General features: G+C 45.4%; 4 protein-coding genes across 4 annotated transcripts in view; 1 reads left to right on the top strand and 3 right to left on the bottom strand.

The window, feature by feature from the left end:
- Positions 1-2594, bottom strand: part of LOC139422356 (rab11 family-interacting protein 4A-like) — a 112096-nt gene extending 109502 nt beyond the window's left edge. The window contains 2 exon segments of the mRNA XM_071173560.1: positions 2294-2455; positions 2457-2594. Of these exon segments, the coding sequence (XP_071029661.1) occupies positions 2294-2455; positions 2457-2594 (300 nt within the window).
- Positions 2595-4996: 2402 nt separating this feature from the next.
- On the bottom strand, positions 4997-12743 carry LOC139422600 (coilin p80). Its single transcript, XM_071173746.1, has 8 exons — positions 12431-12743; positions 11035-12086; positions 10793-10947; positions 10475-10564; positions 8129-8176; positions 6957-7026; positions 5503-5591; positions 4997-5008 (listed from the first exon to the last, which is right to left on the bottom strand). Exons 1-8 carry the CDS (start codon positions 12679-12681, stop codon positions 4997-4999), a joined length of 1767 nt encoding a protein of 588 aa, XP_071029847.1. The 5' UTR covers positions 12682-12743.
- Positions 12744-16717: 3974 nt separating this feature from the next.
- On the top strand, positions 16718-33157 carry LOC139422352 (retinoid-inducible serine carboxypeptidase-like). The gene is made up of 13 exons (XM_071173555.1): positions 16718-16879; positions 17281-17420; positions 17761-17850; positions 17936-18091; positions 19982-20056; positions 23953-24025; positions 25236-25273; positions 25584-25712; positions 26398-26482; positions 26731-26844; positions 27359-27496; positions 32172-32335; positions 32895-33157. Exons 1-13 carry the CDS (start codon positions 16813-16815, stop codon positions 32955-32957), a joined length of 1332 nt encoding a protein of 443 aa, XP_071029656.1. The 5' UTR covers positions 16718-16812; the 3' UTR covers positions 32958-33157.
- Positions 33158-36123: 2966 nt separating this feature from the next.
- On the bottom strand, positions 36124-66556 carry LOC139422351 (cytosolic endo-beta-N-acetylglucosaminidase-like). The gene is made up of 14 exons (XM_071173554.1): positions 66362-66556; positions 63414-63493; positions 62214-62415; positions 61839-61987; positions 59200-59354; positions 52241-52389; positions 51221-51392; positions 50396-50502; positions 49744-49855; positions 48745-48929; positions 48281-48423; positions 44666-44765; positions 44146-44257; positions 36124-36749 (listed from the first exon to the last, which is right to left on the bottom strand). Exons 1-14 carry the CDS (start codon positions 66475-66477, stop codon positions 36366-36368), a joined length of 2166 nt encoding a protein of 721 aa, XP_071029655.1. The 5' UTR covers positions 66478-66556; the 3' UTR covers positions 36124-36365.
- Positions 66557-71646: the final 5090 nt, after the last annotated feature.

Genomic DNA, 71646 nt, shown 5'->3' with positions numbered 1-71646 from the left:
TGTCATTCTCTTTCTGAATGGCACACATACACAATCCATGCCCAATTGTCTTAAGGGTTAAAAATCTATATTTAACCTGTCTCCTCCCGTTCATCTACACTCTCAGGAAAACAAATGCTATCTAGAACCTTAAAGGGTTTTTCAACTGTACCCATAGGAGAAACCTTTGAAGAATCCTTTTTGGTTGCAGGTAGAACCCTTTCTACCTGGAACAAAAAGGGTTCTCTTTTGGGGACAGCCGTAGAACCCTTTCTACCTGGAACAAAAAGGGTTCTCTTTTGGGGACAGCCGTAGAACCCTTTCTACCTGGAACAAAAAGGGTTCTCTTTTGGGGACAGCCGTAGAACCCTTTCTACCTGGAACAAAAAGGGTTCTCTTTTGGGGACAGCCGTAGAACCCTTTCTACCTGGAACAAAAAGGGTTCTCTTTTGGGGACAGCCGTAGAACCCTTTCTACCTGGAACAAAAAGGGTTCTCTTTTGGGGACAGCCGTAGAACCCTTTTGGAACCCTTTTTTTTCTAATTGAAGTGAATTTAACAGGTGACATCAATAAGGGATCATAGATTTCACCTGGATTCACCTGGTCAGTCTGTGTCATGGAAAGAGCAGGTGTTCTTAATGTTTTGTACACTCAGTATAGATAGATAGATAGATAGATAGATAGATAGATAGATAGATAGATAGATAGATAGATAGATAGATAGATAGATATCTTGTCTCAGGAAGGAAAGATACACAGAGCATTTATCAGAAAAGCAGGGAACTGTAATTTAGTGATATCCTGCTGAGACAGACAGACAGAGACAGGTCGTTTACTAGGCTGCACCCCAGCTGCCTGTCTTCCTGCCCTGCCTGCCTGTCTTCCTGCCGGTCTTCCTGCTTGTCTGTCTGTCTTCCTGCCTGTCTTCCTGTCCTGCCTGTCTGTCTTCCTGCCCTGCCTGTCTGTCTTTCTGCTTGTCTGTCTGTCTTCCTGCCCTGCCTGCCTGTCTTCCTGCCCTGCCTGTCTGTCTTCCTGCCCTGCCTGCCTGTCTTCCTGCCCTGCCTGCCTGTCTTCCTGCCCTGTCTGTCTGTCTTCCTGCCCTGCCTGCCTGTCTTCCTTCCCTGCCTGTCTGTCTTCCTGCCCTGCCTGTCTGTCTTCCTGCCCTGCCTGTCTGTCTTCCTGCTTGTCTGTCTGTCTTCCTGCCCTGCCTGTATGTATGCCTGTCAGTCTGCCTGTCTGTCTGTCAGTCTGGCTGTCAGTCTGCCTGTCTGTCTGTCAGTCTGGCTGTCAGTCTGCCTGTGTTCCTGCCCTGCCTGTCAATCTGCCTGCCTGCCTGTCTTCCTGTCCTGCCTGTCTGTCTGCCTACCTTCCCTGCCTGTCTTCCCGCCCTGCCTGCCTGTCTGTCTTCCTATCTTCCCGTCTTCCTGCCCTGCCTGTCTGTCTATCAGTCAGTCAGTCTGCCTGCCTGTCTGTCTGCCGGTCTGTCTGTCTGTTATAAGGATATTGTAACAGGGTTAAATAAGCTTCCACATGATACTAAAACATGTCCTTTCAATGTGTTTGTATTGATGTTGGTTGGTTGACTGTAAGCTTCTCAAGTCTATAAAGGTGTATCGGAAAACCTGTACAGTGACAAGGGAAACAGCAGACACCAATAGTTTTCCAAATCTATAATAATAGTTTTATTTCTAATTCATTATAGAGAAATGATAATGATTCATGTGAAATGAATGAGTGCATTGATAAAGAAGCCTAATGGCAACCTGGCAAATGTAACCACACTTATGCAGACACACACACACGATCTCCGGTACAATCGTAATATAATGTAATATACATCTCCCCATTAGGTCTATCTGACTCACCATCCCCATTATGATAGACCTATCGATGTCTGAATATCCTGGAGGAATATGCCTACCTGTGGTTGGCGCGCGTACAGATGTGTTGACGTCAATGAGAACGTATCGTTCTATTTAAACCGTGTCAACCAAATGATCCTATCAGACAGATTTGATTTTTTTTTTATACACCAAATCGTATAATCCATCAGAAAATAAATCCAACGGTCACCTCGAGATCACATTCGGTTCTGGCTGGCAACCTGTTTTGTCTCAGTGTCATAGCGACGTTGGCGATGAATACATGTATAATAAACTAACGTACACACACACACACACACGGCCTAATACATGTTGTGATGATCATATTTCAAAACACTTGTACGGACAGGAGCTTCCTTCGATCAAATATCCTCAAAATTCTCATTCATCATCATCCGTGGATGTCGTTAACCGACAGCTGGAGACTTACCTCATCTCTGTCCCCCTGCCCGAACTGAAGCCCCAAATCCACAAAATGTTCGACCCGAATATAACCGTCAGCATCCTCATCACACACGTCGAATACCTCCTTGAGCTTTTTCAGGAAGCCTAGAAGCTGTTCTTGGTCGGGGAAGACGTTTCCTTCCATCTTAAGAGTTCGGTTTGTCAGATAACGTCGTTATTGAACGGACTTTGTTTGAATAGGTTCTGTATTCGCCATCATTCCGGTTGCCGTTCTCCGCTGGTGCCGTTGCCGACTGGCTCGGTTGGTGCCGTGACATCAGCAGCATCCCGTTACGGAATGGGAAGGACCACTGGTCGACGCGCCGCGGGTAGAGACGATAAATGGCTACGATTCACGATCATGAATCGACTTACGTAAACATCTGCCCGTGAGCGTGTTTTTAAAGTGTCAGGACAGGTGTTTTATGTTATGATACAATTTGATGTTATTGCGACACCATCTAGCTCCTTGATTGTTTTCCAACCATAGGACTATTGAACAGAAAATTGGAAGTTAACCATTACTGGAAATCAACGTAAAATAAATGATATTTAAAAAGTAAAAACAGAACTAAATATGACACACGTTTTCCAATCGCCAGAACTAAATATGACACGTTTTCCAATCGCCAATGTATGTATTGTCCTTGTACACGCCCCAGCTCCATGGTTACCCTGAATAGCTACTTTTACGTTCCATTAAATTGTCCTGACCTCTGGTGTGGATGCTATTCTTGATAACTACCGGAACTATGGCATAGCTTAAGAAAAACCACCTATCTGGTCATAGGATATCAAACTTTATTATCTTACAAACAAGTTTAAAAAAAAAATCAAGATGGGACATTCACAGTTATATCAATGTGTAAAAAAATAAAAAAGAGACCAAAGATTAAATAACATTTGAAGGTACTTAAGCAACCTAGCCTGTACCCTCCCTTCCACAATACATTAGGTTTGTCAACCTAGCCTGTACCCTCCCTTCCACAATACAACATTAGAAGGTGTTTAAGTGGGTCATTAAAATGGTGCTCAGCACACCCAGAACTAAAACTAATCAATAGCTTTAATCTAGACTTTGATGAGCTGAATCCAAGGTTCTGGTCAATTTCATTTTAACTCTTGTCTACTGAGGAAATAAACTGAAATGCAAAACTATTGAATTTAACTAATCTCCATAAAAATAAAACATCCTGAATTAGTAGAGTCAACCACATGTTGACAGTAAGGCTGGGATAAGGGGTTTGGTAAGGTAAAATAGCTACCAGTATATAGCTCTTCATCAGAGAGACTGTAGAGTCAACCACATGTTGACAGTAAGGCTGGTTTCCCAGACCCAGATTAAGGCTCTACTCCTGAACTAAACAAAATCCTAGTAAATGGAACATCTCCAGCTTAATCTGGGTCCAGGGTAAACTGTCTATGGAGGTGTCAGAACAAGCCCCAGTCCATCCAACCAGAAACGGACTGGCCATGGGGCAGATCCGGCAAATGCCAGATTTGGACTGGTCCATCTTTAACTTAGTCTAAATTGGGGTTGTGTGCTGAATTATTATAATTTGGCCAATACTGGGCAACTCAAGTGTGGGAAATGGGCCAGTGTGTTAGAAGAAATGCCTGGTCCAAGTCGACCAAGAACGTCCATCTTGTTCCTCAGCTCAAATTCCCAACAACTAGCCTGGGTTCCAGCAGTGAGTCCCAACGTTCAGTCACCTGCAGAGAGAGAGAAAGACACACTGAAAAGGGATTCTATTCAATTCTATGGGAGTGACATCACAAACACATCCCCGTGGTAACCGGAAAACCACAACATTCCGAATTCTGCACATACAGCTGTTTTATTGGAACATATTTAACCCCCATTATGCCTGGTTTAAAGTATCCCAACAGGTTTCTCTTTTCAACTAAACGATTATAAGGGACATTCATTGGACAATGAACAGCTTCCCTCAACATGTGGGTGATGGGGTTAAAATGCAGTCAGGGACAATAGAGAGGGAGGGGGTCAAGCTCATCCATACAGTGTCACACAGCCAGTACAGAGTGAGAAGAGGCCTGCTTAGTGAAGAGAGGGTGGTCAATGGAACCAAAACAACATTCAAAGGTTAAGCCCCCCAAGAGTGTTAAGCCACCCCCCCCCCCCCCCCAGAGTGTTACGCCAGACCCTGGCTCTGACATACAATCTGATAATACATTATTGCAGAAATGAAGTCTAAATTGTGATGAATGTGCGCAGATCAATTGTGCTGCAGGATCAGTGCATGCAGGCAGGGTCTGTGAAATAACACTACAGTAACAGTATTTTATGTCTTACCCTGGAGCCCTGGGACACAGCGTACTCCACACTGATTCTATTGGTTTTATTCATGTATATATATATATAAACGTACAGTAACAGTATTTTATATCTTACCCTGGAGCCCTGGGACACAGCGTACTCCACACTGATTCTATTGGTTTTATTCATGTATATATAAACGTACAGTAACAGTATTTTATATCTTACCCTGGAGCCCCGGGACACAGCGTACCCTACACTGACTCTATTGGTTTTATTCATGTATATATTTATATATAAACGTACAGTACCAGTATTTTATGTCTTACCCTGGAGCCCTGGGACACAGCGTACTCCACACTGATTCTATTGGTTTTATTCATGTATATATAAACGTACAGTACCAGTATTTTATGTCTTACCCTGGAGCCCCGGGACACAGCGTACTCCACACTGATTCTATTGGTTTTATTCATGTATATATAAATGTACAGTAACAGTATTTTATGTCTTACCCTGGAGCCCTGGGACACAGCGTACTCTACACTGATTCTATTGGTTTTATTCATGTATATATAAACGTACAGTAACAGTATTTTATATCTTACCCAGGAGCCCCGGGACACAGCGTACCCTACACTGATTCTATTGGTTTTATTCATGTATATATAAATATATATATAAACGTACAGTAACAGTATTTTATGTCTTACCCTGGAGCCCCGGGACACAGCGTACCCTACACTGATTCTATTGGTTTTATTCATGTATATATAAATATATATATAAACGTACAGTAACAGTATTTTATGTCTTACCCTGGAGCCCTGGGACACAGCGTACTCTACACTGATTCTATTGGTTTTATTCATGTATATATATATATAAACGTACAGTAACAGTATTTTATATCTTACCCTGGAGCCCCGGGACACAGCGTACTCTACACTCTCGGATCCGTCCGCGTTCTGATACACCAGGTCAAACTTCCCCGGCTCCACCGGCGCTGAGGGGCAGACAGACATGTTAAGGTTGGTCCATCTTGGTAAGGTCCAGCAATGACAGGTAGTGCCAGGTGAGGGGCAGACAGACATGTTAGGGTTGGTCCATCTTGGTAAGGTCCAGCAATGACAGGTAGTGCCAAGGTGCCTTCAGATGGCTGAGGGAAACATCGTCTGAGTCCTGATTCTCCACCTTTCTCCCAAAGTTCTCTGTATCACCGCCTGGTATGGCAACTGCACCGCCCTCAACCGTAAGGCTCTCCAGAGGGTAGTGAGGTCTGCACAACGCATCACCGGGGGCAAACTACCTGCCCTCCAGGACACCTACACCACCCGATGTCACAGGAAGGCCATAAAGATCATCAAGGACATCAACCACCCGAGCCACTGCCTGTTCACCCCGCTATCATCCAGAAGGCGAGGTCAGTACAGGTGCATCAAAGCTGGGACCGAGAGACTGAAAAACAGCTTCTATCTCAAGGCCATCAGACTGTTAAACAGCCACCACTAACACTGAGTGGCTGCTGCCAACACACTGACACTGACTCAACTCCAGCCACTTTAATAATGGGAATTGATGGGAAATGATGTAAATATATCACTAGCCACTTTAAACAATGCTACCTTATATAAATGTTACTTACCCTACATTATTCATCTCATATGCATACGTATATACTGTACTCTATATCATCGACGGTATCCTTATGTAATACATGTATCACTAGCCACTTTATACTATACTATGCCACTTTGTTTACATACTCATCTCATTTGTACATACTGTACCCGATACCATCTACTGTATCTTGCCTATGCTGCTCTGTACCATCACTCATTCATATATCCTTATGTACATATTCTTTATCCCCTTACACTGTGTACAAGACAGTAGTTTTGGAATTGTTAGTTAGATTACTTGTTATTACTGCATTGTCGGAACTAGAAGCACAAGCATTTCGCTACACTCGCATTAACATCTGCTAACCATGTGTATGTGACAAATAAAATTTGATTTGATTTGATTTGATTTGAAAGTTACGCAGTGGAACACTTCTCATCATGGATTTAACGATGGAAGCTCACTCCAGCCAATCATTACATCAATCCAATGACAGGAAGTTGTACCAGTGCACTCTGGGAGAAGGGTGGAGTATCGCCATTCAACAGTTATTTCCTTCATTTCCCCACCCACCATTCGTTTAAACTGTTAAGCAGAGAGCAGCCATCCGTTTGGCCTTACCTTGATAAGCAGAGAGCAGCCACCCGTTTGGTCTTACCTTGATAAGCAGAGAGCAGCTCTAGCTCAATCTGTTTGGCATTACCTTGATAAGCAGAGAGCAGCTCTAGCTCAATCTGTTTGGCCTTACCTTGATAAGCAGAGAGCAGCTCTAGCTCAATCTGTTTGGTGCTGTGGTCGAAATGAATGATTTTCCCCTCCTGATAGACAAACGGAAAGACACACAGTGAGAAAGAACATTACCCAAATGAAACCAATTACATTTTTAAATATGTAGCATATAAACATTTCTTACCACATGTATTTAGTCCTAGTTCAGGACATAACTTAAGAAAAAAAACGCTGTCCACCTACGGTTAGAGAAAACCTCACCTTCTCCTCAAGTTATACCAGACAGAGGAGAGAAAACAGTTCCTAACCCTGTTCAGACAGCTGTTTCTCCTCAAGTTATACCAGACAGAGGAGAGAAAACAGTTCCTAACCCTGTTCACACAGCTCTGTCTCCTCATGTTATACCAGACAGAGAAAACAGTTCCTAACCCTGTTCACACAGCTCTGTCTCCTCATGTTATACCAGACAGAGAGAAAACAGTTCCTAACCCTGTTCACACAGCTCTGTCTCCTCATGTTATACCAGACAGAGAGAAAACAGTTCCTAACCCTGTTCACACAGCTCTGTCTCCTCATGTTATACCAGACAGAGAGAAAACAGTTCCTAACCCTGTTCACACAGCTCTTTCTCCTCAAGTTATACCAGACAGAGAGAAAACAGTTCCTAACCGTGTTCACACAGCTGTTTCTCCTCAAGTTATACCAGACAGAGGAGAGAAAACAGTTCCTAACCCTGTTCACACAGCTGTTTCTCCTCATGTTATACCAGACAGAGGAGAGAAAACAGTTCCTAACCCTGTTCACACAGCTGTTTCTCCTCATGTTATACCAGACAGAGGAGAGAAAACAGTTCCTAACCCTGTTCACACAGCTGTTTCTCCTCAAGTTATACCAGACAGAGGAGAGAAAACAGTTCCTAACCCTGTTCACACAGCTGTTTCTCCTCAAGTTATACCAGACAGAGGAGAGAGAGAAAACAGTTCCTAACCCTGTTCACACAGCTGTTTCTCCTCATGTTATACCAGACAGAGGAGAGAAAACAGTTCCTAACCCTGTTCACACAGCTGTTTCTCCTCAAGTTATACCAGACAGAGAGAAAACAGTTCCTAACCCTGTTCACACAGCTCTTTCTCCTCAAGTTATACCAGACACAGAGAGAAAACAGCGAGTCATTCAACTATTTTTACTTACTTTATACTCAGACACCTCTGGTGTGTAGTTCTCTGTCAGCTCCAGCAGCTGTGAACACACACACACACACACACACACACACACACACACACGACAGAGTGATAATGAGTTACATGGAGGTGTGTAGCACCTTAGCAACAGACAACTCTACAGTCATCTCTCACTCTTCTTCTATTTTAATTAAAGAGCTTTTATTCACATGGAAAACGGAGGGACTCACAGTGGCAAGAAAAATGTATGTGAACCCTTTGGAAGTCTGAAGTTCTCAAAAGAGCACCTGGATGTTCGACAGCTCTACTGGCAAAATATTCTGTGGATGAAACTAAAGTTGAGTTGTTTGGAAGGAACAGACATCACTATGTGTGGAGAAAAAAAGCCCAGCACACCAACATCAAAACCTCATCCCAACTGTAAAGTATAGTGGAGGGAGCATCAAGGTTTGGGGCTGCTTTGCTGCCTCAGGGCCTGGACAGTTTGCTATCGTCGGCAGAAAAATGAATTCCCAAGACATTTTGCAGGAGAATATAAGGCTATCTGTACGCCAATTGAAGTTCAACAGAAGTTGGGCGATGAAACAGGACAACGACCCAAAACACAGAAGTAAAATCAACAACAGAACGGCTTCAACAGAAGAAAATACGCCTTCTGGAGTGACCCAGTCAAGAGTCCTGACCTCAAGCCGATTTGAGATGCTGTGGCATGACCTCGAGAGAGAGAGAGCGGTTTACACCAGACATCCCTTGAACATTGCTGAACTGAAGCGGTTTTGTAAAGAGGAATGGTCCAAAATTCCTCCTGACCGTTGTACAGGTCTGATCTACAACTACAGGACACATTTAGTTGAGGTTATTGCTGCCAAAGGAGGATCAACCAGTTATTAAATCCATACTTTTTCAATGTGGGTTCAATAAAGACATGAAAACCTATAATTGTTTTGTTATTAGTTTTAAAGCAGCAGACTGTCTATTGTTGTGACTTCGGTGAAGATCAGATGAAATGTGATGATGAATGAATGCAGAAATCCAGGTAATTCCAAAGGCTTCACATATTCTCTTGCCACTGTACATCAGCAGCATCTTTAACTCTTTCCCTCCTCGACCATGGAGAGTCGACTGAATTAGTACAGCTAGGAGTTTCCTGGTCACATGACCTGAGCAGCAAGAAGGCTCCAGTGTCTGAATGGAGTGACGCTATACACTAACTATGGTCTTCTTTCTACCAGTACACTAAGGCCCTTCCAGTTGAACCACTGGGAAACAGTGTAACTTATAGACCGTAGAGGTAACCCACCTCTTATAGACCGAGGTAACCCGCCTCTTATAGACCTGCTGGTTCCGTACTCACCACACAGCTCAGTCTGATACACTGGGTTCAAATGGAAGCAATGGGTTTTACCTTCACTCAGGTCATGTGTCTTTATCTAGCCAGGGTGGTCCACTCAGTTACACTGTTTCCCAGTGGTTCAAATGGAAGGGCCTTAGTGTACTGGTAGAAAGAAGAACCCAGTGTATCAGACTGAGCTGTGTGGTGAGTACGGAACCAGCAGGTCTATAAGAGGTGGGTTACCTCGAATGTCTGTAAGAGGTGGGTTACCTCGACGGTCTATAAGAGGTGGGTTACCTCGACGGTCTATAAGAGGTGTGTTACCTCGACGGTCTATAAGAGGTGGGTTACCTCGACGGTCTATAAGAGGCGGGTTACCTCGACGGTCTATAAGAGGCGGGTTACCTCGACGGTCTATAAGAGGCGGGTTACCTCGACGGTCTATAAGAGGCGGGTTACCTCGACGGTCTATAAGAGGCGGGTTACCTCGACGGTCTATAAGAGGCGGGTTACCTCGACGGTCTATAAGAGGCGGGTTACCTCGACGGTCTATAAGAGGCGGGTTACCTCGACGGTCTATAAGAGGCGGGTTACCTCGACGGTCTATAAGAGGCGGGTTACCTCGACGGTCTATAAGAGGCGGGTTACCTCGACGGTCTATAAGAGGCGGGTTACCTCGACGGTCTATAAGAGGCGGGTTACCTCGACGGTCTATAAGAGGCGGGTTACCTCGGTCTATAAGAGGCGGGTTACCTCGGTCTATAAGAGGTGGGTTACCTCGGTCTATAAGAGGTGGGTTACCTCGGTCTATAAGAGGTGGGTTACCTCGGTCTATAAGAGGTGGGTTACCTCGGTCTATAAGAGGTGGGTTACCTCGGTCTATAAGAGGTGGGTTACCTCGGTCTATAAGAGGTGGGTTACCTCGGTCTATAAGAGGTGGGTTACCTCGGTCTATAAGAGGTGGGTTACCTCGGCGATCTATAAGAGGTGGGTTACCTCGGCGATCTATAAGAGGTGGGTTACCTTGAAGGCGATCTTCTGTCCGTCCTGAGGGGGAGCAGCTAGGAGGGGCATCTTACTGTAGTCCCTCTTGGGAACACTCTCTGATGGGTTCTACAACACACACACACCTATAAATGTCATACCTCCCACATCTTCGTTGCAGCAGCAACAGAAGTAGGTTACAGAATGCCACAGGGTCGGTGTCGAGTCCATTTCAATTCAGGAAGTAAACTGAAATGCCAATTCCAGTTCTGTGCTTTTCAATGGGAATTAAAAAAACAATCTAAATGACTTGAATTGATCAACCCTGGAATACCGTGTAGCAGTCAGTTGACTTACCTGAAACACCACAGAGCTGTTATTCAGGGAGTCCTTCTGGTACGATGGTGGCTGAGGAGTCTGCTGTCGCTGTCCACCTTCATAGTTGAAATAAAACCCTGCATCTTCCCCTCTCCCTCCTCTACCCCCACGAGGACCCCTGTCCCACTCCCCACCTCTACCCCCACTACGAGGACCCCTGTCCCACTCCCCTCTAACCCCCCTACCTCCACCACCCCAACTCTGGCCTCCATCCCCTCTACCCCTAATCCCTCTACCCCCACCTCTCTCCACACCCCTAGGGCTTCCCCTGCCTCTCCAGGTGGGTTGTGCTGCCATAGCAGGGACTATTCCCATCCCCAGGCCCGGTTGTTTGATAACCAGCTGGATCTCCTCCTCACTACTACTACTAGAGCATGGGCTCTCAGGCCTCCTGTGGGCCTTCTGCACTGCTGGGGTAGAGCCTGGCCCTGGAGCATTAGCTTTCTGGCCAGGGGATACAGAGGTCCTGGGACCTGAGGAAGGGAGGCTGGGCCTGGAGGGGGTGGTTTTGTCTCTAGGACCAGCTCCGGAGCTGGTGGGTATGGTGGTAGGAGGAGTGGCAGCAGGTTTGGATAGAGGAGTTTGGTTTTTAACGGGAGGTTTGGCTGTGGTGGCTTTGCTAGAGGCATCGTCACCCGATGAGTCTGACGAGTCCGAATCAGATGATGAGGGAGGTGGGCGTGGTTTCTTAATGGGGACTCTGGGTTTAACTACAGGGGTGGCTTTAGATGTGACAGGGGGTGTAGAGATAGCAGAGTGTGATTTGGGGGGTAGTTTCTGCATGGGGGTTTTACTGGGGGCCTCCTCCTCCTCACTACTGCTTTCACTGGAATCAGAAGAGTCGTCCGTTTCCCCATTCGGGGTCTTTGCTGTGGCTTTACCGTTAACAGATACTGCTGTGGCCGCTGGAGCCTTCTTGGTGTTTTTGTCCGCTTTGACTACAGTGGGAGAGGGTCCTGTGGACGAGGTGGGAGAGGGTCCTGTGGACGAGGTGGGAGGGGGTCCTGTGGACGAGGCAGTGGTTTTGGTCGACACCTTATCTTTCTTGTTCTGTTTCTTCTTGTCTTCTTTCCTCCTCTCTTCAACCGCAGCCTGGTTGGAATCGGCCTCCTGACTCTCCTTCTTTCTCTTCTTCTTTTTCTTCCACTCTTCACTCACTCGGTTCTGTGTGGGCTCCTCCTCCTCCTCGGCAGCTCTCCTCCTCTTCTTGGACTTCACAACAGATGTGTTCGACTGACTTCCACTGGAAAGGGTTAAGGTGTCCACCTTGACTCTGTCAATCAACACAACACGGAGGGTTGTAACGCTAGATATTCTCAAAGTACTAGGGGTGGTGTGCGTGAAAACATATTGGCCTAGGCTAAGACCAGGCTTGCAGTGCAACCCCTCTATTGTTTTGTTGCGAGCCGGTGTAGCTAGCTACCTAGCTAGGCTGTATAACCAACCCAAATAAAATTGAATGAACCAACCACGTGGGTTAGATCACAGACTGAAATCCTAATTAAAGTTACAGCGCCATTAGCTCTTGTCCAAAGCACTAGCGCAGGTCTAGAGCTAAGCGTGGATCAGACTGGATAAAAACGTGTCTGGCTAGGCGGGTGTGTGTGTGTGACGCACCTGATGCTGTCGTTATCTCGGACTACGTAGACGCTCTCTGTGTGCGGCAGGTAGCAGTCTTCAATGAACAGACTCAAAATGCTCCTGCGACTGAAGTCGAATTTTTCCCTGATCACGCTGGCTATGTCTGCTACCACGCGGCATTTGTTCAGATCCACGAGGACCCAGCACATGCGACAATCGGATACCGAGGGCGGCGGGTAATCAAAATACAATCGCACCCGTATCACATTGGTATTGGAGGCTGCCATTGTTGCTGTGTATAATGAAATATATCTCACACGCCGTTCAGAAAACGAGTTGCCTGTCTTTTGAAGAGTTGACTCGTTCAGTTACTGCCACCTGTTGGCACGGAAGGGAATTAGCCAGCTAAATATTTCATTCAACTCTCCCTCATAGTAGGCAACAGTAGGAACCATTTTGGTCAACAACTAAACATTCTCTTTATGGACAGATCTACATACATTTAAAACGTCACACATAGCGGATGAGGTAGTGCATGTCAGTGTTGTGTGTCAGTTGACTATAGAATGTGAGACTAATGCTTCGAATAAAAAACAAAATCATGATGTAATGACAGGCAGCCTAGGATAAACATATCGCTTGAAAAACTCAGTAGCAACTCCAACACCTGATTTTATCCCTTCACGTTTTTCCACATTGAGGAACCATCTCCATTCAACTCCAAAATTATATTAAACTTTTCTAGACTCTCTTCAGCGGACAGAGACCGCAAAGAAACCTGTAAATTGTAGTGAAGATACATGTTTCACGAGCTGTGGTCCTTCCATAATTGTGCAACGCCATGCTTGTTGTTGTGATACACCAGAGTTTTTTTGGTGCTTTCAAGACAACTGGGAACCCAACACACACACACACACACACAAAATAGGACAAATAATGTCTGTGATCTTCAGGTCGGAAAGTCAGAGCTCTAGCAAGATGCCTGAGTTTCCGACTTTGAATTCGGAGTTGGATGACCTTTCAAAACTATTTTCCCCAGTCGGAGCTCGTTCTCCCCCCCCCTTTTCCCCGAGTTGTCTTGAATGCACCGAAGTCTGAGATTTCTGAGTTCCCAGTTGTTTTGAATGCAGCATTTCTACCATCGTTCTTATTGTGCGCTAGCTCCCTACGTCATCACTACAAGCACCATTTGATTCACCAGATACTCTACATGCCCACGTGCTGATACACCAAGCACAGAGAGGGTCTGCTCGAAAAGCCAATGGAAAGCTAAGTGCCCACCCAGCCGAGCTCAGCGAGGAGAACGAGAGAGAGCAGGGTTGTACACCAAAGTTACATAGCCGAATTCAACACGTACATTCCAAAATGCTGACAAATATTGACATATAAATCGATGACAAATTACATGACCCTCCCCTGGACTAAATACAAGAAAATACTAAACCCTCCCCCATTTTCCTCCAGGTAACAATTGCTTAAATTTCGACCGCTACCTAACTAACTAGTTGCTTAGCTGGCTAGTTGCATTCTTATAGATTTGTAAAAAAAAAAAAAAAATCTGGTTATTCGACCAACTGTAATGTGAAGCTGCTGTTTTCCTTCCTCCTATTGGATTGTTACAAAACTTGACTTCCCCATTTCAAAACAAAACGCTCTGACTGGACGCACTGAGGAGCCGAATGTTTCACACGGCTTAAAATATGCGATTCCCTTTCTTGCCAATAGGCGACAGCAGAGTATACTACATCTTTGGTAGTAGTAGTTGTAAACACCAAGTGGCAGTATTTTCAACCAAGCATTTTCATAATGTACATCAGTGGTTCCCAAACCTTTTGGTTAATGTACCACCAAGTCCATTTTACTCTGCCCAGAGTACCCCCTCATGCCCATTACTAGTAAGCTTATGGCCTCAGTCTTCTCAGGTACCCCCTGTGGATATGCCCATTACCCCCGGGGGTTCTGGTACCGCTGGTTAGGATACACGGATATACATAAGACATGGAAACCTTCACAGAAGATGTATCAAATCATGGAAACCTTCACAGAAGATGTATCGAGACATGGAAACTTTCACAGAAGATGTATCAAGACATGGAAACCTTCACAGAAGATGTATCAAACCATGGAAACCTTCACAGAAGATGTATCAAACCATGGAAACCTTCACAGAAGATGTATCAAGACATGGAAACCTTCACAGAAGATGTATCAAACCATGGAAACCTTCACAGAAGATGTATCAAGACATGGACACCTTCACAGAAGATGTATCAAACCATGCTTATTAACAAACAGCTTTTACAACTGATTTAAACAGAGTAGACAACAAAGAAGAAGCAATTTTGGTCAACTAAAAATTCCTCCTTAAAATCTACCAACAATTATAAACTGGGTGGTTCCAGCCCTGAATGCTGATTGGCTGACAGCCGTGGTACATGAGACCGTATACCACAGGTATGACAAAACATGTGTTATTACTGCTCTAATTACTTTAGTAACCAGTTTATAATAGCAATAAGGCCCGAGCGCCTGTGGTATATGGTCAATATACCACGGCTAAGGTCTGTGTCCAGGCACTCCGCGCTGCACCGCGTGAAAGAACAGCCCTAAGCCGTGGTATATTAGCCATATACCACAACCCCTCTGGTCTTATTGCTTCAACGTAGTATTGTATATATATATATATATATATCAGAGCTACATAAAGAAACTACCTAGTATGTAAATATGTAGGATTGCTTCAAGTTATATTTAGTTGGTTGCTAACATGAACTGAGCATCAACAACATTCCAAAATAATCTAATAAATTTGTGGATAACCTTTGCGCCCCACTCCTGTTGTTCAGACAGGAGTGTATTGATCAGTGTACACTGAGCAAAACATTTTGCAATGAAAACAAGTAAGTCCCACCCGTTTCGTATTCTTCTGTTAGGCTACCTGCCGCCCCTAAGTAACTTACTTAATAATTACGTAGCTTTATTATGTCAACTAAGTCAGTAACAGTTTTCTCCCTGTCTCCAGAGCCAGGCCCAGCACACTGAACAGCAGATAATAGTTGAGTTTGAGAAGCTTCATCAGTTCCTGAGAGAGGATGAGGCAGTCAGGATCGCTGCCTTGAAGAACGAGGTTGAGTAGAAGATGAAGCGGATTCAAGAGAAGATGGGACATTTTTAGGGTAAGACGCTAGAGGCAGGTTGATTTGTTGCTAAATGACGTTGTGATGTCATTGAGTGATAGCGTAAAACTGCGTCTTTACGTAGAATACACAACAACGTTACTCAAATTGACTGGCCATCTCAGCGAAAAGATGAGATGGAGATGGATAGAGACAGACTCTCACTGATGGGATCCAAACCCTAGAGCATTAGCTGGGACGAGTTGACATCTCGTTCCTTCAGGTCACGAGTCCAGACTGCTCACTCTAAGACCGGTGTTGCCAACAAATGTTTAGGGTAAGACGCTAGAGGCAGGTTGATTTGTTGCTAAATGACGTTGTGATGTCATTGAGTGATAGCGCAAAACTGCGTCTTTACGTAGAATACACAACTACGTTACTCAAATTGACTGGCCATCTCAGCGAAAAATATGATTTGACATCTGTTCAGGTTCAGACTCCCACTCTCTTTTCTGTTCTTCTGGCTGTACAATTTTGATTGATGTTGTAAGTTCTGTTCAAGATCAAACATTCGTGACCAACTATATTCATTGGGTTTGGTTTGTTAAACCCGTGCCGCTGCAGTCGTCCAACAATGATTTGCAATTTGTTACAACTGCTGCTGACGTCACTCACAATGCACTTTTGCAGCCAGGCACGTGTGTGGTGACCGAGTGTGTGTTGTGACCGAGTGTGTGACAGAGAAAAACGTTTTTGTGTCATTTAGAGGGAAAATGCGTGCATTTTAACATGAGTCACTTTTCAAAAGTCGCTAAAAGTTCAAAATAAATGTTTTAAAAGTAGCTAAATTTGTTGCTAGGTGCTGTTTGAAAAAAAAAAAGTTTCCAGAGTAGTCACATGATTTGGAGGATTGATTGAGATTGATTGATTAATTTAATTACCTCTTTTACCCTCCGGCAGAAGTATAAAACCATGATTGCGTTCTTATGACTTGATAAATAAATGTATTTTTCTTGGTCAATCTTCTGTTTATACCTCTCCTGTGTTCGGTGGCTTTTAATATGGAAAATTCACAGGACATTTTCCCCGGGACTTTTATTTTGACACAATTCAAGGCGGAGGGTAGAGGCGTGGCTAGCTTCACAATGCTCATTGATTGGCTCTAAATATCCCGATGGCCTCTCCCCATTTTCCATATTCTGGTCAGCTGAGGATTCGGTCAGTCATGTGACTGACATCTGACATGACACAATAGTGTAATGAAAAGTGTTGTCATTGTGAAGTTCTTGTGAACAAGTCGGGATGATGGGGTTGACGAAAACAAGCGCTTGCAGCGTTGTGTTGCTACTTGTCGTGGCAATTGATACAGGTAAGTAGTTAGCTCTGTCGAGTAATTGTGTTTCAAATGGTTCAATTCCAGTTTGAATACTAACTGCGCCGTTATCCAAACATGCTTGAATTCACGACGGTGACTCCACAGAGTTTAGTCCGCTAAGTACGGTGACTCAGGCTCCAGCAATCAAATTGATTAAATCGATGAATGTGCTTTACTTGGTTGTGTTTCATGTCAGCGTTCAATGTGAAAGCAAAAGTTGTCTAGCTACTATGTTAACGTTTTCCTGATCAGAAACCCCCCACTGCGCTGTTCCACGACGTCTACTGCAGCAATCAGGGCTGGGGATTTTGCCATTAGACTGCATTTTAAGGCCAACCTTAGCATTTTTAATAACATCACTTCAATGTCTCCAAATCTCCAACTCTTGTATGCAGGGTTCTCGAATCCCCTAAAATCTAAAGAATCCTGGGGATATGTTGACGTACGCGAGGGGGCACATATGTTCTGGTGGCTTTACTATGCTGACAGCCCGTCCGCCAGCTACTCCCAGCTGCCTCTCGTGATGTGGCTGCAGGTGAGTAACTTTACACTCCACTAGTCTACACTATACTACTCTCTTACCTAATCTAGAAGTGAAGTGGGTAACCTTACACTACACGACTCTTACCTAGCTACAAGTGGGTAACCTTACACTACACGACTCTTACCTAGCTACAAGTGGGTAACCTTACACTACAGGTGGTTGGGAGGGTAGGCTCATGATAATGACTGGTGCGGAACTGTAAGAGATACATCCTCTACCATCCCTCCCTCTGTAAGATATACATCCTCTACCATCCCTCCCTCTGTATCTCTTACAGGGAGAGGGAGGGTAGAGGATGTATCTCTAATAGTGGTACATGTCTCCATTCCAGGGAGGCCCGGGAGGATCAGGCTGTGGCTTCGGGAACTTTGAAGAGATCGGACCCCTGGACAGAGACCTTGAGCCTAGGAAAAACTCCTGGGTAAACCTCACACACACACACACGGCTCATCAATGGAAAGTGGATGTCAGTGTTTAAGGTGTGTGTGTGTGTTTTGCCACTGCAGGTTCAGTACTCCAGTGTATTGTTCGTAGATAACCCGGTAGGAACAGGCTTCAGCTACACGGACTCAGACGAGGCCTTCGCTACTGACGTGGCTACGGTCGCCTCCGACATGCTGGTGCTGCTCAAACAGTTCTTCAACAAGGAGGAACAGTTCCAGGTGGGTTCAGCTTCACACGGGTCGGCTCACCAGGGGTGAGTTTCAGAACGGTGTTCAGCTTCACACGGGTCGGATCACCAGGGGTGAGTTTCAGAACGGTGTTCAGCTTCACACGGGTCGGATCACCAGGGGTGAGTTTCAGAACGGTGTTCAGCTTCACACGGGTCGGATCACCAGGGGTGAGTTTCAGAACGGTGTTCAGCCTCACACGGGTCGGATCACCAGGGGTGAGTTTCAGAACGGTGTTCAGCTTCACACGGGTCGGATCACCAGGGGTGAGTTTCAGAACGGTGTTCAGCTTCACACGGGTCGGATCACCAGGGGTGAGTTTTAGAACGGTGTTCAGCATCACACGGGTCGGATCACCAGGGTTGAGTTCAGAATGGTGTTCAGCTTCTAATTCAGTGGAAACTGTGCCGGAAGGACCAGTTGGAGAACGGTGTGATTATGGAGGCACAGAGGGAGATTGTGTATGGCAGGGGTTAAAGGTCTCGTCACTGCGACAGATTTCCGTCATGTGGATGACGCAGGAGGTTTGAGTAAGAACAAAACAATATATTTTTTAGGGGGGGGGTTATTATTTGGGGAGAAGAGAAAAAACCTCTAGGCCACACTGGAACATCTAAAACAACATAGAAAGAATGGAGAAATGATGATGGACTTATATATTTTCAAATAACTGCTATTTTTCTGTCCCGCAAATTTGATTTTGACTAATAAATCGGTCATAAAATAAATAATCTTTGCGGCCCTCTGAATTTCGAAATCCCGATGTGACCCTTGAGCTGAGATCGACTTAAAGAGCAACTGCCCCTAAAAAACGACTTGTCATTTAGAAAACCGGTCTGTGGCATCGATATGAGTCAAACATTTATTCTACTGTCACAATGTACTACGAAGTGTGTATAGGATAACTTGTCGAAGCCGATCTCGTCCAAAATAGTTTTGTGAGACTTGTTGGTCGTGACTGCATCACAACGTAAATGCATGTTGGATTTGTTTCAATCTTGCCCACCGCTGGCAGCACACAAGTCATCATCAATTCAGAGGGCAGCTGCATGCAACTCAATTGTAATGACAGTGGTAAATGTGGGTTTACCTTAGATATTCCTATGGTGCTAGTTGGGCACTATCGGTAAATTACACAATGTACACGGGACAATATGTTTAACATTTCCAATAGCTCCAAATTACAATTTAAACCTCAAACTATCTATAAATTGTAGAAATTCATATACAAATATTGAAAGCATTTAATGAGAACTAAAAGATGTGAAAATATTGTCTCATTTACATCAGGGAATTTGAAAGGGCCCTAACCAGCCCAAGAGATTGGCTATCCAAAGTCAAACCAATTTTGCCATGGTCGCACACCCACCGGTTCAAGCTAATTGGCTAAATAATTTGGGTAACTCTTCCCACCTGCGAACACAAGACGACAACCAGGTCAAACCATACCCTGTAACCAACTCGTGTTTGAATTCAGTCATGGGCTGCTAGCATTTCTTAATGAACCAAATCCAAATCAGGAAGTGCAGTCCCCCTTTTAAGTTTCAGTCCTGGGATTTTGTTGTTGCTTAAACTCGTGTGTGTGTGTGTGTGTGTGTGTGCGCGCTGCACAAGTTTTGCCATTTTTCAAATGGTCACACCCATATTGATCAGACCACACCAAACAGGAGAAAACATACCTCAAAGGCTCAGTTTCTGAGGAAACGTTTCATTCAGTACAAACAGTCACGCAAATGTTGAACCGAACTGAACGCACCCCAGGAGTCTCCTCTAGGGAGGGAGGGAGGGATGTATTGGAACAGGGCTGTAGTATTGGCTCAAACTACTCAATGCATTTACATTTATTTTTAACCTATTGTTATTTTATTTTGTCTTCTCCAGAGCGTGCCCTTCTACATATTCTCAGAGTCCTATGGAGGGAAGATGGCTGCCGCGATCTCACTGGAACTCACTAAGGTAGGCACAAATTACTTCCCCAATGGCATCCTATTCCCTGTACAGTGTATATGGGCTGTGGTCGAAAGCAGTGCACTGCGAAGGGAGAAGGGGAGCCATTTGGGATGAGAACCTACTGTCTCTGCTGTGGGGGAACCTTTTCCAGTTCTAACACTTGGTATGTAAGTGAATAGGAACCACGCATGGAGAAACTGGTAGCTCAGTTGTACCTGACTCGATAATGGAACAGGGTTTTCAAACTAAAGACTGATATTCCCTGTCATGTGTTGAGCCATGCATGACACAGAGAGGAACTAATGACTGGTGCTAAGTTGGGGCCTACTTCCTCAAACCTCTACCCTGTCAGCACAGTACCTTGGGTTCCTGTCTGTCTCGGTCTTTCTGGCTGTCTCTGTCTCTCTCAATTCAATATACTTTAATGATATGGGAGGAGTTGTGCCTCTTGTCTATAGATATTCAAGAGAATAATTGACTGATTTAATTCCTGGAATAATTCATTGATCTGATTTGATTACTGTATTATTGGCTGTATGTTTGTTTTACTCCATGTGTAACTCTGTTGTTGTATGTGTCGAACTGCTTTGCTTTATCTTGGCCAGGTCGCAGTTGTAAATGAGAACTTGTTCTCAACTTGCCTACCTGGTTAAATAAAGGTGAAATAAATCAAATTTGGTTATCCTATCCAAATGAATCTGAGGGTCACCATTTAAGGGTTGGATTGGAGCCCTTTTGAATAAACTTTATCAGTAGTTATCACTAGCCGTTATACCATTTAATCCTATATCAACATAGTTATCACTAGCCGTTATACCATTTAATCCTATATCAACATAGTTATCACTAGCCGTTATACCATTTAATCCTATATCAACATAGTTATCACTAGCCGTTATACCATTTAATCCTATATCAACATAGTTATCACTAGCCGTTATACCATTTAATCCTATATCAACATAGTTATCACTAGCCGTTCTACCATTTAATCCTATATCAACATAGTTATCACTAGCCGTTATACCATTTAATCCTATATCAACATAGTTATCACTAGCCGTTATACCATTTAATCCTACATCAACATAGTTATCACTAGCCGTTATACCATTTAATCCTATATCAACATAGTTATCACTAGCCGTTATACCATTTAATCCTACATCAACATAGTTATCACTAGCCGTTATACCATTTAATCCTACATCAACATAGTTATCACTAGCCGTTATACCATTTAATCCTATATCAACATAGTTATCACTAGCCGTTATACCATTTAATCCTATATCAACATAGTTATCACTAGCCGTTATACCATTTAATCCTATATCAACATAGTTATCACTAGCCGTTATACCATTTAATCCTATATCAACATAGTTATCACTAGCCGTTATACCATTTAATCCTACATCAACATAGTTATCACTAGCCGTTATACCATTTAATCCTATATCAACATAGTTATCACTAGCCGTTATACCATTTAATCCTATATCAACATAGTTATCACTAGCCGTTCTACCATTTAATCCTACATCAACATAGTTATCACTAGCCGTTATACCATTTAATCCTACATCAACATAGTTATCACTAGCCGTTATACCATTTAATCCTATATCAACATAGTTATCACTAGCCGTTATACCATTTAATCCTATATCAACATAGTTATCACTAGCCGTTATACCATTTAATCCTATATCAACATAGTTATCACTAGCCGTTATACCATTTAATCCTATATCAACATAGTTATCACTAGCCGTTATACCATTTAATCCTATATCAACATAGTTATCACTAGCCGTTATACCATTTAATCCTATATCAACATAGTTATCACTAGCCGTTATACCATTTAATCCTATATCAACATAGTTATCACTAGCCGTTATACCATTTAATCCTACATCAACATAGTTATCACTAGCCGTCATACCACTTAATCCTATATCATCAATAGTCTTAATGAACAGTCAATTACTCCATTATCATTCTGAAGTCGTCAAGCTCTGAAACGTCAAGAACCCAATCGCTCACAAATTAACTCAACGCCAAAAAGAAATCAGTTTGAAGGTTTTATTTACTAGACTAAATGAGGTAGTTAATGGAATATCATAAACAGGGTAAAACGGAATACAACTCAGTCATTGAGGGGAGAATCTCCACAGGTCAATATCAATGAATTCCGTTCTCAATAGTACATTCACCAGACTTGTAATCAGCTGATGGTGCCACATTCTGGTTTCCCTTCTGAACTGGCTACGATTAATGTCTCAGTCCAGGACATGTAAAGTCTATTAGAGTTGTCTTGGTTATTTCTCTGATTTCCCCCGGCATGTCTGGTGAACTCAGTCTATTGGTCTTGAATGAGCAACAGTGGGTTCCATCAGGGTCCTCTGGGGGGTTGATTTGCTTCTCTCTGCGTAGGAAAAATTCTCGTCGATCGGTGTTTGGTTTCCAAGGAGATGGGCTCATTCGTTCAAAGGGTGTGGCCTCGACAAAACTTGATCTGATGTCTGTTACCAGATCCTGTCATTTTATAGGGATACTCAAGAGGACGGGCTCTAGTAGCCTTGACAACGTGGCACGGGAACGCCCACCGTTGATTCAGAGAAACCCCGCACATTTTCAAAGTTCATATGAGGATAAGTGTCCACGACACAGTTTTCTTGTACAGAAGTTCTGCAGTCTCTGCCCTGAAATGCGTAGCCGGTCGGTACCCAGCACTGGTTGTGTAAAGGTGTGTACATTCATGCAAAATACCCGTTATGTTGCTTTTCTGACGTTGGAGGATCAGAAGGGAAATATCACATTGCTCCGAGTTATATCAACGTGTCCTGAGTCTGTCAGTTTTTTATAAAATAATTTGTTCTTAACTGACTTGCCTAGTTAAATAAAGGTTCAAATAAAATAGTAGTGTTTAAGAAAACGTGTTTACTTTCTCATTTTGCGCTACTGGCGCCATTTTCTCTGTCACAAAAAAATGGGACGAAAAAGTCTGACTCTTTCTCTCTTTCAATACACACCTCTCTTGGTACACACCTCTCTTGGTACACGTCTCTCTCGGTACACGTCTCTCTTGGCTCTCAAGCCTGGCTGGTGGTAAACCCATGCCGATCACAAGGTGTACTGCTGACAGACTGTCTTCTGACCTCCTCAGGCCATTCAGTCGTAAAGGTAGAGCAGTTTATTCGTCTTGTGATAGCTTGAAATACAGAACTGTAAATCTGGGATGTAGCACTCTGTTCTCCATCAACCCCAACTGAGGGGGGACTTCACTTCATCAAATCAAATCAAATTTATTTATATAGCCCTTCGTACATCAGCTGATATCTCAAAGTGCTGTACAGAAACCCAGCCTAAAACCCCAAACAGCAAGCAATGCAGGTGTAGAAGCACAGTGGCTAGGAAAAACTCCCTAGAAAGGCCGCAACCTAGGAAGAAACCTAGAGAGGAACCAGGCTATGTGGGGTGGCCAGTCCTCTTCTGGCTGTGCCGGGTGGAGATTATAACAGAACATGGCCAAGATGTTCAAATGTTCATAAATGACCAGCATGGTCCAATAATAATAAGGCAGAACAGTTGAAACTTCATAAACTCTCGGCACCACAAAAGTAAAACTTTTCCACTGTCAAAGTCAACGTGTAACAACGATGGTCAACTAAAACTTGGAATATACTGGGCTGTTAGTGATGAAGCAATAATAATTATCTTTATGGTGGTAATAATATTAACAGCAATTACAATACATAATGAGTTTTCTGGTACCCGTTGTAAAATGACTGTTAGTAATGGCATGTTAATGACTAGTAATTGTGTGTTTGTCTCTCTCACTCACCAATTTGTCTGTTGTTCTAACACATCTCTCTCTCTCTCTCTCTCTCTAGGCTGTAGAAAAAGGAACCCTGAAGTGTAACTTTGCCGGAGTGGCTCTGGGAGACTCTTGGATCTCTCCACTGGGTCAGTATTTACCTCCGAGCACGGAACATCTGAACGCCCACTTAGAGCATCAGGACGCCCACTTAGAGCATCAGGACGCCCACTTAGAGCATCAGGACGCCCGCTTAGAGCATCAGGACGCCCGCTTAGAGCATCAGGACGCCCGCTTAGAGCATCAGGACGCCCGCTTAGAGCATCAGGACGCCCGCTTAGAGCATCAGGACGCCCGCTTAGAGCATCAGGACGCCCGCTTAGAGCATCAGGACGCCCGCTTAGAGCATCAGGACGCCCACTCAGAGAACACCAGAACACCCACTTAGAGCATCAGAACATGACTTTTCCCTTGTGAATATCAGATCATGTCTGATAGAACCTTCATCAGACAGCTGTTTTAAAAGTCAGACCACTCTGTACAACACTGTATTGGCTAGAAAGGTTTACTCTAACCCTGAAACGCCTGAGATTTACCACTAGTGTCCAGTTCAGGCTCACTAACCACACGTGAACACGCTGCGTACCAAATGCCACACTATTCCCTATATAGTGTACTACTTACGTCAAGAGCCCTGTGGGCCCTGGTCAACCGTAGTGGCCTAACAGGAAATAAGGTGTAATTTGGTACTCCGCTGTTGTTCCCTGTGGGGGTCATGTGACTGACTGAACAAACGGTTAATCTACTGCTGCAGGTTTCTCCTCTTGTAAAAACCCTGGTCTGGATGGCTCAGTCTGGATGGCTCGGTCTGGATGGCTCGGTCTGGATGGCTCGGTCTGGATGGCTCGGTCTGGATGGCTCGGTCTGGATGGCTCAGTCTGGATGGCTCAGTCTGGATGGCTCAGTCTGGATGGCTCAGTCTGGATGGCTCAGTCTGGATGGCTCAGAACAGCTTCATGCATGAGGGGGTTGTTGTACTGTTCAGGTCAAAGTCACCAGGGGTGTGTTCATAAGTGCACGCCCGTAGCAAACTGTTTTTGCAACGTGAACACGCATTTCTTATTGGAGAAGTTCAGGTAGGTCCTCTTTCGGTTTCAGCCCTCGTTCTGCGTTGTTCCACCCCCCCCCTGGCTAGCTAACCAGTGTGTTCCCTACTGACGGTGTAATCCTGGGTAGTGTTCAGTATGGCACCACTGTATTGGACGAGTCCAGGTAGCCCCCTTCCGTTTCGTTATTGTCCCATTTGGTGCCTAATGAACTGCACAGCAAAGCAAACTTTCTTCTCCTCTTCATCTGCAGACTCTGTTATGACCTGGGGTCCTTATCTGTACACCACGGTGAGTCACACACACACACACACACACACACACACACACAGCCTAGTAAAATGCGTTTTCCATGTTTACAGGCACATTTAGCTTTTGATGTGTTTTACATTCTATGTAGTTCTTTCTGCAGACGGGGTTGTTTAAAGTCTGGAGAATACTAAATGCAGCTTGTTTTGGTACCTGGGTATTGTAGTTTTTCTCTTCGACTGTCTCCCCATTGTCCTCCAGTCCCTGCTAGATGACTACGGCCTGCGGGAGGTGAACAGTGATGCGTGTTGGGTAATGTAGTTCTCTGACCCGTCTCCCCTTTGTCTTCCAGTCCCTGCTAGATGACTACGGCCTGCGGGAGGTGAGCAGTGCAGCAGAGGCGGTGAAGCAGGCGGTGGATCAGGGGCAGTACCTGAAGGCCACAGAGCTCTGGTCTGTCACTGAGAGTGTCGTGGAACAGGTCAGTGGTGTTGGTGTGAATCACTGAGAGTGTCGTGGAACAGGTCAGTGGTGTTGGTGTGAATCACAGAGTGTCGTGGAACAGGTCAGGCAGTACCTGAAGGCCACAGAGCTCTGGTCTGTCACTGAGAGTGTCGTGGAACAGGTCAGGCAGTACCTGAAGGCCACAGAGCTCTGGTCTGTCACTGAGAGTGTCGTGGAACAGGTCAGTGGTGTGTGTGTGTGTTGGTGTGAATCACAGAGTGTTGTGGAACGGATCAGTGGTGTTGGTGTGAATCACTGAGAGTGTTATGGAACAGGTCAGTTTTGTGTGTGTGTGTGAATCACTGAGAGTGTTGTGGAACAGGTCAGTTTTGTGTGTGTGTGTGAATCACTGAGAGTGTTGTGGAACAGGTCAGTTTTGTGTGTGTGTGTGAATCACTGAGAGTGTTGTGGAACAGGTCAGTTTTGTGTGTGTGTGTGAATCACTGAGAGTGTTGTGGAACAGGTCAGTTTTGTGTGTTGGTGTGAATCACTGAGAGTGTTGTGGAACAGGTCAGTTTTGTGTGTGTGTTGGTGTGAATCACAGAGTGTTGTGGAACGGATCAGTGGTGTTGGTGTGAATCACTGAGAGTGTTGTGGAACAGGTCAGTGGTGTGTGTGTTGGTGTGAACGCCATGGTCATTCAGCTCCCGTCTGATTTTCAGAACACAAACGGAGTGAACTTCTACAACATCCTCACCCAGGAACCTGATGAGGAGATGTCCTCCGTGGCTGGAGAAGGATTCCTCTGTAAGATGCCTTTTCAGTTCCGTCTTTTAAACGAGAGAATAATAACAAACAAAAAACAGGTTTATTTGAACATCCTGGTACATATATGCAGAAACATACATAAAATATGTTGTCATACAATATTTAAAACACAAGTAAAAAAGGTTTTGATACAAATGATACAGTCTGTGAAAAGATGGTCCTTTACTAGATTACACCGTCACTTCCTGTTTATTAAGTTGGTTTACTTTCCGTGGTCCCTCCCACAGCCCTGCTGATGAGGCATCACATTAGCCCCCTCCACCGCCAATCACTGAGCCAGTTGATGAACGGGCCAATCAGGAAGAAGCTGGGAATCATCCCTCAGAACGTCACCTGGGGAGGTAAGACACTGCTACTGGGTCAAAAAATGGATTCATTTAAAAAGTGCTTCTTTGTTTTAAAGCTGCAATTATTTAACTTTTTTGGCAACCCGACCAAATTCACATAGACGTATGTTTTATAAATCTCTCATTCTACTTGAAAGGAAGTCTAGGAAGCGGTAGATCTATTCTATGTGTGCTATTTCTATGCGTCACATTCTTAAGTTACATTTTTTGCATCTTGGACACCAGCTTCAAACAGCTCAAATACAATATTTTTGCTTATGGAAAGCTATTGCACCATGCTTTAGATGGTACAATGATTCTCTACACAATGACTGTTTTGTCACAAACTGAAATTAGGCAAACTATTTAAAAAAGATGTATAGAAAAAAAATTGTAACCAGGAAATGGTTGTATATTGTACCTTTCTTTAGAAATACATGTGCCCTCCTCTCTGATCTCTCTCTCTCTCTCTCATATCTCCCGCTCCACTTCTCAATCTCTCACTCTCCTTCCCCCTTCCCCCCTCTAGGTCAGGCTGAGGCAGTGTTCAGCAGCATGTCAGGTGACTTCATGAAGCCAGTGGTGGACGTGGTGGATCAGCTGTTGGATGCTGGGGTCAACGTCACCGTCTACAACGGACAGCTGGACCTCATAGTGGACACCATGGGTCAGTGATTCCCCTAGCTAGAGTTGTTTACAGGCGGAGGGGCTCAGAATCATCATGCCACACTTACATTTTCTAGTGAAATCTGTTGAAGCATTAACAGTGGAGACCGGGGAGGTATCGCCAGGGCTGGGGAGGTATCGCCAGGGCTGGGGAGGTATCGCCAGGGCTGGGGAGGTATCGCCAGGGCTGGGGAGGTATCGCCAGGGCTGGGGAGGTATCGCCAGGGCTGGGGAGGTTACTTTCTGAATGGAATCAGTTAGTAGCAGCTTGACAGGCTGATGTGGATCTGGACGGGGGCTGATGTGGATCTGGACGGGGGCTGATGTGGATCTGGACATATTATTTTTCATCAGCAGGAATCCGATTGTGGTCTTCTTAATTAAAGTGGTATTGACAGGATGGACTGGAGCACATTATTACCAAGGAGGAGGAGTTTAGAATGGAAGAACTCCCTCAAACTGTTATTCCACAGGCTGGGATCCACCACAGGCTGGGATCCACCACAGGCTGTTATTCCACAGGCTGGGATCCGCCACAGGCTGTTATTCCACAGGCTGGGATCCGCCACAGGCTGTTATTCCACAGGCTGGGATCCGCCACAGGCTGTTATTCCACAGGCTGGGATCCGCCACAGGCTGTTATTCCACAGGCTGGGATCCGCCACAGGCTGTTATTCCACAGGCTGGGATCCGCCACAGGCTGTTATTCCACAGGCTGGGATCCGCCACAGGCTGTTATTCCACAGGCTGGGATCCGCCACAGGCTGTTATTCCACAGGCTGGGATCCGCCCACAGGCTGTTATTCCACAGGCTGGGATCCGCCACAGGCTGTTATTCCACAGGCTGGGATCCGCCACAGGCTGTTATTCCACAGGCTGGGATCCGCCACAGGCTGTTATTCCACAGGCTGGGATCCGCCACAGGCTGTTATTCCACAGGCTGGGATCCGCCACAGGCTGTTATTCCACAGGCTGGGATCCGCCACAGGCTGTTATTCCACAGGCTGGGATCCGCCACAGGCTGTTATTCCACAGGCTGGGATCCGCCACAGGCTGTTATTCCACAGGCTGGGATCCGCCACAGGCTGTTATTCCACAGGCTGGGATCCGCCACAGGCTGTTATTCCACAGGCTGGGATCCGCCACAGGCTGTTATTCCACAGGCTGGGATCCGCCACAGGCTGTTATTCCACAGGCTGGGATCCGCCACAGGCTGTTATTCCACAGGCTGGGATCCGCCACAGGCTGTTATTCCACAGGCTGGGATCCGCCACAGGCTGTTATTCCACAGGCTGGGATCCGCCACAGGCTGTTATTCCACAGGCTGGGATCCGCCACAGGCTGTTATTCCACAGGCTGGGATCCGCCACAGGCTGTTATTCCACAGGCTGGGATCCGCCACAGGCCACAGGCTGTTATTCCACAGGCTGGGATCCGCCACAGGCTGTTATTCCACAGGCTGGGATCCGCCACAGGCTGTTATTCCACAGGCTGGGATCCGCCACAGGCTGTTATTCCACAGGCTGGGATCCGCCACAGGCTGTTATTCCACAGGCTGGGATCCGCCACAGGCTGTTATTCCACAGGCTGGGATCCGCCACAGGCTGTTATTCCACAGGCTGGGATCCGCCACAGGCTGTTATTCCACAGGCTGGGATCCGCCACAGGCTGTTATTCCACAGGCTGGGATCCGCCACAGGCTGTTATTCCACAGGCTGGGATCCGCCACAGGCTGTTATTCCACAGGCTGGGATCCGCCACAGGCTGTTATTCCACAGGCTGGGATCCGCCACAGGCTGTTATTCCACAGGCTGGGATCCGCCACAGGCTGTTATTCCACAGGCTGGGATCCGCCACAGGCTGGGATCCGCCACAGGCTGGGATCCGCCACAGGCTGGGATCCGCCACAGGCTGGGATTCCACAGGCTGGGATCCGCCACAGGCTGCTATTCCACAGGCTGGGATCCGCCACAGGCTGCTATTCCACAGGCTGGGATCCGCCACAGGCTGCTATTCCACAGGCTGGGATCCGCCACAGGCTGCTATTCCACAGGCTGGGATCCGCCACAGGCTGTTATTCCACAGGCTGGGATCCGCCACAGGCTGGGACCCGCCACAGACTGTTATTCCACAGGCTGGGATCCACCACAGACTGTTATTCCACAGGCTGGGATCCACCACAGGCTGGGACCCGCCACAGACTGTTATTCCACAGGCTGGGATCCACCACAGGCTGGGACCCGCCACAGACTGTTATTCCACAGGCTGGGACCCGCCACAGACTGTTATTCCACAGGCTGGGATCCGCCACAGACTGTTATTCCACAGGCTGGGATCCGCCACAGACTGTTATTCCACAGGCTGGGATCCGCCACAGACTGTTATTCCACAGGCTGGGATCCGCCACAGACTGTTATTCCACAGGCTGGGATCTGCCACAGGCTGTTATTCCACAGGCTGGGACCCGCCACAGACTGTTATTCCACAGGCTGGGATCCGCCTCAGGCTGTTATTCCACAGGCTGGGATCCACACTATGCATCTGTTGCAAGATCACGTTTTGTTTACTGGTTGTCCACTGGTCAGTTTAAACATCTTCAATTCAACCATTATTGGGTTACAATACACATTTGTGAACAGCAATCCACAACAACCACAATCCTTATGGCGCAAATATCTAAATGAGAGAGCAGCCATGTGATTCACATCAATGCGCTATGAAGATCTCATAAGTGATATCCGTGTCACCGTAGACAACACCACTGCTGTCATCCTGACATCCAAGCGTTTATTCAGGTTGGATAATCTTTGGATGCCGACAGCAGTCGTACCATTGGAAGACATAGCTTGGACTGTAGTTTACAAAAGCCCATTTCTGCTCTTTTCTCGCAAATCCATCAAACACATTTGGTTTGTTATCACAGTGGTTTCTGATTGGTGGGCATCATCTGGCATGTCATCGTGGTTTCTGATTGGTGGTCACATTAGGATAGTCATCATAGTGGTTTCTGATTGGTGGTCATCATTGTGTCGTAGTGGTTTCTGATTGGTGGTCATCATTTGGTGTGTCATCATAGTGGTTTCTGATTGGTGGTCATCATTTGGTGTGTCATCATAGTGGTTTCTGATTGGTGGTCATCATTTGGTGTGTCATCATAGTGGTTTCTGATTGGTGGTCATCATTTGGTGTGTCATCATAGTGGTTTCTGATTGGCGGTCATCATTAGGTGTGTCATCATAGCGGTCTCTGATTGGTGGTCATCATTAGGTGTGTCATCATAGTGGTCTCTGATTGGTGGTCATCATAGTGGTCTCTGATTGGTGGTCATCATCTGGTGTGTCATCATAGTGGTTTCTGATTGGTGGTCATCATTTGGTGTGTCATCATAGTGGTTTCTGATTGGTGGTCATCATTTGGTGTGTCATCATAGTGGTTTCTGATTGGTGGTCACATTAGGATAGTCATCATAGTGGTTTCTGATTGGTGGTCATCATTGTGTCGTAGTGGTTTCTGATTGGGGGTCATCATTAGGTGTGTCATAGTGGGTTCTGATTGGGGGTCATCATTAGGTGTGTCATAGTGGGTTCTGATTGGGGGTCATCATAGTGGTTTCTGATTGGCGGTCATCATAGTGGTTTCTGATTGGCGGTCATCATAGCGGTTTCTGATTGGCGGTCATCATTAGGTGTGTCATCATAGCGGTCTCTGATTGGTGGTCATCATTAGGTGTGTCATCATAGTGGTCTCTGATTGGTGGTCATCATAGTGGTCTCTGATTGGTGGTCATCATCTGGTGTGTCATCATAGTGGTTTCTGATTGGTGGTCATCATTTGGTGTGTCATCATAGTGGTTTCTGATTGGTGGTCATCATTTGGTGTGTCATCATAGTGGTTTCTGATTGGTGGTCATCATTTGGTGTGTCATCATAGTGGTTTCTGATTGGTGGTCATCATTTGGTGTGTCATCATAGTGGTTTCTGATTGGCGGTCATCATTAGGTGTGTCATCATAGCGGTCTCTGATTGGTGGTCATCATTAGGTGTGTCATCATAGTGGTCTCTGATTGGTGGTCATCATAGTGGTCTCTGATTGGTGGTCATCATCTGGTGTGTCATCATAGTGGTTTCTGATTGGTGGTCATCATTTGGTGTGTCATCATAGTGGTTTCTGATTGGTGGTCATCATTTGGTGTGTCATCATAGTGGTTTCTGATTGGTGGTCATCATTTGGTGTGTCATCATAGTGGTTTCTGATTGGTGGTCATCATTTGGTGTGTCATCATAGTGGTTTCTGATTGGTGGTCATCATTTGGTGTGTCATCATAGTGGTTTCTGATTGGTGGTCAGACTGTCTCAGGTGGAACAAAGTTAAACTTACACCTTTTTTTCAATGTGTCAGATTTTTACGCAAACATTATTTCTGAATTTAAAAGTAATCTGAGTGATCTAGTTTTTCAAAAGTTTCTGTAGTCATCTGATTATATTTTAGCTGGTAACGGATTAGTTTATATTTTTTATAATCCGTTACTCCCCAACCCTGGCTATAGTGCGGTCAACCATTAATCAATATTACCATTAATACATTGACTATTGGTCCCTGATACTTTCATGCATGAGGATTGTTGATTGGATACAGATGATCAATTGATCACTGATTTGATTTTTGTCCAATCACAGGTCAGGAGCAATGGGTGAAGCAGCTGAAGTGGGTGGGGCTCCAGAGCTTCAGCCAAATGAAATGGACTGCCCTCGATGACCCCGCCTTCCCGGGTGTGACCGGCGCCTTCTACAAGACCTACAAGAACTTCTCCTTCTACTGGATCCTCAAGGCTGGTCACATGGTGAGGAAACCGAAACATGTGTCCTAAAATCTCTCTTCTTTTCAACATTTATTAGCTTTTCAAACGGGGTCAAGCATCAGAGTTGGAACAGGAATAATGATCTCTCCTTTTCTCCCAAAGTGCAACCTTGTTTTACTTCCCTTTTATGGGTTTGGAAACAAACTGACTGGTTTATGGAAACATCCTCTATAGCCCATGCCTACATCAATCTGTTGTTTTTACAATGGGGGAAGAGTAGTGAATGAGTGTACACTTCAGGAGGGAGAGATTATTGGGACGTGAACCCTAGTGTCAGAGTAGGAAGGTGATATGCAGAAGATTGAACCCCAGTATTCAGTCATTATAGCCTTTTCATTGGGAATATCTCAATTGCGTCCTCTCTCTCCTTCTCAAAGCCTGTTGGAGGAGAAGATGAGAGGGGAGGGGCCTCTGGCTTTCTCATCCAATGGGTTTTTTGAGAAGGAGACAAGGAGAAATATTATGTAATTGAGATCTTCCCCTAGTATCCCTTGTTTGTCTTGCACTCCCATGATTCATTGCTCTCTCTCTCTGTTACCAGATCCCCTCGGACCAGGGACCCATGGCACTGCAGATGCTGAAGATGATCACACAGCAGGACTGACACACACACACTCGCACTTAATAACACACACACATACCGCACACACTAGAGCTGGACGATATGGAGACCAACAAATCCAGATTGTGATATATTTCCTTTTTTTAAAATTTGTTGCAATATTGTTAAATCAGTTATTTTGGGGGGAGGTAAAGCTGGACCACATGGACTAAAAGTCCTAATGTGATGAATGGAACTATAGTGTTTTTAATGGTTAGTTACTTTACACTAGCAAAGAGCTAATAAGAGCATCTTCTGTAAGATGAGGGAATGACAGCGTCTGCTAAATGACACATTTTTAAATGTAAATTAGTGGCAGGGCTCTAGACGGTGTGTTTCCAGGGCCAGGTAAGACAACTGAGATGGTAGACTACCATTCAAAAAGTAAGATATTCCCATGCCACATATCCAGGGAAGGAATGGTTGATGTGCAACCTGTCAAAAGGATCCACAATGATCACATTTTATTTTGGCCTCTTCAGAGAATTGGCTGACATCTTTGTGCCTATTGGACTGTAGGCGATATGATTCACCACCTGAGGAAGGGCGACATCAAAACACTAAGATTACTAACCGTAGATGTGATATTGTTGCTAGGTAACCACGTAGGCTGATGTCCTACAGGAACTTCCCAGCTCTAGGCCTAGGCTACTTGATGTAGGTCTTATTCACTGCAAATGGCGCGCTCCACGAGAAGGGTGTAATTGCGGCTCGCAATTCTGGGCGTTACTGCATGTGGTCATTCCTTCATCTGCAGGAACCCCTCTTTTTTATAGTTCTATTGGTCCATTATTAAGTTAGGACTGTGATCGAGAGGCGGGAGGTGGGGGTGAGCCAGTTCAGTAGGGGGGGCGGTAAATGAACCGTAACGTTGGAGGCCAACCGCCGATAAACCCCACCTTCGCCCTGTCGGACATTGCTTTCCTGCAGTTCTGTTAACGACGTCGATGGCAGGTGTTTGGCAGGCGGGAGAGAAGGACACTGTGTGCCAGCTAGGACTCTGTTACACAAGGTGGGAGGCAGCGGTAACTGGTTGGTTGGTAGCTAGCTAGGACTCCGGTACACAAGGCGGGAGGCAGCGGTAACTGGTTGTTTGGTAGCGAGCTAGGACTCAGTTACACAAGGCGGGAGGCAGCGGTAACTGGTTGTTTGGTAGCGAGCTAGGACTCAGTTACACAAGGCGGGAGGCAGCGGTAACTGGTTGTTTGGTAGCGAGCTAGGACTCCGTTACACAAGGCGGGAGGCAGCGGTAACTGGTTGGTAGCTAGCTAGGACTCATGTACACAGAAGGCGGGAGGCAGCGGTAACTGGTTGGTAGCTAGCTAGGACTCCGTTACACAGAAGGCGGGAGGCAGCGGTAACACTGGTTGGTAGCTAGCTAGGCCACAGGTAGTTTCGTTCTCCCCTCATCATAATTTTATTTCCCTTTTGACCAACATTTTTAAATCTTCTAGAATATCAAGTGACCCTCAAGCATGAAGATCAAGACTAACCTACTTCATGGTGATTTGTTTGACAATCAGAAGAAAACCAGTCATGATGTTGTGTTCATGCCACATTAAAAGGTCATACATTTTCACAGTTAAATGACATGTCTTCACACAGAGGAAGTCCCATGAAGAAAACATATGTGTCTCCTTATGGAAATCAAATGCCAGTTCGACTGATTCATCCTGGTGCCAGCCCTGAGGGACAGGCTGAGACTTTTCATAGCAGGAAACAACAATGCATAGACTATTACTGTTGACCAGGTAATGGTTCTAGAACAATCCACAGGAAAGTTGTGTAGCAAAATTCCCCCCAAAGAATGATTCTAGAACAATCCACAGGAATGTTGTGTAGCAAAATTCCCCCCAAAGAATGGTTCTAGAACAATCCACAGGAACGTTGTGTAGCAAAATTCCCCCCAAAGAATGGTTCTAGAACAGTCCACAGGAACGTTGTGTAGCAAAATAACCCAAAATGTATGCAAAACGATTTGGTATGAGGAAGATGGTGTCTGTAATTTTTGGTTTATCGTCCCAGCTCTAGTACGTGCACACACACACACACACTCTCTGATGCCAGCTGGAATGGCTCTCCGTCGGATTTAAGGCAATCAGGAAGAATCACCAAATATAACCGACTGCTCAGTCCAGCATCATAGATAGATTGATCTCTATCTCGTACCATTACTGACGACCAACTGCTCAGTCCCACATCATCCATACTGTACCATTATCCACCACAAAATCTGCTTCCAGACTGGTGCACTATATAGGGAATAGGGTGCCATGTCAGATTGTGCACTATATAGGGAATAGGGTGCCATTTCAGATTGTGCACTATATCAGTGTTCAGCTCGTCTCTTGCAGCAATATCTCTGGTCCAGGGTGTTTTTTCCCCGGCTTCGCTCTTCACTATTGAAAGACACCCTGCACCAGAGCTACTACAGGGAATACGGACTGGTACTCAAAAGATCTGTTGATTTAACTGATTGATTTTCTTTTGTAAATTTGAGCGTGAGAACAATAAATAAAAGCTTTTTTTTTTTCTAAATAGTGTGCCTGTTTGAATGCTTTGGTGGAGATTTGTTGACTAAAATATGAAACTAAGTCTTTAATTCTGTCAGACATTTCTAAACTGTCCTCCATGTTGTTTTGTCAAACAGAACTCTGTAACCAACATGGAACGCTGTAGTGGAAATGTTATGACTCAACAAAATTCAGAATGTATCTATTTTTTTTAGTATCTTTATTGATGCTTCAATTCATTTAGCATGTGGTGTATAATCTTTTTCTAGATAAAAGGATGCGTAGCGTGTAGTTTAAACGCGTTGCTTTTCTCCTTAGAAAAAATAAAAGGGTGTGTGTCACTTCCTGTCACATCCTCTGGAAATCCGTAATGGGAGGGGCCACAGCCTCCTTCGTTCTCCGATTAACGTATTGACACGCTCCTTGACCACTTGGTTTCTGGGTCGCAGAGGGGAAGGTCTTTTGCCCAATTGGGGAGTCTCTCTCTATGTATCGGGGAATCTCTATGTTCTGCTTGAAGTATCCTTCCCTTGCTCTGCACAGGAAGGGCTGCAGATGTCGGCTCAATCAGGAAGTACCTACAGCGCGCTTCATGTTGAATTCTGGCCTTGAGTTCCCCTAATTGTTCTGGGAAGATAATTATATATATATATATATTTTTTTTAATACTTTCTTGACTAGAAAAAAATGGTTAACTCTATAGGTGACTAGGAGATCACATCACTACAAACTAGCTTACTGACTGGCCAGGAAGTAGAGTAGTAGTACATCCCAAATGGCACCCTATTCCCTATATAGTGCACTACATTGGCCAGAGCCCTATGGGTCCATGTAGTGCACTATATAGGGAATAGGGTTCAATTTGGGACAGCCAGTACATTGCTACCCTTTCAGTGTCTTATGATTGGTCCGTCCTCTCCTCAGTATAACTGAGACTCCTCCTCCCCCATTGGGACTCAGGAACACGGAAGCCCTCCCGGGACACGGGTTCCACCACCAGTTCTAGAAGACCTGGAGGTTCTGGAACCGTCAGCTCGGTCACCCGGAATAAGGGGCAATAGGCTCGGCCAATCAGGGCCAGCTTGCCAGATGGGATCCGGGGGTCTGGACCCCTCAGCCGGCGCCAGTACACCAGGAAGTGGCGTACGAGTTGGGCAGGGTAACGCCAGCGCAGGGTGGCGTTGAGATTAAGTTTATTGGCGCCCCTCAGCCACACCACGTCATAGAGACACACACTCTGCACTGGGAGGGGAGGAACGGAGAGGGACTCAGCATCCAGGATCTGGGGGGGAGGGAGACAGACATCTTATAATCACTTTTATAAATGATTGAAATGAACAAACAGTTACAACATATACTGAACAAAAATATAAATGGAACAATTAAAGATTTTACTGAGTTGAAATGAATCAATTCATTAGGCCCTAATTTATGGATTTCACATGACTGGGAATACAGATATGCATTTGTTGGTCACATATATACACTATATATACAAACATATGTGGACACCCCTTAAAATTAGTGGATTCAGCTATTTCAGCCACACCCGTTGCTGACAGGTATATAAAATGTAGCACACAGCCAAGCAATCTCCATAGACAAACATTGGCAGTAGAATGTCTTTCCAAAAAGACAGTCGGCCCTGCTAGAGCTGCCCTGGTCAACTGTAAGTGCTGTTATTGTGAAGTGGAAACCTCTAGGAGCAACAACGGCTCAGCCGCAAAGTGGTAGGCCACACAAGCTCACGTGGTGAGTGGTGTAAAGCTCGCCGCCATTGGACTCTGGAGCAGTAGACGCGTTCTCTGGAGTGATAAATTGCGCTTCACCATGGGGCGGCAGGTAGCTTAGTGGTTAGAGGGGCGGCAGGTAGCCTAGTGGTTAGAGGGGCGGCAGGTAGCCTAGTGGTTAGAGGGGCGGCAGGTAGCTTAGTGGTTAGAGGGGCGGCAGGTAGCCTAGTGGTTAGAGGGGCGGCAGGTAGCCTAGTGGTTAGAGGGGCGGCAGGTAGCCTAGTGTAGCCTAAAGTCATTTAGTTATTTGGCCAAGTCATTATCATTTGTTATGATAATAATCTATATAAAGTCCAGTCATTTGTTAGGATAATAATCTATATAAAGTCCAGTCATTTGTTATGATAATAATCTATATAAAGTCCAGTCATTTGTTAGGATAATAATCTATATAAAGTCCAGTCATTTGTTACGATAATAATCTATATAAAGTCCAGTCATTTGTTATGATAATAATCTATATAAAGTCCAGTCATTTGTTATGATAATAATCTATATAAAGTCCAGTCATTTGTTACGATAATAATCTATATAAAGTCCAGTCATTTGTTAGGATAATAATCTATATAAAGCCCAGTCATTTGTTAGGATAATAATCTATATAAAGTCCAGTCATTTGTTATGATAATAATCTATATAAAGTCCAGTCATTTGTTAGGATAATAATCTATATAAAGTCCAGTCATTTGTTAGGATAATAATCTATATAAAGCCCAGTCATTTGTTAGGATAATAATCTATATAAAGTCCAGTCATTTGTTATGATAATAATCTATATAAAGTCCAGTCATTTGTTAGGATAATAATCTATATAAAGTCCAGTCATTTGTTACGATAATAATCTACAGTATATAAAGTCCAGTCATTTGTTATGATAATAATCTATATAAAGTCCAGTCATTTGTTATGATAATAATCTATATAAAGTCCAGTCATTTGTTACGATAATAATCTATATAAAGTCCAGTCATTTGTTAGGATAATAATCTATATAAAGTCCAGTCATTTGTTACGATAATAATCTATATAAAGTCCAGTCATTTGTTATGATAATAATCTATATAAAGTCCAGTCATTTGTTAGGATAATAATCTATATAAAGTCCAGTCATTTGTTACGATAATAATCTATATAAAGTCCAGTCATTTGTTACGATAATAATCTATATAAAGTCCAGTCATTTGTTATGATAATAATCTATATAAAGTCCAGTCATTTGTTATGATAATAATCTATATAAAGTCCAGTCATTTGTTACGATAATAATCTATATAAAGTCCAGTCATTTGTTACGATAATAATCTACAGTATATAAAGTCCAGTCATTTGTTAGAATAATAATCTATATAAAGTCCAGTCATTTGTTACGATAATAATCTATATAAAGTCCAGTCATTTGTTATGATAATAATCTATATAAAGTCCAGTCATTTGTTATGATAATAATCTATATAAAGTCCAGTCATTTGTTACGATAATAATCTATATAAAGTCCAGTCATTTGTTACGATAATAATCTACAGTATATAAAGTCCAGTCATTTGTTATGATAATAATCTATATAAAGTCCAGTCATTTGTTAGGATAATAATCTATATAAAGTCCAGTCATTTGTTATGATAATAATCTATATAAAGTCCAGTCATTTGTTACGATAATAATCTATATAAAGTCCAGTCATTTGTTATGATAATAATCTATATAAAGTCCAGTCATTTGTTATGATAATAATCTATATAAAGTCCAGTCATTTGTTATGATAATAATCTATATAAAGTCCAGTCATTTGTTACAATAATAATCTACAGTATATAAAGTCCAGTCATTTGTTATGATAATAATCTATATAAAGTCCAGTCATTTGTTACGATAATAATCTATATAAAGTCCAGTCATTTGTTACAATAATAATCTACAGTATATAAAGTCCAGTCATTTGTTACGATAATAATCTATATAAAGTCCAGTCATTTGTTATGATAATAATCTATATAAAGTCCAGTCATTTGTTATGATAATAATCTATATAAAGTCCAGTCATTTGTTATGATAATAATCTATATAAAGTCCAGTCATTTGTTAGGATAATAATCTATATAAAGTCCAGTCATTTGTTATGATAATAATCTATATAAAGTCCAGTCATTTGTTACGATAATAATCTATATAAAGTCCAGTCATTTGTTATGATAATAATCTATATAAAGTCCAGTCATTTGTTATGATAATAATCTATATAAAGTCCAGTCATTTGTTATGATAATAATCTATATAAAGTCCAGTCATTTGTTACAATAATAATCTACAGTATATAAAGTCCAGTCATTTGTTATGATAATAATCTATATAAAGTCCAGTCATTTGTTATGATAATAATCTATATAAAGTCCAGTCATTTGTTATGATAATAATCTATATAAAGTCCAGTCATTTGTTAGGATAATAATCTATATAAAGTCCAGTCATTTGTTACAATAATAATCTACAGTATATAAAGTCCAGTCATTTGTTACGATAATAATCTAGAGTATATAAAGTCCAGTCATTTGTTAGGATAATAATCTATATAAAGTCCAGTCATTTGTTACAATAATAATCTACAGTATATAAAGTCCAGTCATTTGTTATGATAATAATCTATATAAAGTCCAGTCATTTGTTATGATAATAATCTATATAAAGTCCAGTCATTTGTTACGATAATAATCTATATAAAGTCCAGTCATTTGTTACGATAATAATCTAGAGTATATAAAGTCCAGTCATTTGTTATGATAATAATCTATATAAAGTCCAGTCATTTGTTACGATAATAATCTACAGTATATAAAGTCCAGTCATTTGTTATGATAATAATCTATATAAAGTCCAGTCATTTGTTACGATAATAATCTATATAAAGTCCAGTAATTTGTTATGATAATAATCTATATAAAGTCCAGTCATTTGTTATGATAATAATCTATATAAAGTCCAGTCATTTGTTATGATAATAATCTATATAAAGTCCAGTCATTTGTTAGGATAATAATCTATATAAAGTCCAGTCATTTGTTACGATAATAATCTATATAAAGTCCAGTCATTTGTTATGATAATAATCTATATAAAGTCCAGTCATTTGTTATGATAATAATCTATATAAAGTCCAGTCATTTGTTATGATAATAATCTATATAAAGTCCAGTCATTTGTTACGATAATAATCTATATAAAGTCCAGTCATTTGTTATGATAATAATCTATATAAAGTCCAGTCATTTGTTACGATAATAATCTATATAAAGTCCAGTCATTTGTTACGATAATAATCTATATAAAGTCCAGTCATTTGTTAGGATAATAATCTATATAAAGTCCAGTCATTTGTTATGATAATAATCTATATAAAGTCCAGTCATTTGTTATGATAATAATCTATATAAAGTCCAGTCATTTGTTAGGATAATAATCTATATAAAGTCCAGTCATTTGTTATGATAATAATCTATATAAAGTCCAGTCATTTGTTATGATAATAATCTATATAAAGTCCAGTCATTTGTTAGGATAATAATCTATATAAAGTCCAGTCATTTGTTACGATAATAATCTATATAAAGTCCAGTCATTTGTTAGAATAATAATCTATATAAAGTCCAGTCATTTGTTACAATAATAATCTACAGTATATAAAGTCCAGTCATTTGTTATGATAATAATCTATATAAAGTCCAGTCATTTGTTATGATAATAATCTATATAAAGTCCAGTCATTTGTTAGGATAATAATCTATATAAAGTCCAGTCATTTGTTAAATTAGATGCACGTGTGAAAGTGAAACATTTGTTAAAACACTATAAAAGACAGAGATAATGGGAAATCCAATTGAGAGATGGCTGATCTTGCCCTGTTTGAGGATTTACACACGCTACATTTAGCAGACCGCTTTTTAGAGACCGGTGGGACTTTTTTCCCCCAGAAAGTACAGATTGGCTCATCAGATATCGTTTCCCGAAAACCAACCTTATAGGATTACCGAGGATTTAAGAGCTACTTTAGAAAGGCAAACACATGCCGTTCCGGTGCACATCCAAGTGCTGTCCACCCTTTGGGGGGGTTTGGCAACGAGCACTTTCACCGGGAACTTGCCGAGCGGCATCTCCCAGCCCTCGATGAGCCGACGTTTCAGATGCAATCATCAGCTAAACAAAACAGGTTGAAGTCAAGAGGGGTTTCTTTTCCATCAGGGTTCCCAGATAAGGAACAGAGAACTAGACGGCCCCCACGTCGCCATTAAAAGCACCACGTCCCAAAACAAGTTCATCGACTGGATGTGAACAGGAAATGCTTCCTCTATTAATGTGCAGGTGAAAAGGTTATGTGAGGATCAAAAGACGCTGCTGTATGTGGTGGCCAGGTGGGAAGAAGGACTGGTTCATTCTGCTGTATGTGGTGGCCAGGTGGGAAGAAGGACTGGTTCATTCTGCTGTATGTGGTGGCCAGGTGGGAAGAAGGACTGGTTCATTCTGCTGTATGTGGTGGCCAGGTGGGAAGAAGGACTGGTTCATTCTGCTGTATGTGGTGGCCAGGTGGGAAATACGACTGGTTCATTCTGCTGTATGTGGTGGCCAGGTGGGAAGAAGGACTGGTTCATTCTGCTGTATGTGGTGGTGAGGTGGGAAGAAGGACTGGTTCATTCTGCTGTATGTGGTGGTGAGGTGGGAAGAAGGACTGGTTCATTCTGCTGTATGTGGTGGTGAGGTGGGAAGAAGGACTGGTTCATTCTGCTGTATGTGGTGGTGAGGTGGGAAGAAGGACTGGTTCATTCTGCTGTATGTGGTGGTGAGGTGGGAAGAAGGACTGGTTCATTCTGCTGTATGTGGTGGTGAGGTGGGAAGAAGGACTGGTTCATTCTGCTGTATGTGGTGGTGAGGTGGGAAGAAGGACTGGTTCATTCTGCTGTATGTGGTGGCCAGGTGGGAAATACGACTGGTTCATTCTGCTGTATGTGGTGGTGAGGTGGGAAGAAGGACTGGTTCATTCTGCTGTATGTGGTGGCCAGGTGGGAAATACGACTGGTTCATTCTGCTGTATGTGGTGGCCAGGTGGGAAATACGACTGGTTCATTCTGCTGTATGTGGTGGCCAGGTGGGAAATACGACTGGTTCATTCTGCTGTATGTGGTGGCCAGGTGGGAAATACGACTGGTTCATTCTGCTGTATGTGGTGGCCAGGTGGGAAATACGACTGGTTCATTCTGCTGTATGTGGTGGCCAGGTGGGAAATACGACTGGTTCATTCTGCTGTATGTGGTGGCCAGGTGGGAAATACGACTGGTTCATTCTGCTGTATGTGGTGGTGAGGTGGGAAGAAGGACTGGTTCATTCTGCTGTATGTGGTGGTGAGGTGGGAAGAAGGACTGGTTCATTCTGCTGTATGTGGTGGCCAGGTGGGAAGAAGGACTGGTTCATTCTGCTGTATGTGGTGGCCAGGTGGGAAGAAGGACTGGTTCATTCTGCTGTATGTGGTGGCCAGGTGGGAAGAAGGACTGGTTCATTCTGCTGTATGTGGTGGCCAGGTGGGAAATACGACTGGTTCATTCTGCTGTATGTGGTGGCCAGGTGGGAAATACGACTGGTTCATTCTGCTGTATGTGGTGGCCAGGTGGGAAATACGACTGGTTCATTCTGCTGTATGTGGTGGCCAGGTGGGAAATACGACTGGTTCATTCTGCTGTATGTGGTGGCCAGGTGGGAAATACGACTGGTTCATTCTGCTGTATGTGGTGGTGAGGTGGGAAGAAGGACTGGTTCATTCTGCTGTATGTGGTGGTGAGGTGGGAAGAAGGACTGGTTCATTCTGCTGTATGTGGTGGCCAGGTGGGAAGAAGGACTGGTTCATTCTGCTGTATGTGGTGGCCAGGTGGGAAGAAGGACTGGTTCATTCTGCTGTATGTGGTGGCCAGGTGGGAAGAAGGACTGGTTCATTCTGCTGTATGTGGTGGCCAGGTGGGAAATACGACTGGTTCATTCTGCTGTATGTGGTGGCCAGGTGGGAAATATGACTGGTTCATTCTGCTGTATGTGGTGGCCAGGTGGGAAATACGACTGGTTCATTCTGCTGTATGTGGTGGCCAGGTGGGAAATATGACTGGTTCATTCTGCTGTATGTGGTGGCCAGGTGGGAAATACGACTGGTTCATTCTGCTGTATGTGGTGGCCAGGTGGGAAGAAGGACTGGTTCATTCTGCAGAACAACAGGTGTCGGCCTACTACGTCTACAGGAGAGAGCTGTTGAGGAGAGTGTCGCCCAGCTACTCATTTGAAGTATATTTGTCATTTGCTAAAGCAACTTGAGTTGTCCTCATGGTCCTGTCTTTGTAGCTATGTTGTCATTTGTACAGGTCAAACCGCAACGGAGCGAGTCCTATCAAACATTGTGGTTGTACTCGACCTCTGACACGAGGCACCTCACCTCTGTTTCAGTCTCTGGCTGTGTCGTTGTATTTCCTGGTATGGCGTTGTGTTATTCCCCACAGGCTTTAAAGGGATGATTTTGACCATACGGGTGTTTTGAAATGCAAATAGCCAAGGTCAATGCAAATAGCCAAGGTCAATGCAAATAGCCAAGGTCAATGCAAATAGCCAAGGTTAATGAACGAGCAGTGAGGCAGAGAACAATGGGTATTTATCAACGGTTATATCCTACCGGTGTGCCTATAATGCTCTTAGGATTGTTCTAGAAATCTCACTTTTTTTTTCTCTATGCGTTACGAACATTCTAAATTCCGTATTTTAAAACAGTTTCTAAACAATATTGATAAGTGAGGCCCCAGGCCTAAGAGTCGGGGACAGATATGATTCTGGTGATGGGTAATTCTGTGGTGAGGTCTCTCTCTCTCTCACCATAATCTCTCCGACCCGGCATTTGAAAGGTGTGTCCTTATCTCCTCCATCACGCTGCACGCTGACACACACATCCCTCAGAGCACAGCCCTGCAGCTCCAACTGGGAACACCTGGCACACACACACACACACACGTTATTACAAACAGTATTACTAGCCTATATCACACACACACGTTATTACAAACAGTATTACTAGCCTATATCACACACACACACACACGTTATTACAAACAGTATTACTAGCCTATATCACACACATCTCTCAGAGCACAGCCCTGCAGCTCCAACACACACACACACACACACACACACACACACACACACACACACACACACACACAGCCCTGCAGCTCCAACACACACACACACACATCTCTCAGAGCACAGACCTGCAGCTCCACACACACACACACACACACACACACACACACACACAGCCCTGCAGCTCCAACACACACACACATCTCTCAGAGCACAGCCCTGCAGCTCCAACACACTCACACAGAGGTCTTCTTACCTGACAGTCCATCCGTCTGGGTTCCACTGTCCACAGCTCTGAGAGAACTGTCTCATCAACTGGTGGTCCTCTGTTAAAGCAACAGGCTCAATACTGCTGGCTACACACACACACACCACACACACACACACACATCAATAATAATACAACACTTTACAACTCCTGTGTGTGAGTGTGATATGACTGACTCACTAGGTACAGTGGGGCAAAAAAGTATTTAGTCAGCCACCAATTGTGCAAGTTCTCCCACTTAAAAAGATGAGAGGCCTGTAATTTTCATCATAGGTACACTTCAACTATGACAGATAAAATGAGAAAAAGAAATCCAGAAAATCACATCGTAGGATTTTTTATTAATTTATTTACTAATTATGGTGGAAAATAAGTATTTGGTCACCTACAAACAAGCAAGATTTCTGGCTCTCACAGACCTATGGCCAAGACCAAAGAGCTGTCAAAGGACACCAGAAACAAAATTGTAGACCTGCACCAGGCTGGGAAGACTGAATCTACAATAGGTAAGCAGCTTGGTTTGAAGAAATCAACTGTGGGAGCAATTATTAGGAAATGGAAGACATAGAAGACCACTGATAATCTCCCTCAATCTGGGGCTCCACGCAAGATCTCACCCCGTGGGGTCAAAATGATCACAAGAACGGTGAGCAAAAATCACCGGAACCACACGGGGGGACCTAGTGAATGACCTGCAGAGAGCTGGGACCAAAGTAACAAAGCCTACCATCAGTAACACACTACGCCGCCTGGGACTCAAATCCTGCAGTGCCAGACGTGTCCCCCTGCTTAAGCCAGTACATGTCCAGGCCCGTCTGAAGTTTGCTAGAGAGCATTTGGATGATCCAGAAGAAGATTAGGAGAATGTCATATGGTCAGATGAAACCAAAATATAACTTTTTGGTAAAAACTCAACTCGTCGTGTTTGGAGGACAAAGAACACCATACCAACTGTGAAGCATGGGGGTGGAAACATCATGCTTTGGGGCTGTTTTTCTGCAAAGGGACCAGGACGACTGATCCGTGTAAAGGAAAGAATGAATGGGGCCATGTATCGTGAGATTTTGAGTGAAAACCTCCTTCCATCAACAAGGGCATTGAAGATGAAACGTGGCTGGGTCTGTCAGCATGACAATGATCCCAAACACACCGCCCGGGCAACGAAGGAGTGGCTTCGTAAGAAGCATTTCAAGGTCCTGGAGTGGCCTAGCCAGTCTCCAGATCTCAACCCTATAGAAAATCTTTGGAGGGAGTTGAAAGTCCGTGTTGCCCAGCAACAGCCCCCAAACATCACTGCTCTAGAGGAGATCTGCATGGAGGAATGGGCCAAAATACCAGCAACAGTGTGTGAAAACCTTGTGAAGACTTACAGAAAACGTTTGAGGATATACATAGTGAGTGGCAATGACCTGTCATTGCCAACAAAGGATATATAACAAAGTATTGAGATGAACTTTTGTTATTGACCAAATACTTATTTTCCAACATAATTTGCAAATAAATAAATAAAAAATCCTACAATGTGATTTTCTGGAAAAAATATATAATTTTATCTGTCATAGTTGAAGTGTACCTATGATGAAAATTACAGGCCTCTCATCTTTTTAAGTGGGAGAACTTGCACAATTGGTGGCTGACTAAATACTTTTTTTGCCCCACTGTATATCCTGAACTGTGTGTGAGATATGACTCACTAAGTATATCCTGAACTGTGTGTGAGATATGACTCACTAAGTATATCCTGAACTGTGTGTGATATGACTGACTCACTAGGTATATCCTGAACTGTGTGTGATATGACTCACTAGGTACAGTGCCTTGCGAAAGTATTCGGCCCCCTTGAACTTTGCGACCTTTTGCCACATTTCAGGCTTCAAACATAAAGATATAAAACTGTATTTTTTTGTGAAGAATCAACAACAAGTGGGACACAATCATGAAGTGGAACGACATTTATTGGATATTTCAAACTTTTTTAACAAATCAAAAACTGAAAAATTGGGCGTGCAAAATTATTCAGCCCCCTTAAGTTAATACTTTGTAGCGCCACCTTTTGCTGCGATTACAGCTGTAAGTCGCTTGGGGTACGTCTCTATCAGTTTTGCACATCGAGAGACTGACATTTTTTCCCATTCCTCCTTGCAAAACAGCTCGAGCTCAGTGAGGTTGGATGGAGAGCATTTGTGAACAGCAGTTTTCAGTTCTTTCCACAGATTCTCGATTGGATTCAGGTCTGAACTTTGACTTGGCCATTCTAACACCTGGATATGTTTATTTTTGAACCATTCCATTGTAGATTTTGCTTTATGTTTTGGATCATTGTCTTGTTGGAAGACAAATCTCCGTCCCAGTCTCAGGTCTTTTGCAGACTCCATCAGGTTTTCTTCCAGAATGGTCCTGTATTTGGATCCATCCATCTTCCCATCAATTTTAACCATCTTCCCTGTCCCTGCTGAAGAAAAGCAGGCCCAAACCATGATGCTGCCACCACCATGTTTGACAGTGGGGATGGTGTGTTCAGCTGTGTTGCTTTTACGCCAAACGTTATGTTTTGCATTGTTGCCAAAAAGTTCAATTTTGGTTTCATCTGACCAGAGCACCTTCTTCCACATGTTTGGTGTGTCTCCCAGGTGGCCTGTGGCAAACTTTAAACGACACTTTTTATGGATATCTTTAAGAAATGGCTTTCTTCTTGCCACTCTTCCATAAAGGCCAGATTTGTGCAATATACGACTGATTGTTGTCCTATGGACAGAGTCTCCCACCTCAGCTGTAGATATCTGCAGTTCATCCAGAGTGATCATGGGCCTCTTGGCTGCATCTCTGATCAGTCTTCTCCTTGTATGAGCTGAACGTTTAGAGGGACGGCCAGGTCTTGGTAGATTTGCAGTGGTCTGATACTCCTTCCATTTCAATATTATCGCTTGCACAGTGCTCCTTGGGATGTTTAAAGCTTGGGAAATCTTTTTGTATCCAAATCCGGCTTTAAACTTCTTCACAACAGTATCTCAGACCTGCCTGGTGTGGTCCTTGTTCTTCATGATGCTCTCTGCGCTTTTAACGGACCTCTGAGACTATCACAGTGCAGGTGCATTTATACGGAGACTTGATTACACACAGGTGGATTGTATTTATCATCATTAGTCATTTAGGTCAACATTGGATCATTCAGAGATCCTCACTGAACTTCTGGAGAGAGTTTGCTGCACTGAAAGTGAAGGGGCTGAATAATTTTGCACGCCCAATTTTTCAGTTTTTGATTTGTTAAAAAAGTTTGAAATATCCAATAAATGTCGTTCCACTTCATGATTGTGTCCCACTTGTTGTTGATTCTTCACAAAAAAATACAGTTTTATATCTTTATGTTTGAAGCCTGAAATGTGGCAAAAGGTCGCAAAGTTCAAAGGGGCCGAATACTTTCGCAAGGCACTGTATATCCTGAACTGTGTGTGATATGACTCACTAGGTATATCCTAAACTGTGTGTGATATGACTCACTAGGTATATCCTGAACTGTGTGTGATATGACTCACTAGGTATATCCTGAACTGTGTGTGATATGACTCACTAGGTATATCCTGAACTGTGTGTGATATGACTCACTAGGTATATCCTGAACACCTCTGTGTGTGCAGAGTGTAGCATCAGCAGTCTTTAACTCCAGAGAGACAGTGACCCCAGGAGACGGCTTATAGATCAGAGACACAAAGACCCTGGAGGATAGAGGCACCTGGAGAGAAAAGATCCTGGGAGGGGAGAGAGGGAGAAGAGAGGGAGAAGAGAGGGAGAAGAGGGGGAGCGATGGGAAGGGGAAGAGAGGGAGAAGAGGGGAAGAGAGGGAGCGAGGGGAAAGGGAAGAGAGGGAGAAGAGAGGGAGAAGAGAGGGAGAAGAGAGGGAGCGATGGGAAGTGGAGGGGAAGAGAGAGGGAGCGAGGGGAAGAGAGAGGAAACGAGAGGAAGGGGAAGAGAGAGAGGCCATAGCATTTGAATCCTTAAAGCTGTAAGAGGAATATACAAGCCCTCATGAACACACACTCCCCCACACACTCCCCCACACACTCTCCTACCTGGCGCAGACTTTAGACAGCATGGAGGGTAGGACGCCCTCTACGAGCAGAGAGCTGCCCCCGCTCCAGGCATCTTCAGGGCAGCCCTGGGTCCTCAGCCAGCCCTCCCCCTCGAGGGTCTCTCTGTAGTATAGGGGTTGCAGCTCCTGGGCATCCAGGTTGAACCAGCTACGATCCACCTCACGCTACACAACCCAGCAGACAGACACACACAGGACAGGTCAGAGGGTAACTACAGGACACGAATAGGACAGAATCCCATCCAATGATACATATTGCAGTACAATGCATTCCAAAGAAGACCCAGATCCTTGTTGTTATGAGTCGTGTGACAGTCATGGAATTTTGGATGCATGATAATTGGGCAGCCAAACGACCGCAGTCTCCGTAATAACCGCTGAGCACATTTTCTCCCTTCCTCCTCTCCTAACTGCATGTGCTGCCATAGAAATAAAATGAATAGAACAGGCGTCCCCATTCAAGTCAATTATGGCATAATGGGTGGACTGGCAGCCATTGCGAGTGTACCCCATAGGAGCAAAGCAGGAAGTGTACCCATAGGAGCAAAGCAGGAAGTGTACCCCATAGGAGCAAAGCAGGAAGTGTACCCATAGGAGCAAAGCAGGAAGTGTACCCCATAAGAGCAAAGCAGGAAGTGTACCCCATAAGAGCAAAGCAGGAAGTGTACCCATAGGAGCAAAGCAGGAAGTGTACCCCATAAGAGCAAAGCAGGAAGTGTACCCATAGGAGCAAAGCAGGAAGTGTACCCATAGGAGCAAAGCAGGAAGTGTACCCATCAATATGTGCTGTTATTTGTTGATACAACTCAACTGACAAATACATTATATTGCATGAGCCACATCAGTTAACATCATTTGAATTAAATTTCTACATTATCATGGAAAGTATTGCATCACAATACCCAGGCAGCCATGGTGGGGGCAATTTTATGAATATTCTAGACATAGAACCCGTCCTCTGATTGGTTGACTCACTCACCTGTCCCCTCCAGTAGAGGCTGGTCCCAGCACCCTGGCAGAAGGAGGAGACAAAAGGGAGGGGCGACGAGGGCCGGTGGACATACAGGAAGTCAGACAGAAGAGACCAGAACCTGCACACAGGAAACAGGATGTGACATTGTAGGATACGACATAGGAGGGTCACTTTCGACTGTGGCTATGCTACGTGTGGTATGAGTGAGCGCTTTTATAAGAGAGAAAATATAGTCTATTTTATTAGTTTATTCAACAGGGTCCAGGGACCCTGTTAACAAACATGGCATCAGATGTTAGCGCCAGATGTTAGCGCCAGATGTTAGCATCAGATGTTAGCGCCAGGTGTTAGCGCCAGGTGTTAGCGCCAGATGTTAGCGCCAGGTGTTAGCTACATGCCTTGTACTCATCTAAAGTCCTTAGATAGACAGCATCACTTCATATTTCCCAGAGGCATTTAAGGTGTGGGATTTAACATCACACTACATCAGACAAAATCCCCAAAACAACCACAGCGCTACACTAGACAGAACAACCACAGCGCTACACTAGACAGAACAACCACAGCGCTACACTAGACAGAACAACCACAGCGCTACACTAGACAGAACAACCACAGCGCTACATTAGACAGTAAAAGCAGCATAAGTTCATCTCACTTGTCCTGTTCCTTCCTGAAGTCATTCTTGTCTGGGATGGACTCGTACACCCAGCCTGGAGCAAAGATGGCCGTGGAGAAGTCATGTTTACGAATCATCTCCAGAGCCTGGGGAGGGAGGGAGGGACTGGTGTTTATATGTTGTTACGAGCACACACCACTTTATGATCACACACACACACACACACACACACACACACACACACACACACACACACACACACACACACACACACACACACACACACACACACACACACACACACACACACACACACACACACACACACACACAGAGAGACACACACAACATAAATAAACTCCACTTCTTTAAGAAGACACACACGTACCTGTGACTAAGTACTGACACACTGACACCCTTCTCCCACCATCTCCCTACCCTCCCCCTCCTACCCTCCCCCACCTACCCTCCCCCACCTACCCTCCCCCACCTACCCTCCCCCTCCTACCCTCCCCCTCCTACCCTCCCCTCCCAGTTCTAACCGTATTAGTCTCCATCTCCCTACCCTCCCCCTCCTACCCTCCCCCTCCTACTCTCCCCCTCCGACCCTCCCAGTTCTAACCGTATTAGTCTCCATCTCCCTACCCTCCCCCACCTACCCTCCCCCTCCTACCCTCCCCTCCCAGTTCTAACCGTATTAGTCTCCATCTCCCTACCCTCCCCCTCCTACCCTCCCCCACCTACCCTCCCCCTCCTACCCTCCCCTCCCAGTTCTAACCGTATTAGTCTCCATCTCCCTACCCTCCCCCTCCTACCCTCCCCCTCCAACCCTCCCCCTCCGACCCTCCCCCTCCCAGTTCTAACCTTATTAGTCTCCAGCTTCCCCCCCACCACCTCTCCCCTGGCGAACACGTCCACCCCAACAAAGATGTCCGCCAGCCGGCCCTGAGCAGCTGAGTAGGCCTTCATTCCCTCCAGGTTCTGCTCTGTCCAGTTATAGTTGGTGAAGATACCATCACACGCTGAGAAAAACACTCTGAGAGAGGTGGGGAGTGGAGAGAGAGAGAGGTGAAGGGGGGAGTGGAGAGAGAGAGAGAGGTGAAGGGGGGAGTGGAGAGAGAGAGAGAGGTGAAGGGGGGAGTGGAGAGAGAGAGAGGTGAAGGGGGGAGTGGAGAGAGAGAGAGAGGTGAAGGGGGGAGTGGAGAGAGAGAGAGAGGTGAAGGGGGGAGTGGAGAGAGAGAGAGAGGTGAAGGGGGGAGTGGAGAGAGAGAGAGAGGTGAAGGGGGGAGTGGAGAGAGAGAGAGAGGTGAAGGGGGGAGTGGAGAGAGAGAGAGAGGTGAAGGGGGGAGTGGAGAGAGAGGTGAAGGGGGGAGTGGAGAGAGAGAGAGGTGAAGGGGGGAGTGGAGAGAGAGAGAGAGGTGAAGGGGGGAGTGGAGAGAGAGAGAGAGGTGAAGGGGGGAGTGGAGAGAGAGAGAGAGGTGAAGGGGGGAGTGGAGAGAGAGAGAGAGAGGTGAAGGGGGAGTGGAGAGAGAGAGAGAGAGGTGAAGGGGGAGTGGAGAGAGAGAGAGAGAGAGGTGAAGGGGGGAGTGGAGAGAGGTGAAGGGGGGAGTGGAGAGAGAGAGGTGAAGGGGGAAGTGGAGAGAGAGAGGTGAAGGGGGGAGTGGAGAGAGAGAGAGAGGTGAAGTGGGGAGTGGAGAGAGAGAGGTGAAGGGGGGAGTGGAGAGAGAGAGAGAGGTGAAGTGGGGAGTGGAGAGAGAGAGGTGTAAAAGATCTCCTTATCTTCCCTATCCACATTTTCCACTCCCTCCCCCCTCCCTCACCTCCTCTCCCCCCTCCCTCACCTCCTCTCCCCCCTCCCTCACCTTCTCTCCCCCGTCCACCTACCTGTTGGATGGGTTGAGTTCATTCTGCCATTTGAGCTGTCCGTTCTCCAGAACAGAGTCATACCACAACACCATACTACCAGGGACTCTCTCGTGCATCTGGTCCGTCAGATAACGTAGAAACAGAGGAGTGTTCTTCACAGCCGTCTCCTAATTACACGAGAGGAGGAGACGGAGGGCAGGGAACATACACGTTATCAATCATCAACGTGTTTCCCAAATGGCCCCCTCTGTCTCCTAGTCCACTACTTTAGACCACGACCCATTAAGGCTGCACTGTTGTCATATTGTACGTGGCAGCGCAGTAATATAGGTCAGTAAGTATACTGTAGGACAGCAGATAGCAGGGAGGCTGTCGACCTAAAGGAGACTTGTCATTGTTGACGTTCTGGGTTCAGCACAGTGTGCAGACAACTGATGAGGTCATTATTGCTGTTTCTACCATACTGCTTTAGCCAGTACAACCTGTATGTAATGCACTAGTTATAGGGAATAGAGGGGGAATATAGTGCACTAGTTATAGGGAATAGAGGGAGAATATAGTGCACTAATTATAGGGAATAGAAGGGGAATATAGTGCACTAGTTATAGGGAATAGAGGGGGAATATAATGCACTAGTTATAGGGAATAGAGGGGGAATATAGTGCACTAGTTATAGGGAATAGAGGGGGAATATAGTGCACTAATTATAGGGAATAGAAGGGGAATATAGTGCACTAGTTATAGGGAATAGAGGGGGAATATAATGCACTAGTTATAGGGAATAGAGGGGGAATATAGTGCACTAGTTATAGGGAATAGAGGGGGAATATAGTGCACTAGTTATAGGGAATAGAGGGGGAATATAGCACATTACTGTTTCTACCATACTGCTTTAGCATGTACACTCCTTTCAGAAGTAAACAAGTGTCTACAGGTGAAGAGGTGTAAAGACTGGCTGTGTCCCCAATGGCACCGTATTCACTATATAGGGCACTACTTATAGGGAATAGAGGGGGAATATAGCACACTACTTATAGGGAATAGAGGGGGAATATAGCACACTACTTATAGGGAATAGAGGGGGAATATAGTGCACTACTTATAGGGAATAGAGGGGGAATATAGCACACTACTTATAGGGAATAGAGGGGGAATATAGTGCACTACTTATAGGGAATAGAGGGGGAATATAGCACACTACTTATAGGGAATAGAGGGGGAATATATCACTGTCATGTATTGTCATGTTGTGTCTTTCTGTCCTTTCCTTTCACCCTGTCTCCCTCTGCTGGTCGTACTAGGTTACCGTTTCTGTCCCTCTTTCCCCCAGCTGTTCCTTGTCTTCTCTGACTACCTCATTCACCCCTTTTCCCACCTGTTCCCTTTTTCCCTCTGATTAGGTCCCTATATCTCTCTCTGTTTCTGCTCCTGTCTTTGTCGGATTCTTGTTTGTGTTGTTCATGCCTGAACCAGACTATCGTCATGTTTGCTGCAACCTTGTCCTGTCCTGTCGGAATCTGCCGGTCCATCTGAGCCTACGTTTTGTTTTGTTATTAAAGAAGCTCTGTTTACGTTAATTCGCTTTTGGGTCCTCATTCACGCACCTGACAGAAGAATCCGACCAAGAATGGACCCAGCGACTTCGGATCCTCTCCACTCAGCCGTCGAGATCCAGGGAGCGATGCTAGGCAGACACGAGCAGGAATTGTCTGCTGCTCGACATGCCGTTGAGACCCTGGCCACCCAAGTCTCCAACCTCACAGAACAGGTTCACCATCTCCGCCTCGATCCACCGGCCACTTCCAGGGCTTTCGAATCTCCGGAGCCCAGAATCAATAACCCGCCGTGTTACTCTGGGGAGCCCACTGAATGCCGCTCGTTCCTCACCCAGTGTGATATTGTGTTTTCTCTCCAGCCCAACACTTACTCCAGGAGCACTGCTCGTATCGCCTACGTCATATCTCTCCTTACTGGACGGGCTCGTGAGTGGGGCACGGCAATCTGGGAGGCAAGGGCTGAGTGTACTAACCAGTATCAGGACTTTAAGGAGGAGATGATACGGGTTTTTGATCGATCTGTTTTTGGGGAGGAGGCTTCCAGGGCCCTGTCTTCCCTATGTCAAGGCAATCGATCCATAACAGACTACTCTATTGAGTTTCGCACTCTTGCTGCCTCCAGTGGCTGGAACGAGCCGGCTTTGCTCGCTCGTCTTCTGGAGGGTCTCCGCGCAGAGGTAAAGGATGAGATTCTCTCCCGGGAGGTTCCTTCCAGCGTGGATTCCTTGATTGAACTCGCTATTCGCATTGAGCGACGGGTTGATCTTCGTCACCGAGCTCGTGGAAAGGAGCTCGCGTTCTCCGTTGCCCCCCTCTCCGCATCACTACCATCTTCCTCTGCCGGCTCGGGAGCTGAGCCTATGCAGCTGGGAGGTATCCGCATCTCGACTAAGGAGAGGGAACGGAGAATCACCAACCGCCTCTGTCTCTATTGCGGTTCTGCTGGTCATTTTGTCACTTCATGTCCAGTAAAAGCCAGAGCTCATCAGTAAGCGGAGGGCTACTGGTGAGCGCTACTACTCCTGTCTCTCCTTCAAGATCCTGCACTACCTTGTCGGTCCATCTACGCTGGACCGGTTCGTCAGCTTCCTGCAGTGCCTTAATAGACTCTGGGGCGGAGGGCTGTTTTATGGACGAGACCTGGGCTCGGGAACATGACATTCCTCTCAGACAGTTAAGGGAGTCCACGGCCTTGTTCGCCCTGGATGGTAGTCCTCTCCCCAGGATTCAGCGTGAGACGCTACCTTTAACCCTCACTGTTTCTGGTAATCATAGCGAAACCATTTCTTTTTTAATTTTTCGTTCACCTTTTACACCTGTTGTTTTGGGCCATCCCTGGCTAGTTTGTCATAATCCTTCCATTAATTGGTCTAGTAATTCTATCCTCTCCTGGAACGTCTCTTGTCATGTGAAATGTTTAATGTCTGCTATCCCTCCTGTTTCCTCTGTCTCTTCTTCACAGGAGGAGCCTGGTGATTTGACAGGGGTGCCGGAGGAATATCACGATCTGCGCACGGTGTTCAGTCGGTCCAGGGCCACCTCTCTTCCTCCACACCGGTCGTATGATTGTAGTATTGATCTCCTTCCGGGAACCACTCCCCCCCGGGGTAGACTATACTCTCTGTCGGCTCCCGAACGTAAGGCTCTCGAGGATTATTTGTCTGTAGCTCTTGACGCCGGTACCATAGTCCCCTCCTCCTCTCCCGCCGGAGCGGGGTTTTTTTTTGTCAAGAAGAAGGACGGGTCTCTGCGCCCCTGCATAGATTATCGAGGGCTGAATGACATAACAGTGAATCGTTATCCGCTTCCTCTTATGTCTTCAGCCTTCGAGATCCTGCAGGGAGCCAGGTTTTTCACTAAGTTGGACCTTCGTAACGCTTACCATCTCGTGCGCATCAGGGAGGGGGACGAGTGGAAGACGGCGTTTAACACTCCGTTAGGGCACTTTGAATACCGGGTTCTTCCTTTCGGCCTCGCTAACGCTCCAGCTGTCTTTCAGGCATTAGTCAATGATGTCCTGAGAGACATGCTGAACATCTTTGTTTTCGTTTACCTTGACGATATCCTGATTTTTTCACCGTCACTCCAGATTCATGTTCAGCACGTTCGACGTGTCCTCCAGCGCCTTTTAGAGAATTGTCTTTTTGTGAAGGCTGAGAAGTGCACTTTTCATGCCTCCTCCGTCACATTTCTCGGTTCTGTTATTTCCGCTGAAGGCATTAAGATGGATCCCGCTAAGGTCCAAGCTGTCATTGATTGGCCCGCCCCTAAGTCACGCGTCGAGCTGCAGCGCTTTCTCGGCTTCGCGAACTTCTATCGTCGTTTCATCCGTAATTTCGGTCAGGTGGCAGCTCCTCTCACAGCCCTTACTTCTGTCAAGACGTGCTTTAAGTGGTCCGTTTCCGCCCAGGGAGCTTTTGATCTCCTCAAGAATCGTTTTACATCCGCTCCTATCCTTGTTACACCTGACGTCTCTAGACAGTTCGTTGTCGAGGTTGACGCGTCAGAGGTGGGCGTGGGAGCCATTCTTTCTCAGCGCTCCCTCTCTGACGACAAGGTCCACCCATGCGCGTATTTTTCTCATCGCCTGTCGCCGTCGGAACGTAACTATGATGTGGGAAACCGCGAACTGCTCGCCATCCGGTTAGCCCTAGGCGAATGGCGACAGTGGTTGGAGGGGGCGACCGTTCCTTTTGTCGTTTGGACTGACCATAGGAACCTTGAGTACATCCGTTCTGCCAAACGACTTAATGCGCGTCAGGCGCGTTGGGCGCTGTTTTTCGCTCGTTTCGAGTTCGTGATTTCTTATCGTCCGGGCTCTAAGAACACCAAGCCTGATGCTTTATCTCGTCTCTTCAGTTCTTCAGTAGCCTCCACTGACCCCGAGGGGATTCTCCCTGAGGGGCGTGTTGTCGGGTTGACTGTCTGGGGAATTGAGAGGCAGGTAAAGCAAGCGCTCACTCACACTCCGTCGCCGCGCGCTTGTCCTAGGAACCTTCTTTTCGTTCCCGTTCCTACTCGTCTGGCCGTTCTTCAGTGGGCTCACTCTGCCAAGTTAGCCGGCCACCCTGGCGTTCGGGGTACGCTTGCTTCCATTCGCCAGCGTTTTTGGTGGCCCACCCGGGAGCATGACACGCGTCGTTTCGTGGCTGCTTGTTCGGTCTGCGCGCAGACTAAGTCCGGTAACTCCCCTCCTGCCGGCCGTCTCAGGCCGCTTCCCATTCCCTCTCGACCGTGGTCTCACATCGCCTTAGATTTTGTCACCGGACTGCCTTCGTCAGCGGGGAAAACTGTTATTCTTACGGTTGTCGATAGGTTCTCTAAGGCGGCTCATTTCATTCCCCTTGCTAAGCTTCCTTCTGCTAAAGAGACGGCACAAATCATCATCGAGAATGTTTTCAGAATTCATGGCCTTCCGTCAGACGTCGTTTCGGACAGAGGTCCGCAATTCACGTCTCAATTTTGGAGGGAGTTTTGCCGTTTGATTGGGGCTTCCGTCAGTCTCTCTTCCGGCTTTCACCCCCAGTCTAACGGTCAAGCAGAACGGGCCAATCAGACTATTGGTCGCATCTTACGCAGTCTTTCTTTTCGCAACCCTGCGTCTTGGTCAGAACAGCTCCCCTGGGCAGAATACGCCCACAACTCGCTTCCTTCGTCTGCGACCGGGCTATCTCCTTTTCAGAGTAGCCTCGGGTACCAGCCTCCGCTGTTCTCATCTCAGTTCGCCGAGTCCAGCGTCCCCTCCGCTCAGGCTTTTGTCCAACGTTGCGAGCGCACCTGGAAGAGGGTCAGGTCTGCACTTTGCCGTTATAGGACGCAGACTGTGAGGGCTGCTAATAAGCGTAGAACTAAGAGTCCTAGATATTGTCGCGGTCAGAGAGTTTGGCTCTCCACTCAGAACCTTCCCCTTAAGACGGCTTCTCGCAAGTTGACCCCGCGGTTCATTGGTCCGTTCCGTATTTCTCGGGTCATTAATCCTGTCGCAGTTCGACTTCTTCTTCCGCGATACCTTCGTCGCGTCCACCCGGTCTTCCATGTCTCCTGTATCAAGCCCGTTCTTCGCGCCCCCGCTCGTCTTCCCCCCCCCCCCCCCCATCCTTGTCGAGGGCGCACCCATCTACAGGGTCCGTAGGATTTTGGACATGCGTCCTCGGGGCCGTGGTCACCAGTACCTCGTAGATTGGGAGGGGTACGGTCCTGAGGAGAGGAGTTGGGTTCCCTCTCGGGACGTGCTGGACCGTGCGCTGATCGAGGATTTCCTCCGTTGCCGCCAGGTTTCCTCCTCGAGTGCGCCAGGAGGCGCTCGGTGAGTGGGGGGGTACTGTCATGTATTGTCATGTTGTGTCTTTCTGTCCTTTCCTTTCACCCTGTCTCCCTCTGCTGGTCGTACTAGGTTACCGTTTCTGTCCCTCTTTCCCCCAGCTGTTCCTTGTCTTCTCTGACTACCTCATTCACCCCTTTTCCCACCTGTTCCCTTTTTCCCTCTGATTAGGTCCCTATATCTCTCTCTGTTTCTGCTCCTGTCTTTGTCGGATTCTTGTTTGTGTTGTTCATGCCTGAACCAGACTATCGTCATGTTTGCTGCAACCTTGTCCTGTCCTGTCGGAATCTGCCGGTCCATCTGAGCCTACGTTTTGTTTTGTTATTAAAGAAGCTCTGTTTACGTTAATTCGCTTTTGGGTCCTCATTCACGCACCTGACAATCACACTACTTATAGGGAATAGAGGGGGAATATAGTGCACTACTTATAGGGAATAGAGGGGCTATATAGCACACTACTTATAGGGAATAGAGGGGGAATATAGCACACTACTTATAGGGAATAGAGGGGGAATATAGTGCACTAGTTATAGGGAATAGAGGGGGAATATAGTGCACTAGTTATAGGGAATAGAGGGGGAATATAGTGCACTAGTTATAGGGAATAGAGGGGGAATATAGCACACTACTTATAGGGAATAGAGGGGGAATATAGCACATTACCTATAGGGAATAGAGGGGGAATATAGTGCACTAGTTATAGGGAATAGAGGGGGAATATAGTGCACTAGTTAGGGAATAGAGGGGGAATATAGTGCACTAGTTATAGGGAATAGAGGGGGAATATAGTGCACTAGTTAGGGAATAGAGGGGGAATATAGTGCACTAGTTATAGGGAATAGAGGGGGAATATAGTGCACTTGTTAGGGAATAGAGGGGGAATATCGTGCACTAATTATAGGGAATAGAAGGGGAATATAGTGCACTAGTTATAGGGAATAGAGGGGGAATATAGTGCACTAGTTATAGGGAATAGAGGGGGAATATAGTGCCTTTTTTCAACACACCCACAACATAATGAAAACCAACGTCTCTACAGCACAGCAATAGACAAAGAGTTTAGTATATAATAACAAATTGTTTAAAGTTATAAAACTCACACCGAGAGGGTTCTCGATGTTGATCAGCCAACCATCGAAGCCGTAACAGTGGGCTATCTGAACCAGCCTATCAGCTACGGCCCTGTAAGACTCCTCCTCTTTCAGGAAGACCTCGCACATCTTCCCCCCGTCCGTCCACTCAGTGATGAAGGTGCCTGGAGAACAAGCCAATCACAGCCGTCGATCAGTCACTGTGGAACTCAAACAGACCAATCAGCAGTGTGACTTTGAGGCGGTCAGATCGGCACCTATATTCTCAACGTGAGCCCTATCAGTACTGTAGAAGGCAAACGTTCCAACCGTTTCAGATATGAATCCAACACCTAGAATATAACCTGTTTGATATAGAAGGCTTGTGTTCTCTCTCATGTACACTGTGTAAACTATTAGAATTTCATCTGTTAGGTTCAACCCCTTATTCTGTACATCTCACTGTATATGACCTGAGTGAGACAGTCACTCCGACACACACACACAGTCACGTACACAGTGAGACAGTCACTCCGACACACACACACACACACACAGTCACGTACACAGTGAGACAGTCACTCCGACACACACATACACACACACACACACACAGTCACGTACACAGTGAGACAGTCACTCCGACACACACACACACACACACACCCACACAGTCACGTACACAGTGAGACAGTCACTCCGACACACACACACACAGTCACGTACACAGTGAGACAGTCACTACGACACACACACACAGTCACGTACACAGTGAGACGTGAAAACCACAGACTAAAGTCTGAAGGTCACAAACAATAGAGGTTTTAAAAGTGAAACTAAACCTCTCGACTGGCTGAGAAAGTAGAGGAGCGTCTCTCCAACACAGTAGGAGTGTAGACAACACTTCCTCTGAGTGGTAGACAACACTTCCTCTGAGTGGTAGACAACACTTTCTCTGAGTGGTAGACAACACTTCCTCTGAGTGGTAGACAACACTTCCTCTGAGTGGTAGACAACACTTCCTCTGAGTGGTAGACAACACTTCCTCTGAGTGGTAGACAACACTTCCTCTGAGTGGTAGACAACACTTCCTCTGAGTGGTAGACAACACTTTCTCTGAGTGTAGACAACACTTCCTCTGAGTGTAGACAACACTTCCTCTGAGTGTAGACAACACTTCCTCTGAGTGTAGACAACACTTCCTCTGAGTGTAGACAACACTTCCTCTGAATGTAGACAACACTTCCTCTGAATGTAGACAACACTTCCTCTGAGTGTAGACAACACTTCCTCTGAGTGGTAGACAACACTTCCTCTGAGTGTAGACAACACTTCCTCTGAGTGTAGACAACACTTCCTCTGAGTGTAGACAACACTTCCTCTGAGTGTAGACAACACTTCCTCTGAGTGGTAGACAACACTTCCTCTGAGTGGTAGACAACACTTTCTCTGAGTGTAGACAACACTTCCTCTGAGTGTAGACAACACTTCCTCTGAGTGTAGACAACACTTCCTCTGAATGTAGACAACACTTCCTCTGAATGTAGACAACACTTCCTCTGAATGTAGACAACACTTCCTCTGAGTGTAGACAACACTTCCTCTGAGTGGTAGACAACACTTCCTCTGAGTGTAGACAACACTTCCTCTGAGTGTAGACAACACTTCCTCTGAGTGTAGACAACACTTCCTCTGAGTGTAGACAACACTTCCTCTGAGTGGTAGACAACACTTCCTCTGAGTGGTAGACAACACTTCCTCTGAGTGTAGACAACACTTCCTCTGAGTGTAGACAACACTTCCTCTGAGTGGTAGACAACACTTCCTCTGAGTGGTAGACAACACTTCCTCTGAGTGGTAGACAACACTTCCTCTGAGTGGTAGACAACACTTCCTCTGAATGGTAGACAACACTTCCTCTGAGTGGTAGACAACACTTCCTCTGAGTGGTAGACAACACTTCCTCTGAGTGGTAGACAACACTTCCTCTGAGTGGTAGACAACACTTCCTCTGAGGGGTAGACAACACTTCCTCTGAGTGGTAGACAACACTTCCTATGAGTGGTAGACAACACTTCCTCTGAGTGGTAGACAACACTTCCTCTGAGTGGTAGACAACACTTCCTCTGAGTGGTAGACAACACTTCCTCTGAGTGGTAGACAACACTTCTTCTGAGTGGTAGACAACACTTCCTCTGAGGGGTAGACAACACTTCCTCTGAGTGAATGCAGAGAACAGATTGGTGGAAACCAATAATGTACTACATACTGTAATACTGTACCACTTTCACACTGCTGGGCCGGCCAGAATGAACCTAACCGTGATGACTTGAATATTTTGAGCATTTCAGCATGCTTCACGACACATTACCAGGCCCACTTAGACCCTACAGCTGGGGTTCGGCTCGGTTCGGTACTGTGAAAAGATATATAACTACAAGGGTATTATTGAATCCCAATAATCTCTGCTTTCTCCCAAAGTGTGCACTGGTTCACTTCCCTTCATGGATTTGACAGGAAATGACTGTTATAAAAAAGAAAACTCCCCTCTCTACCCCCCAATCTCTATACCAATCCAATGTTTTCCCATTCGTGAGGAGTAGTGAACAAGTACACACTTGTTCAGGAGGAAAGAGAGGTTTTTGGGACGTGGCCCCGTTGAGTCTCACCCAGGACGATGACTCCGTGTCTGTGAGCGGCGTTGGTCCAGACGGACGGGGGGATGGTCACCGTGTTGTGGCTGAAGTAGTTAAAGACGTCGATGTACTGCCAGTGGTAGAACACATAGGGAGCATCCGACTCGGCTCCCTGCAGAAACCTGAGGGGGAGAGAGGTCAGGGGGTCAAAGGTGAGAGGGAATTTAGTCGTACCACTTAGCAAAACACTTTTAATACAAAAAAGGGACTTCCAACACAATGAGTACGTTGTTATGTGAGAATTTAGTAATAGCCTATCGTAGAAGAGTCATGAGTGTGCAAACAAAGTCTACTTGTGGCAGTGCATTGTTCACAGGTGAGAGTTCAGAGGTGAGGAGGTCAACCTACCTGTCATCCAGGTATCCGCCCATCATGTCGTGACTCACCAGAGTCCGGTGCGGCGTGCTGGCCAGAGAAGGCTCCCGATTGGCCAGGGGCACCGTCGCCACGTTGAAGGGGTTGGCCTCGCTGCGTTTCCACGACAACAGCTCCTCCAGGGACTGAAGGCCGGAGCTGATTGGCTCGGTGGTGTCCGGGTCATAGTGCTTAGCTGTAAAGGGAAAGGCACAGATTGGTTCGTTCTTTGTGCTTGAGGTAACATTTGCGTTTTCACTGATTACAGTTGATGACTGTGTCTTCAGGTCGGCCTGGCGACCAAACAACTGGGTGAGCAGAACGAACAGGGCCAGCATCACTATAACCTGTGTTAGAGCTATTTCATCATTCCACTGTCCTGTCATTTCCTAAGGATGAAAACCCTTCTGAAACTCAGAGGCTCTGTACTGTTAGACAGTCTATATTCTGTCTGTACTGTTAGACAGTCTACAGTCTATACTCTGTATAGTCTATACTCTGTACTGTTAGACAGTCTATACTCTGTACTGTTATACAGTCTATACTCTGTATACAGTCTATACAGTCTATACTCTGTATACAGTCTATATTCTGTACTGTTATACAGTCTATACTCTGTATACAGTCTATACAGTCTATACTCTGTATACAGTCTATATTCTGTACTGTTATACAGTCTATACTCTGTATACAGTCTATATTCTGTACTGTTATACAGTCTATACTCTGTATACAGTCTATATTCTGTACTGTTATACAGTCTATACTCTGTATACAGTCTATACAGTCTATATTCTGTACTGTTATACAGTCTATACTCTGTATACAGTCTATACTCTGTACTGTTATTAAGTCTATACTCTGTATACAGTCTATACTCTGTATACAGTCTATACAGTCTATACTCTGTATACAGTCTATACAGTCTATATTATGTACTGTTATACAGTCTATATTCTGTACTGTTAGACAGTCTATACTCTGATACAGTCTATACTCTGTACTGTTATACAGTCTATATTATGTATACAGTCTATACTCTGTATACAGTCTATACAGTCTATACTCTGTATACAGTCTATACAGTCTATACAGTCTATACTCTGTATACAGTCTATACAGTCTATACTCTGTATACAGTCTATACAGTCTATACTCTGTATACAGTCTATACAGTCTATACTCTGTACCAACCTGGCAGAGACGAGGCTCCATACTTGATGACTTCATGAACACTTCTCAACTCAACTGGCTCATCCAAGCAAGACTCCAAACTGGTGAAATATGAATGACAATACATTTAGAATGTACAGTACAGTACCATACAGTACAGTACCATACAGTACAGTACCATACAGTACCATAGAGTACAGTACCATAGAGTACAGCACCATAGAGTACAGTACAGTACCAGAGAGTACAGTACCATACAGTACAGTACCATACAGTACCATAGATTACAGTACAGTACCATAGAGTACAGTACCATAGAGTACAGCACCATAGAGTACAGTACAGTACCAGAGAGTACAGTACCATACAGTACAGTACCATACAGTACCATAGATTACAGTACAGTACCATAGAGTACAGTACAGTACCATAGAGTACAGTACCATAGAGTACAGTACCATAGAGTACAGTACAGTACTATACAGTACAGTACCATAGAGTACAGTACCATACAGTACAGTACAGTACCATAGAGTCCAGTACCATAGAGTACAGTACAGTACCATAGAGTACAGTACCATAGAGTACAGTACAGTACCATAGAGTTCAGTACCATAGAGTACAGTACAGTACCATAGAGTACAGTACCATAGAGTACAGTACAATACCATAGAGTCCAGTACCATAGAGTACAGTACAATACCATAGAGTACAATACCATAGAGTCCAGTACCATAGAGTACAGTACAGTACTATAGAGTACAGTACTATAGAGTACAGTACAGTCCATAGAGTACAGTACCATAGAGTACAGTACAGTACCATAGAGTACAGTACTATAGAGTACAGTACAGTACCATAGAGTACAGTACCATAGAGTACAGCACCATAGAGTACAGTACAGTACCATAGAGTACAGTACCATAGAGTACAGTACAGTACCATAGAGTACAGTACCGTACAGTACAGTACCATACAGTACAGTACCATAGAGTACAGTACCATAGAGTACAGTACAGTACCATAGAGTACAGTACCATAGAGTACAGTACAGTACCATAGAGTTCAGTACCATAGAGTACAGTACAGTACCATAGAGTACAGTACCATAGAGTACAGTACAGTACCATAGAGTACAGTACCATAGAGTACAGTACAGTACCATAGAGTACAGTACTATAGAGTACAGTACAATACCATAGAGTACAGTACAGTACCATAGAGTCCAGTACCATAGAGTACAGTACAATACCATAGAGTACAGTACAATACCATAGAGTCCAGTACCATAGAGTACAGTACAGTACCATACAGTACAGTACCATAGAGTACAGTACCATACAGTACAGTACAGTACCATAGAGTCCAGTACCATAGAGTACAGTACAGTACCATAGAGTACAGTACCATAGAGTACAGTACAGTACCATAGAGTTCAGTACCATAGAGTACAGTACAGTACCATAGAGTACAGTACAGTACCATAGAGTACAGTACCATAGAGTACAGTACAGTACCATAGAGTACAGTACTATAGAGTACAGTACAATACCATAGAGTACAGTACAGTACCATAGAGTCCAGTACCATAGAGTACAGTACAATACCATAGAGTCCAGTACAATACCATAGAGTCCAGTACCATAGAGTACAGTACAGTACCATACAGTACAGTACCATAGAGTACAGTACCATACAGTACAGTACAGTACCATAGAGTCCAGTACCATAGAGTACAGTACAGTACCATAGAGTACAGTACCATAGAGTACAGTACAGTACCATAGAGTTCAGTACCATAGAGTACAGTACAGTACCATAGAGTACAGTACCATAGAGTACAGTACAGTACCATAGTGTACAGTACCATAGAGTACAGTACAGTACCATAGAGTACAGTACTATAGAGTACAGTACAATACCATAGAGTACAGTACAGTACCATAGAGTCCAGTACCATAGAGTCCAGTACCATACCATAGAGTACAGTACAATACCATAGAGTCCAGTACCATAGAGTACAGTACAGTACTATAGAGTACAGTACTATAGAGTACAGTACAGTCCATAGAGTACAGTACCATAGAGTACAGTACAGTACCATAGAGTACAGTACTATAGAGTACAGTACAGTACCATAGAGTACAGTACCATAGAGTACAGTCCATAGAGTACAGTACCATAGAGTGCAGTACAGTACCATAGAGTACAGTACTATAGAGTACAGTACAGTACCATAGAGTACAGTACCATAGAGTACAGTCCATAGAGTACAGTACCATAGAGTACAGTACAGTACCATAGAGTACAGTCCATAGAGTACAGTCCATAGAGTACAGTACTATAGAGTACAGTACAGTCCATAGAGTACAGTACCATAGAGTACAGTACAGTACCATAGAGTCCAGTACCATAGAGTACAGTACAGTACCATAGAGTACAGTACCATAGAGTACAGTCCATAGAGTACAGTACCATAGTGTACAGTACAGTACCATAGAGTACAGTCCATAGAGTACAGTACCATAGAGTACAGTACCATAGAGTACAGTCCATAGAGTACAGTACCATAGAGTACAGTACCATAGAGTACAGTCCATAGAGTACAGTACCATAGAGTACAGTACTATAGAGAACAGTACCATAGAGTACAGTACCATAGAGTACAGTACAGTACCATAGAGTACAGTCCATAGAGTACAGTACAGTACCATAGAGTACAGTACCATAGAGTACAGTACCAAACAGAGACCATGTGTGACGCCAAGCATGGATTTGAAATTCAGTAGTGTATTCCTTTCAACCATTTTATTTATCATTGCATGTGATTGATTACATCGTTATGTTTATTCTAGCTGCTGTAAAATGTGGGTTGTGTGCTCTGTGAACTTAAACAACTCTACTGATCAGCGGCCCAGAGGGAGGCCCACACAACCTACGAAGTGGCAGCTGTCAACAAAAAAAGTTACCCGGTGGTTTCCGTTTTTGACAACTTGCTCCCGATCTGATCCTCTCCTTCATCTTCGGTCTTTCTCCTCCGCAAAGACCCATCCTCCTGATGCTCAGTAGTCAATGCACCGTCCATGGTGAGAAATATGAGTTAGAAGTCTATGACTGAACGGAAGACATAAACATGCATCAACGGCAGAATGTTGCATTGCTCATGTTCGGGACAGAGCGCGAAAGAAACATTTCCTTGTTTCCTGCGATTGGCTGCAGTTGTGCTGATGTTCAAAGCGTGTGTTTCGGCCAACGAATGACAGCTGAGATAAGGCGATCACGTGGAAGGTGTTTTTTGACAGCGACTGCCGTTAGTCGTGCTGTTGGACAGAAAACCCGGCATGGACTTTTGGCTCTGGTGGATTTTTGACCTCATACCGGCCACTATATGGCAATATAAACCCCTTGTCATTCTGACATGCCAGTCATTCAAAAGGTCACGTAAACACAGCGTATAAAAACATTAAGAACACCTTCCTAATATTGAGTTGCACCCCCCCCCCCCCCCAGATTAAAAAAAAAATAATAATAAAATATTTAACTTGGGAAGTCAGTTAGGAACAAATTCTTATTTACAATGACAGCCTAGGAACAGTGGGTTAACTGCCAGTGGGTTAACCTGAGCCCTAGGACCATGCCCCAGGAATACCTGACATGATGACTCCTTGCTGTCCCCAGTCCACCTGACTGTGCTGCTGCTCCAGTTTCAACTATTCTGCCTTATTATTATTCGACCATGCTGGTCATTTATGAACATTTGAACATCTTGACCATGTTTTGTTATAATCTCCACCCGGCACAGCCAGAAGAGGACTGGCCACCCCACATAGCCTGGTTCCTCTCTAGGTTTCTTCCTAGGTTTTGGCCTTTCTAGGGAGTTTTTCCTAGCCACCGTGCTTCTTCACCTGCATTGCTTGCTGTTTGGGGTTTTAGGCTGGGTTTCTGTACAGCACTTTGAGATATCAGCTGATGTACGAAGGGCTATATAAAATAAATTTGATTGATTGATTGATTGATTGATTGATTGTTCAGTGCCAGAACAACAGATTTTTACCTTGTCGGCTCAGGGATTCAATCTAGCAACCTTTCAGTTACTGGCCCAATGCTCTAACCACTAGGCTACCTGCCGCCCCAGATGCTCTAACCACTAGGCTAGCTGCCGCCCCAGATGCTCTAACCACTAGGCTACCTGCCGCCCCAGATGCTCTAACCACTAGGCTAGCTGCCGCCCCAGATGCTCTAACCACTAGGCTAGCTGCCGCCCCAGATGCTCTAACCACTAGGCTAGCTGCCGCCCCAGATGCTCTAACCACTAGGCTAGCTGCCGCCCCAGATGCTCTAACCACTAGGCTAGCTGCCGCCCCAGATGCTCTAACCACTAGGCTAGCTGCCGCCCCAGATGTTCTAACCACTAGGCTAGCTGCCGCCCCAGATGCTCTAACCACTAGGCTACCTGCTCTAACCACTAGGCTAGCTGCCGCCCCAGATGCTCTAACCACTAGGCTACCTGCCGCCCCAGATGCTCTAACCACTAGGCTACCTGCCGCCCCAGATGCTCTAACCACTAGGCTACCTGCCGCCCCAGATGCTCTAACCACTAGGCTACCTGCCGCCCCAGATGTTCTAACCACTAGGCTAGCTGCCGCCCCAGATGCTCTAACCACTAGGCTACCTGCCGCCCCAGATGCTCTAACCACTAGGCTACCTGCCGCCCCAGATGTTCTAACCACTAGGCTAGCTGCCGCCCCAGATGTTCTAACCACTAGGCTAGCTGCCGCCCCAGATGCTCTAACCACTAGGCTAGCTGCCGCCCCAGATGTTCTAACCACTAGGCTAGCTGCCGCCCCAGATGCTCTAACCACTAGGCTACCTGCCGCCCCAGATGCTCTAACCACTAGGCTAGCTGCCGCCCCAGATGCTCTAACCACTAGGCTAGCTGCCGCCCCAGATGCTCTAACCACTAGGCTACCTGCCGCCCCAGATGCTCTAACCACTAGGCTACCTGCCGCCCCAGATGCTCTAACCACTAGGCTAGCTGCCGCCCCAGATGCTCTAATCAGATTAGATTAGAGAGTTTATCAGTCACATGTACAGGGTTGACCATGTAATTACAGGGTACAGTGACGATCATAAGCTCTGAGGTCCAACAATACAGGGCTAAGTGAAATAAAAGTGACATCGAGAGCCACGTACAGTTCGCGTATTCAATGTAAAATAGCTAGGTGAGACAACCACATATCACAGCCGCAGCAAGTACAGTTCTCCTCAGTAAAGTAGCTATCAGCTAAGTCAGAGCTAGTAAGAGGGGGAAGAAAGGCTTTTTTTAATAAAAATCATTTTTTTGGCGGGGGTTGGGGTGAGGAGAGGCTGCGAGTCGTGGTGCTGTGGGATTATTTAAGATACTCTTTGAAGAAGTAGGGTTTCAGATGTTTTCAGAAGATGGGCAGGGACTCTGCTGTCCTAGCGTCAGGGGGAAGCTGGTTCCACCATTGGGATGCCAGGACAGAGAAGTTCTTTGACTGGGCTGAGCGGAACCTGCCCTCCTGTAGGGGTGGGAGGGGCCAAGAGACCAGAGGTGTCAGAACAGAGTTCTCAGGTTGGGGTGTTGGGTCTGTGCATCATGGAAGAGGTGTCAGAACAGAGTTCTCAGGTTGGGGTGTAGGGTCTGTGCATCATGGAAGAGGTGTCAGAACAGAGTTCTCAGGTTGGGGTGTCAGGTCTGAGCATCATGGAAGAGGTGTCAGAACAGAGTTCTCAGGTTGGGGTGTAGGGTCTGTGCATCATGGAAGAGGTGTCAGAACAGAGTTCTCAGGTTGGGGTGTTGGGTCTGTGCATCATGGAAGAGGTGTCAGAACAGAGTTCTCAGGTTGGGGTGTATCTGAGCATCATGGAAGAGGTGTCAGAACAGAGTTCTCAGGTTGGGGTGTATCTGAGCATCATGGAAGAGGTGTCAGAACAGAGTTCTCAGGTTGGGGTGTATCTGAGCATCATGGAAGAGGTGTCAGAACAGAGTTCTCAGGTTGGGGTGTTGGGTCTGTGCATCATGGAAGAGGTGTCAGAACAGAGTTCTCAGGTTGGGGTGTATCTGAGCATCATGGAAGAGGTGTCAGAACAGAGTTCTCAGGTTGGGGTGTTGGGTCTGTGCATCATGGAAGAGGTGTCAGAACAGAGTTCTCAGGTTGGGGTGTAGGGTCTGTGCATCATGGAAGAGGTGTCAGAACAGAGTTCTCAGGTTGGGGTGTAGGGTCTGTGCATCATGGAAGAGGTGTCAGAACAGAGTTCTCAGGTTGGGGTGTAGGGTCTGTGCATCATGGAAGAGGTGTCAGAACAGAGTTCTCAGGTTGGGGTGTTGGGTCTGTGCATCATGGAAGAGGTGTCAGAACAGAGTTCTCAGGTTGGGGTGTAGGGTCTGTGCATCATGGAAGAGGTGTCAGAACAGAGTTCTCAGGTTGGGGTGTAGGGTCTGTGCATCATGGAAGAGGTGTCAGAACAGAGTTCTCAGGTTGGGGTGTAGGGTCTGAGCATCATGGAAGAGGTGTCAGAACAGAGTTCTCAGGTTGGGGTGTAGGGTCTGTGCATCATGGAAGAGGTGTCAGAACAGAGTTCTCAGGTTGGGGTGTAGGGTCTGAGCATCATGGAAGAGGTGTCAGAACAGAGTTCTCAGGTTGGGGTGTTGGGTCTGAGCATCATGGAAGAGGTGTCAGAACAGAGTTCTCAGGTTGGGGTGTTGGGTCTGAGCATCATGGAAGAGGTGTCAGAACAGAGTTCTCAGGTTGGGGTGTTGGGTCTGAGCATCATGGAAGAGGTGTCAGAACAGAGTTCTCAGGTTGGGGTGTTGGGTCTGAGCATCATGGAAGAGGTGTCAGAACAGAGTTCTCAGGTTGGGGTGTAGGGTCTGAGCATCATGGAAGAGGTGTCAGAACAGAGTTCTCAGGTTGGGGTGTAGGGTCTGTGCATCATGGAAGAGGTGTCAGAACAGAGTTCTCAGGTTGGGGTGTATCTGAGCATCATGGAAGAGGTGTCAGAACAGAGTTCTCAGGTTGGGGTGTATCTGAGCATCATGGAAGAGGTGTCAGAACAGAGTTCTCAGGTTGGGGTGTTGGGTCTGTGCATCATGGAAGAGGTGTCAGAACAGAGTTCTCAGGTTGGGGTGTAGGGTCTGTGCATCATGGAAGAGGTGTCAGAACAGAGTTCTCAGGTTGGGGTGTTGGGTCTGTGCATCATGGAAGAGGTGTCAGAACAGAGTTCTCAGGTTGGGGTGTAGGGTCTGTGCATCATGGAAGAGGTGTCAGAACAGAGTTCTCAGGTTGGGGTGTAGGGTCTGTGCATCATGGAAGAGGTGTCAGAACAGAGTTCTCAGGTTGGGGTGTAGGGTCTGTGCATCATGGAAGAGGTGTCAGAACAGAGTTCTCAGGTTGGGGTGTAGGGTCTGAGCATCATGGAAGAGGTGTCAGAACAGAGTTCTCAGGTTGGGGTGTAGGGTCTGTGCATCATGGAAGAGGTGTCAGAACAGAGTTCTCAGGTTGGGGTGTATCTGAGCATCATGGAAGAGGTGTCAGAACAGAGTTCTCAGGTTGGGGTGTATCTGAGCATCATGGAAGAGGTGTCAGAACAGAGTTCTCAGGTTGGGGTGTAGGGTCTGTGCATCATGGAAGAGGTGTCAGAACAGAGTTCTCAGGTTGGGGTGTAGGGTCTGAGCATCATGGAAGAGGTGTCAGAACAGAGTTCTCAGGTTGGGGTGTTGGGTCTGAGCATCATGGAAGAGGTGTCAGAACAGAGTTCTCAGGTTGGGGTGTCAGGTCTGAGCATCATGGAAGAGGTGTCAGAACAGAGTTCTCAGGTTGGGGTGTAGGGTCTGTGCATCATGGAAGAGGTGTCAGAACAGAGTTCTCAGGTTGGGGTGTTGGGTCTGAGCATCATGGAAGAGGTGTCAGAACAGAGTTCTCAGGTTGGGGTGTCAGGTCTGAGCATCATGGAATACATACATAATCAGACATCTCAAGCCCCCATCAAAGGTTTGGTATAAAACTGTCTAGTGTTTAGTTTTTAACTCATGGGACTCTGTTGGCTGACTTTATCATTTTCTTTTGAACTTGTGCCAAAACACACAATGTCCCTTGAGAAAACACTCTCATAGTCTATTCACCATAGAACCCAGCCCCAGCATGCATTGGGACTGTCAGGTATAGACACCGGAATTAACTATGAAGGATGCAGGAATGTATGGGGACTCGGGATGAGTCCCAAATGGCAC

Source organism: Oncorhynchus clarkii, chromosome 12, assembly GCF_045791955.1.
Source record: "Oncorhynchus clarkii lewisi isolate Uvic-CL-2024 chromosome 12, UVic_Ocla_1.0, whole genome shotgun sequence".
Lineage (NCBI taxonomy): Eukaryota > Metazoa > Chordata > Actinopteri > Salmoniformes > Salmonidae > Oncorhynchus > Oncorhynchus clarkii.
Note: the sequence above shows the minus strand (reverse complement) of the source record. Positions and strands in the feature narration are given on the sequence as shown.

What these genes read in the sequence shown, in the direction of transcription:
- LOC139422600 (XM_071173746.1), bottom strand. Translation starts at nt 12,681, where the DNA reads ATGGCAGCCTCCAATACCAATGTGATACGGGTGCGATTGTATTTTGAT. An exon ending in ACAGCTCTGTGGTGTTTCAG is followed by an intron (nt 10,565 to 10,792) that starts GTAAGTCAACTG and finishes TGTGTGTTGTAG; the next exon opens with AACCCATCAGAGAGTGTTCC. An exon ending in CAGAGGTGTCTGAGTATAAA is followed by an intron (nt 7,027 to 8,128) that starts GTAAGTAAAAAT and finishes TTTGTCTATCAG; the next exon opens with GAGGGGAAAATCATTCATTT.
- LOC139422352 (XM_071173555.1), top strand. Translation starts at nt 16,813, where the DNA reads ATGATGGGGTTGACGAAAACAAGCGCTTGCAGCGTTGTGTTGCTACTT. An exon ending in ACAAGGAGGAACAGTTCCAG is followed by an intron (nt 18,092 to 19,981) that starts GTGGGTTCAGCT and finishes TGTCTTCTCCAG; the next exon opens with AGCGTGCCCTTCTACATATT. An exon ending in CTGAGAGTGTCGTGGAACAG is followed by an intron (nt 25,713 to 26,397) that starts GTCAGTGGTGTT and finishes TCTGATTTTCAG; the next exon opens with AACACAAACGGAGTGAACTT.
- LOC139422351 (XM_071173554.1), bottom strand. Translation starts at nt 66,477, where the DNA reads ATGGACGGTGCATTGACTACTGAGCATCAGGAGGATGGGTCTTTGCGG. An exon ending in ACATCGAGAACCCTCTCGGT is followed by an intron (nt 52,390 to 59,199) that starts GTGAGTTTTATA and finishes TCGTGTAATTAG; the next exon opens with GAGACGGCTGTGAAGAACAC. An exon ending in CCAGACGGATGGACTGTCAG is followed by an intron (nt 44,258 to 44,665) that starts GTAAGAAGACCT and finishes TGTGTGTGCCAG; the next exon opens with GTGTTCCCAGTTGGAGCTGC.